Source organism: Venturia canescens, chromosome 2, assembly GCF_019457755.1.
Source record: "Venturia canescens isolate UGA chromosome 2, ASM1945775v1, whole genome shotgun sequence".
In the NCBI taxonomy this organism is placed as follows: Eukaryota; Metazoa; Arthropoda; class Insecta; order Hymenoptera; family Ichneumonidae; genus Venturia; species Venturia canescens.
This window is the reverse complement of record NC_057422.1, coordinates 23,110,339-23,182,427: the sequence shown is the minus strand read 5'-3', so window position 1 is coordinate 23,182,427 and position 72,089 is coordinate 23,110,339. Positions and strand designations below refer to the sequence as shown.

At 35.7% G+C, this 72,089-nt stretch overlaps 3 protein-coding genes, 1 long non-coding RNA gene and 1 pseudogene across 9 annotated transcripts; 2 read left to right on the top strand and 3 right to left on the bottom strand.

Moving 5' to 3' along the window:
• Positions 1–798: 798 nt before the first annotated feature.
• On the bottom strand, positions 799–1,845 carry LOC122406412 (uncharacterized). Its single transcript, XR_006259959.1, has 3 exons — positions 1,676–1,845; positions 1,263–1,564; positions 799–1,176 (listed from the first exon to the last, which is right to left on the bottom strand). It is a non-coding gene; the product is annotated as an uncharacterized lncRNA (long non-coding RNA).
• A 21,311-nt stretch (positions 1,846–23,156) lies between these two features.
• Positions 23,157–25,073, bottom strand: LOC122405736 (uncharacterized). Its single transcript, XM_043410665.1, has one exon. It carries the CDS (start codon positions 25,071–25,073, stop codon positions 23,157–23,159), a length of 1,917 nt encoding a protein of 638 aa, XP_043266600.1.
• A 168-nt stretch (positions 25,074–25,241) lies between these two features.
• LOC122406380 (uncharacterized) lies at positions 25,242–27,288 on the bottom strand. The gene is made up of 3 exons (XM_043411792.1): positions 26,739–27,288; positions 26,548–26,652; positions 25,242–25,949 (listed from the first exon to the last, which is right to left on the bottom strand). Exons 1-3 carry the CDS (start codon positions 27,130–27,132, stop codon positions 25,738–25,740), a joined length of 711 nt encoding a protein of 236 aa, XP_043267727.1. The 5' UTR covers positions 27,133–27,288; the 3' UTR covers positions 25,242–25,737.
• A 4,086-nt stretch (positions 27,289–31,374) lies between these two features.
• On the top strand, positions 31,375–31,965 carry LOC122406381 (uncharacterized; annotated as a pseudogene).
• A 3,252-nt stretch (positions 31,966–35,217) lies between these two features.
• On the top strand, positions 35,218–66,966 carry LOC122406379 (uncharacterized). Of its 6 annotated transcripts, none has more exons than XR_006259955.1 (7): positions 35,218–35,743; positions 62,551–62,803; positions 62,884–63,099; positions 63,189–63,432; positions 66,032–66,267; positions 66,375–66,466; positions 66,562–66,966. XR_006259955.1 is itself a non-coding variant. In XM_043411789.1 (7 exons), the coding sequence occupies exons 6-7, from the start codon at positions 63,851–63,853 to the stop codon at positions 65,247–65,249; spliced, it is 1,272 nt and encodes a 423-aa protein (XP_043267724.1). In that variant the 5' UTR covers positions 35,218–35,449; positions 35,545–35,743; positions 62,551–62,803; positions 62,884–63,099; positions 63,189–63,432; positions 63,562–63,850; the 3' UTR covers positions 65,250–65,453. The 6 variants fall into 6 exon arrangements, 5 of the variants coding, with proteins under 5 accessions (XP_043267724.1, XP_043267723.1, XP_043267726.1 ...); XM_043411789.1 differs by lacking the exons at positions 66,032–66,267; positions 66,375–66,466; positions 66,562–66,966 and adding exons at positions 63,562–64,285; positions 64,413–65,453 and having other exon boundaries at positions 35,218–35,449; positions 35,545–35,743; XM_043411788.1 differs by lacking the exons at positions 66,032–66,267; positions 66,375–66,466; positions 66,562–66,966 and adding exons at positions 63,562–64,285; positions 64,413–65,453 and having other exon boundaries at positions 35,218–35,449; positions 35,538–35,743.
• The last annotated feature ends 5,123 nt before the right edge of the window (positions 66,967–72,089 follow it).

Genomic DNA, 72,089 nt, shown 5'->3' with positions numbered 1-72,089 from the left:
GTATTGGTTATTCTGCCATTGGTAAACGAAAAGTATTCCACTGGATGTAAGTGATGGATCGTTTATTCTGTAATGAGTAAATGAAAGAGAATTCCACTGGATGTAAGTGATGAAACATAATGTGATATTAAATGAACTGCAGTTGTGACCTGATCAGCCCTAACTATGTAAAAGATTTAAAATAATAATAATAATAAAATATGAAGATTGTCAGGATTGACCGAGTCGATAATTATTGATTGTATATTATTACAGATGAGTCACATGGGGACATGTGACAAATCAGAATGGCCGTGTCGAAGTAAAACAAAATTGGTTGATGGTGTTACAAAGACGTCAGGCATAGGTGCTTGGGTGAAATTGAAGTGAGGCACATGTCAAGAGATGGATCGTTGCTAAGGGTTGTTTGAAAAGAAAAGAGGAGGGAGTAAGAAAAAGGGATCCGACGTGTGCACTCGTGACAAGATCACCGAGTTTTTGTAATCGATCATAATTGAGAAAGCGAAAGTTGTTTAACGCGACAAATATGACGGAAAATCAAAACGAGACAAGTGATAATTTAAATAATTCGACATATATATATATATGTTTGTGTTTATTTATATATATACATATATATATATATATTAATCGAATGTAGATATTTTTGATAGGTTAGCGAAAAAATAAAAATCAAATAAGTGTTTCTTTTCGTATGCCACTTTATCGAATGAAAAAACTTTTCTATTAATGACAAATATAACTGGTTTTTTTTTAATTCAATCACAATCAAATCCAATAATCACAATACCCAAACAAATTAAACTAATAAATAAATTATTCGATTATTCGATAAATTAAATGATCAATGTGCAACACTGAAAATATCTTTATTGTTCTCTCTTTTCTTTTTCTAATTCTTCCTCGTCCTTTTCGTTTTTCTTTATATTTCTCGCGCTTTCCGCTTCTGTTACTGTCCTCCAACCCTCCTTTCTTTTTTCTTCATCTCTCTCTGTTCACCTTTCTGTATTCCCTTCTTCTTTTAGTTTTCTCGCGCATAATTTTCATGAATTTCCTTAGCCTCATATCATTTTGTCTGTTCTTTCTAATTTCTTCATTTTTTTACTTCGATTTTTTTTCTTCTGTTTTTCGAATATAGTGTTCGCTCCTGTACGGATCTTATGCTTTTTTTACCCTCTGTAAAAATGGAAATTTATCATTGAAATTTATAAAGAATACTCATAGATTGTTTGATCGAATAAATTAAATGAATTTTTTCGTACCTTTTTTGGTACGAGTGCAGCGTCCATTAGGATTTCCGGGTCCAGTGCATTTTTTTTCAGAAGCGTTATGTCGGAACCTTTTGCGACTTTTAAGAACGGACAGACGTCATCGTATTGTAGAAGTCCTCGCACTGTGACCGCACATCCGACGAATATGTTTGTCGGCCAGCTAGCGGCTGAACTCATGACGCGAATCGCGAGCTTCAATTCGATGCCGTCCGATATAGCTCCGATGGAGTAGATTGCATCGCCTGTTTTGTTCTTCGTTTCGATGAACATCATTTTCACCCAGCCGGAAATTTCTGTAAAAAACATTACACATTTGTTTTGTTATTAAACTGATATTTTCTCATAATAAACTATTAGAAAAATATTAAACGGAAACAATATGCAAATTTTATCGTTATGTTTACCGATATATCATCCTTCCATGTCCGCGACATCGTCCCAGCTGACCACGACAGGCGTTTGAGAAGTTACCTCGATACTGTCGGTGAAAAATCATTTTTCTTCAATAACAGTATGCTTACGAATCACCAGCTCCACCGGGGTATTTCCGATGTTGAACTGCGGCTTTTTGATGCTGCTGGCGGTCGCCCCTTTGAGATGTATGATCTGAAACAGATGTTGTACCACTAAATAATACAACAATTTTTCCGTCAAATTTTATATTGAAATATTTGTATTATTATCATTTAAAATATACTAATCCGTTTAAAGAATATTTATTTACCTTATCTGATGTTATTACATTCTTCACCCTTTCAACTTCGTTCTGCCAAGCCAAACATTGAATCCGCTTCCCGGCATTATTATTCAGGACGAATTTCATGACGATGTACTTGCGATCTTGACCCACAGTTTTTGCGCTCTCAAAAACATCGACCCAGCCACAGATTTCTCTGGAACGGATATAATCGAATAAATGTGCATACAAAAAAGGAAGAATCTAATTTTTACGTCTGTGACATTGAAAAAATTCAACAAAAATTTAATGACTAATAAAAAAGAGAGAAACTTACATCGTGTTGTCAGACGGTGTAAACGCGTCGATTATCGCGCTTTTTGTAAATTTAATTTTCGGAAGCGTGGCATCATCTTTTTCGGAACTTAATTCGATCGATTTTCGATCACTTTTGGTATTTTTTTTCGTTGTCATGATTCGATGGCCCGAATTGAAAAATGACTTCTCGCGGTCTGAACTGACGTCGTTGATAAGACGATGACCTTATGTTTTCAGTACTATATTAGCTCGGAAAAAAAATTGATGAATACGACATATGACATATGACATATTCATCAATTTTTTTTACCGAAAACAGTTATATTTGTCATTAATAGAAAAGTTTTTTCATCCGATAAATAGAATAGGAAAAGAACATGGAATAGGAAAAGAAACATTTATTTGATTTTTATTATTTATCTATCCATAAATCATAATAACCTGAAATTCATATCCAATAATATATAAAAAATATATATTTTTGGCTCAAAGACTCGCATAATTCATGCTTAAAGAGAACCGTAGTTTCTACACATCTAGGAAAATCAGGAGGTGGCTTAAACATTTCCCCGCTGTTTTCAACCTGGAGTACAAAACACACTCACATTTTTATATAATTAGCGATGTAATAATGATAAATAAAATATCTTGAATTCGTTGCAATGAATCTGACAATGTCGGTTGCCTCTAGTCGGTATACCGACTGTATTTTTTATTAGACTCAAACTGGCAATACCGGTATATTTTTTATTGGATGTAAACTGGCAATACACATCTGTCAAACTGACAGCGGGACTCCGAATATGAAAGTCTCAGCGACCAATCACAGCCCGAATAAAACGACAACAATCCCCCCCCGGTTGGAGACCGACTTCAGGCGTTACTCACCGACTTTTTAGAAGGGGACCCAAGGAAAGCTTATAACCACTCGCGTATACACCACTGCCAAATTGATAGTAAACATGAAACTGACAGCAAGACTCCAAATTTGAAAGCCCCAGCGACTAATCACAGTACGAATAGAGCGACAACAATGCCCCTCGTTGGTGACCAACTTCGGACGTTACTCACCAACTTTTTAGAAGGGGACAAGAAAAATCATTCAAGGCAACTACCGATTGGATTTGATTCGAATAAATTGCATTGTGCAATCAAAACGTGAAATATTTTGACCAATCAATCATATATGTGAGATAATCGGAAAAAACTTTGACTTAACTGATCATCCTATGTCATTCAATATTAATATGCGATTAATCTAATGGTATTTTTTATTTTTTTCAACTATCCATTCACTTGAATAAATACTGACAAGACGGATTGGGGGAAAGGTGGAAACATTTTCAAATAAATGATCGAATAACAAAATTACGTATTAGTATATTGCTTTTATTCATTTCAATCTTAAATTTATGACAAATATACTTTGGATAAAGCCAAGCGAGAACAGGCGTAAAATTGAAAAAAAAATCGTCTTTCAGAAATGTTTATAAAAAAAACCAAAATCGAAGAATTTATCGTTTACAAAAAAATGAATCAGTTTATAAAAATGTAGCGCTATCAAAATGAAAAAATTAAATAATGAAACGAACTTACCTGTAAGTGAAGTTCTATTATAATTGTATGGAGCGCCTCTTCCGAGAGATCAAAACGTAGTACTCCTGCCTTACACCGATGTCACCACAATCTTTAAAGACAAAAAAAAACTCACCGCACTAGCGCGATCTTCGTTTTCGTCATTACTTCAAAGTTGTGTCGTAACCTCTGTAGGGACTCTTCATGCAAGATGGGACAAAAGAAACGGTATAATTAGGGTGGGAGCTGATCTCTCGGAAGAGGTGCTCCATACAATTATAATAGAACTTCACTTACAGGTAAGTTCGTTTAATTATTTAATTGTATCTCGCGCCTCTTCCTCGAGATCAAAACGTAGACGTTTAACGTTGGTTACGACTCATGCATCAGAAGCTAGGGGGTTCTACCAGCTTTTGAATCATTAAAAAACGAGAGTGATCCATTCCAATAATTTATATTTATTGTTATAACATTCCAAACATCTAATTCGCGTTTAAAACCATTAAAGCAAACTCCCTCCGATCAGACAGAATCTCTCTCTTATAAAACCGAGCAAATACTAAAGATCGTTCTGTCCAACCTGCGGTTTTACGAATGCAATCGAGACTAACACCGCCTCTCTCCGCGGACGAGGTAGTCGCGTGTCTGGTGCTATAAGCTTTAAAGTAATCTATATCAACCCTACTCTCTTCTAGAGTCTTTTTAATCCAATGACTGAGAGTCTCCGGCGAAACTGCTTTGTGTGGTTTCCTCGTTGAGATAAAAAGACGATTCTCCGTGACCCTCAAACTTTCGGTTCTCTCAATATACTTCAAAATAGTACTCGCTGGACAAATTAACGAATCTTCCGTATAAAAAGGCCCAAGAGGGGTTGCGCTCTATTTCCTGCAGAAGTTTTGATTCTCTCCACGATCTTAATTTCTAATTGACCCATTCTCGATACAATATTTCGGATATCAATAAAGGCTAATGTTTGCATACGGTAAGCAGTTGTTAATGCCAGGAGTGTAGCTAGTTTGCGCCATAATTCATCCAGCCGAAGCTTATCATTCGGACCCCATCTTTTTATCTCATTCAGGACTACGCCTGGATCCCATGAATACGCCTTTAAAAAATCTCTTGACTCTTGGATCTATACCTAACTCCGGTCCGTACAACAACGCAATAGCTGAAAGAAAGCTATTTAACGATCCCTATGAGGCCCCCCTCTCAAACTCCTTCGTGAGGAATGTCAGAATCTGCTCCACGGAACTCCTCAATGGATCCGAATCTTCTTGTTTACTGAATGTCCACCATTTCTTGAACGCTGTCTCGTATTGCCTCAAGGACGATTCACACAAGGACGCCATCAAGATGTCTAGGCGTTTTTCAGGTACCACTCTGATCCTCAACGCTTGCTTGACAATAGCCCTGCCACCAGGGTAAGACTCTGCCACAGCGGATGCGGTTCCCTGTTCAAAGACGATAACAAATTACAACTCGGTTTGAAAATAATGGGTTCCGTCTTGAGCATTGATTAAAAAATCGGGAACCATGGCTGAGCGGGCCAGTGTGGTACCACCATTATTCCCTCACAACCTTCTCTCCTGATTTTTTGAAGTGCGCGCAGAATAATGGAAAATGGGGGAAACGCGTAGAAGAAAAAATTTCATTGCACCGTAAAGGCATCAATCACCCAGGCTCCTGGATCTCGTTTCCACGAAATGTACCTTGGGACTTTAAAATTTGTCCTTGATGCGAAAATATCCACCTCTGGTCGTCCAAACTCGAGGATGATTTTATCGAAAGCGCGTCTGACAAAGAATATTCCGTCTCGGGTTCTAGTTGTCGAGATTCGATGTCAGCCTCTTCGTTATCTTCCGACCGAATATACGACGCGAAGACCCACAGACTCCGACGCTCGCACCAGTTCCAAATTTCCCTCGCGACGATATTTAATTTCGGAAACTGAACCCCGCCTTTTTTATTTATATAGGCTATAGCTGTCGTATTATCGACTCTTAAGAGGATGTCACAGTCCCGTAAATGACTCGCAAAGCATTTTAAGGCAAAAACCACGGCCTTTAACTCGAGAAGATTAATATGATTTGACCGTTCCTCGACATTTCAGAACCCATGAGCTTGCTTACCGGAACAGGCTACGCCCCAACCCGAGAGCGAGGCGTCCGAGAAAATCTCAATCTTGGGGCTAAAAATGGAAATTTGATTCCGCGCGTTATTAATATTGTGAGCCCACCAATCGAACTCGTTTCACAACCTTGACGGAATTTCCATTCTCCTCTCAAAATTATTCTCGTTTCGCTTGAGCGCCAATATCCTCGTTCTCTCGAATTCTCGCATGTGTACTCTTCCGTACTTCAAAGTCGGACAACACGACTCTAATGTCCCGATAAAAGAGGCGAAATCTCGAATCTTGCAACGCTTCAATTCCTTGAACTTTGTAATAAGGACGCCAGTTTTCTCTATTTTCTCTTCCGGAAGCTCAACAGTCATGAGAACTGAATCGTAGATAAGGCCTAAAAATCTACATCTCGTCGACGGTATCAAAATACTCTTCTCTAAGTTTATTGAAAAACCCAAGCTTTCTAATAAGACGCGCGTCTGTTGAACATTCTCAAGATATGCCTGAAAGTTACTCCCAAACATTAAAAAGTCATCGAGATAAATTACGGACATTAGGCCTCTAGCTCTCAGAAAAGCGACGATGGGCTTCATAACTTTCGTGAATACATACGGTGCGGTATTCAGTCCAAAAGGTAAACACTCGAATTAATAAATCTTCCCTTGAAACAAGAACCTCAAAAAACGCTTATCCCCCTCGTCAATAGATATCAAATAATATGCATCCTGAATATCGAGAGAGGCCATAAAATAACTAGGGTTCAAGATTCGTTGTACTGCCCTTGCGTCCTCGAGCTTAAAATGCTCCCTGTCTATAAACTCGTTAAGCTTCTTCAAGTTAAGCACGAGCCGATAACCCCCACTAGACTTTGGTACCAGAAAAATGCTTGAAATAAACTGATCCTCACATGCGGATACCTCCTTAACCCTCTCGGACCGTATGTTGCTTCTACGCAACACGCGCTTCCAGGCCCAATGAAACTGCATCGGTCAGTAAGGTCGGGGTTCTAACTGCCTATTTCAATCAAGCAAGGTTAGATTGCACCTTAGATACTCCTAAACCAAGAGATAAACTGCTTCAACTCATCGAAATATCAATATGAAGTCGGCGTTTCATGTTGAGTTGGCGTTGTGTGAAAAGGTGCTTTAGTTATCGCAAAAGAAAAGCGGGTATACATTTTTTTTTCGTACTCCAAACGTTATTTCCTTTCAAAGGGAAGTTAATATGATGTATTTAAGGTATTCGGTGCTAGATTCATTCGTAAATTTTCCTGATTTTGCTCCCCAAGGGCCTGGTGCTGCGCGCAGCGAACATTAAAAAATTCATATTTCCCAACAAAAAAACCGAAATGTCACAGTGGATTCGGAAACTAGAAAGTATTTTGAGATAAAATTATGAAGGGAATCATTTTCCGTCAACGCGAAATAGGTCTCGGTCTGAGAGGGTTAATCGCAGATTTCTCTACGAGTTTCTCAATCTGAGCCGCAATACATTTTAACTCTCGGGGGGACCATTTACGTTCTCTGGGAGGCATACATTGTATTACCCGTCTCGTAAAAGGAATACGATATCCCTCAATCCAACTGAGAATTGTCCTATCTTTGGTGAACTCAAACCAAGAATATTTAAACAATTTTAAAGCCGGGCAGAACAACTTACAGAGTTTATTAATCTCTCCTGCGAACCGACCGCGACGTTCTCTGCTGGAACTGACGTCTTGGCTCGGATGGACGAGGGTAACTCGATGTCCGAGAAGATTTCTGCCCGCTCGACGCCCCTCTGCCCCGCGTTCTGTATATCGGGCGACGTTGCGGGCCCTTCTCGTTTTTTGGACCGGATGTTTGCGTTTTCGTCACTTTTGGCTTCAAGGATGAGCTCGATGCTTCCAGAGCTTTAGCGGCCTTTATTTTTTCAGCCAAGTCCTCCCTAAACAGCCACGATATCTTTTTTGAATGAAGAATTGATATCTAGATCCGTCAACGAGTTATGAGCCGAAGCATCTACATTTTTCAAAATTAGAGTGCGTCGGATGAGCGATTCTTCGTGCTGCAGATCCGCAAGGATCCTCGTAACGGCCCCCGCAATCTCGACCATTGGCAGCTTTTCATCGCCGTTTAATGAAAACACCAAGGACGTTAACTTCGCCATGCCAGCCAAACAAGCCGTGATGCGACTCTGCTTCTCGGCGATTCGCTCATCCCTCTTCACCGGCGCTTCTGGAGACACGCCTTCAACTCAGGGTTGAGTTTGGGCGGATCCATAAATATGGCATTCTCTGGTGGAGGAAATTTCCCCAAAAGAATTTTCCTCTCTTCTGTCGGCAAACCTCTCTGAATAACATCTTGAATTCGGATTGAGAAATCCGAATGAATAGCCGGCGCCAGTGCCCGATTGGGAATGATACGGTTTCCAATGAGATTTAACACCTCGGCGTCCAAGACGACCTCCGCACTCGTCGCTTCCGTTGTTTCCACCGCGGCCAACGGTGGATGCTGCAGCGAGAAAGGCGCCGACAAATCAACTAACGTTGAAGGACCCGCGGCTCGCTGTTCGATATCATTTATCGTCCTGTCATCTACTGATCCATCCCTTCTGCGAATCTCTTCATCCAGATTTTCTCTGTTCGACGACGACTTACTCGGCGAGACCGCAAAACTGCGACGCGACGTACTCGTTCGATTATGACGTCGCCGCTTGCGACTACCAGAACGCCGTCTACGACGTTTGCCTGTCGAGGGTAGATACTCTCTAAGAATTATACTTGCAAGGAGTATCACGAATCTTACAAGATTCGATTAATGTCTCGTTGCTAGGCACAGATCCTTTGTTTTCGAGTATGTCACGGCTATACGTCTTGCAAAGACGGTATTCTTATACAGAACTTTTGAGAGTTCGATCTTGCAGAGATCAAAGTCTCGGCCGAGCGAACGCCAAAACAAATTTTTTTTTAAGCGTCACGACTGCGATCCCGCGATGTACGATCTAACCTAGAAAGGAAAACGCGCCATACTTACTGCGATGTTTTCTCTTCTTGCTCGACTTCTCTCGCAGCCTTCTCTCCAATCTCTCTAATATTTCCTTCATTCGTTTCATTTCGCCTTCGTCCTCCGATCTGCTGTCCATTATCTATCTTTTCCTTTTTATTTACTCTCGATTAATGTGTGACGTGTTCGGCACAAGAAAGAAGAATGACGAAAACGAAGATCGCGCTAGCGCGGTGAGTTTTTTTTGTCTTTAAAGATTGTAGTGACATCGGTGTAAGGCAGGAGTACTACGTTTTGATCTCGAGGAAGAGGCGCGAGATACAATTGTAGATTTTTTCTACGATTTGAGTACTGTCCTGCTTGGACGTGATACTTCATGCTTATTTTCTAGAATTATTTAATACTATAACAATATATCATTGTTTTTAACAATTTTCTCCCTCATTTTTGTATCACGAGTTTAATCACAGACGGAGAATAACTGCAAAAAATCATTAACGAAGAACGAAATAGTTGTTGGCTATTGAATACAAATCCTTTGGTTTCTTATTTGTAAGATCATTGAGATCAACCATAGTCCATTCCAACATTTCAACAACTTTGAATGTGTTGTAATGTCTATCTAATTCTAAAGTTTGTAACATTGTTAACAAAAAAAAAATATTTTCTTTTTGTAAAAGTATGAAGTGAATTTTTCCGAACTCATTTGATCCGTTAGCAGCTATCCGAAGAAAAGCTGTATCTCAGTAAAAAATAGTCATATGACGATAAATAAAAAAGCATTTTGAAACTTTGTTCTTTGACTTTGAAGATATGTAGTCGTTTTTTACTCAAAAATTACGGATACTGAGAAATTTCATGAAATACCTTGAGAGGAAAAATTTGCAAGTTTTTCGTCATTTTCACGAGTGTGCAGTCTTGAAAAAATGTTTGCAACCCGAATCAATACAGGCATCGGGTAGCTTGTTCATTTACCTTCAATTTTGTTTTTTTGAATACTACGTACGATTTTTTGTCTCCGAGATATTGATGGTTGAATAAAAAAAGACATTTTAGTATTGAATCATCGATATCTCCGAAAAACCATCGCACAGTAATTTCAAGGACGGTTTTAGAAACTTGAATGAACGCACTATAAAATGCTGATGAAGAGACCGCCGTAGCGGCTCGACGCCAAGTATTAAAAGGAAAAACTGCAGCGCAAAAGAAAAGCCAGCGCGAGCTCTGCCGCTACTCGCTTATATACGCGAATATGCCGGTTTTATGACGTCACAGAATTTTCAAACGGCTCTCACAAATAAACCATTTCATGAAAGACCTGAAAATTGATGACGATTTCTTTTCGATTTTTCCCTTTCCATTGGTCTTTGTTGCAGTAAATCCGTCCAATCGATCCTGAAATATGTAACGATAGTGATTTAAAATCCATCGTTTCGGAAACTTTAATATCTTAGAGACAGACGGGCGAAAGTTCAGCATGTTTACAATTAGACTTACGTCCTTTGCACGATTTTTTACGTTTTGTCACACGCTACGTCACGCACTACGCTGAACGCGGCTACCCCCCTCTCCTTGTGCGTCGCCGAGCGAGAGAAACAAAGAATGTGCGCACAGCTGGGGCAATATCAGCTCCTGGTTTACGTATAACATATGTATATATTTACATAATATGTATTTTATTTATTAATATTAATTAATAACAAAATATTATTGTAATAACTGTTTTATTATAATTACGCCGTGCAATAATAGGCAGCTTAAGTCACACGTATCGTAATGTACTATTTACAACTTTTCCTATTTATAATTTCGATACATTTCCTTGCAATTATTATTTCAAACTTTTGAATCTGTTTCACAGAATTATTGACGTACTTGAACGCAAAATTTCAAGATCTGAAAAAAAAGTCTTTACTAAACTGGATGGCCAAAAAAAATCTATTCTGTATGATTTTAATAAAAAAATAGAGGAGATAAAAAATATGCTTGCGCACGTTCAAATTGCGCAACCACAACTTCTTGATGATGCTGCAAATAAGATCCGGACTGAACTCAATAGCATCCTGCCATTAAAAACTCTTGAAGAGTTTTTGCAATTCGACGATAATATAGCGCACAATGAGGAAAGGCGCAATGGTCTGGTAAGTTTGCATTGTCTGACAATGATAATTACGTATTAATTTTTCGGACTGTTTATCGATATATTGCATTTTTACAGAAACGAATGGTCACATCGGTGATTGGCGGTTGCAGCGATTTGAAATCGGCGTTAAGCCGCACAATGTTATCAATAATAACAAAAAATGTTCAAATCTTGTACAGCGCATGTGGTCGGAAAACCAAAACTCAGCCGGGAAAACGATCCTTTGCAACAACGGCGACATTCACATGTATTCGTGGTATGTATGTGTTTATATTGTTTATGCGCTGATACTAATTTTTAATAATTATTAATAAAAAAAGCTTGTTAAATTATTCTGTAGAATATTTTTCGAATTTTTATGCTGTTTTCTCTAAAAACATTACAACGAACGCTAAACATAGTGTGTACATACTATAGAAACAACAAAGGAATAATATAGTATCTTCTCTTGTTACAGTTGTACTTCAAGACAAATTCAACAATTCACCAAGAATAAATTATTAACCACCTGATAAATTAAATATTGACCAAGAGATTATTAACCACCTGAGTCGCTGGTTGGCTGGAGCTGGGGATCGCGAGGGGGGTCGCACCATTCGAGTCACGGTGTCAATAACGTCAATGATCAAGTTGACGACAATGCCAACGAACTGGACGACATTATTGCGCAATAAAAACATTACGCAATATATCATTAAATTAAAAACCCACTTTTTCCCAATGTTTATGTCATTATTTTTACAATGTGATATGTTGTGATATTTGTTTTAAAAACTAATATAAATAATTAAATAAGTATATAAATAAAAGAATTTAAATATTTATTAAAAACTGTGTATTTAATAATAACAATATCGTCCAGATTTCTTTTAGGGTGGATCGGGCCAGTATCGGCACAAGCACTGCACCACGGTTGACTGATGAATGGCCGAATGTTATTTCATCAACGGTGTAGAAGTTAGGCCAATACTAGCTGAATCGTTGATTAAAAGTCGGGCCGTTGTAAAGGCCAACGCTGGGCCAGGTATTATTCCCAAGCTCTAGCCAACCGTAGGACCGTAGCTATCACTCCAACCATGGTTCTACGGTTGGCTAAGTCATACCGCCAACGGTCGGACAACCGTCACGTACGGTTGGTGCAGTACTGGGCCGTGCTTGGGCCAATAGTGCAGATGTTCACGGGCTATAGCTGTTACGAAGTAAATCTGATGATTACCTGAATTAGTTTGAATGGAAATGCCTTGTTTTTTTATTGAACTCAGTTCGTTTAGCAGTGGTTTGAAAGCGTCTTCGACCAAATTACCAATTACATCTTTTATTTCTGTTGTTTTATGTAATGATGCGACCAAAATATTTTCAATCGTGGACGAATATTCAGGAGGTAAACATGTTATTTTGTAATATACCGTTCCGATCTTTTGAATTGTAGCATGAGAACCTAATGGGTTATTGATTTCTAAATCGTCGAAATAAATTGTCAATGGCAGTACAATCTTCCCTGGAAACTTATTTTCAATACTCTTCCAAAGATTTGCTTTTAAAAAATTGTCACGTCCGGAGGGGCGTGAAGGAAAGGTTCGGGTGTTTGAGCGTCGAGCGGCAAACGCTATGTCCCATAGACTTTTCCATTCAGCATGTATACGCAGAGCGTTATTATATAGATATACTCGTTTGAGTATCGTGGGCGCACGCTGAGAGACCTCGAGAAGTCTTGCTTTTGTCTAGTTGCGATTGAGGAAAGGTATTAAAAGTCGTGGACAAAGAGATCTAGGATTCCTTATACACTCTTTAATGAAAATAGATTTTTAGTAAAATACAGTAGTAGAACATGATGGAGAGATCTAGGATTCTCTATATGTTCGTGATACAACGTAAGGTGTTAGTAAAGTACAATTGCAGAATATGATAGAGGGATCTAGGATTCTCTATGTATTCTGGATATTGCGTAAGTTACAATAAGTGATACGATTCGGTATGATACGTGGTACGTTACCGGAGAGGTGTCTTCAACTCGTCGATGCGCGGTCGTTATTAGATTTCGCGATCGGTCGTAAATATTCGAAGTCACAAGTCGAGGCGATTGGAGAAATATTTAAAGTCTCGAATCGGAGCAAAATACCTTAACACCTTCGTTGCTGGAGTCGACTCGCTCTCTTCTACGGAAGACCTGGAGTTCGTCCAGAGGTTAAGTATAAGACGGCTAACCGAATGACAACCGAACTACTGCGAACAGTATAAACGCGACTCTAGGTACGGAACGGAATGCAAGTTGTACCGCAAATCTTGGCCTTTTTATAGGGCTAGATTTGGGTCAAATAGGTGGGGTTTGTTATCGTTACCTTGGGCACAAGTGTTCAGAGTTCTATTTTTCGGTCCTTATAAGGAAAAAACATCTGTGTAATCAATCGATGAATCCCCGAAATTTAGGGCAGTAGTGCTCGGATGGGAGTTTCGTAAAACCCAGAACACTTGCGTCAGGCACGTGTCTTTGGTAATGATACGTCTATGCGTTATATTCGGTGTTTTGATTAGGTGATATGCGTGCTTAGTTCGAGTTTGTTTTAGTTAAGTTGCAAAAGAAAAATAAAATAATAAAAATTTAACGTCGGTTGTGACAAAATGATCAATTTTTCCATTCTTTTCATCGCTAATTTCTTTCATATATTTCTTGATACTGTCGAAAACATTGGGCAATTGTAAATATAATTTCAATACTTTTCCCATAGGTATGAATTGACCAGTAGCATTTACAACATCAAGTACATTATGGTTTTCTAATCGTTTTTTAGTTAAAATCGGTTGTATAGTGTAAGCTATGGGTTTGATCAAAAATCCGAATTCTGTAAAATATTTCTGTCTTTTGTAGTACATGTCTAACCCATCGAAAGTATCAGCTATAATGTCGAATGCTTCATGAAGATCAGGATCATTAATGCCTTTATTTTTTACTATGCGTTCAAGTAAATCTGCACCGCATTCTCCAAATAGTTCGGTGGTATGTTCAACAATGTTTTGTATGAGTGATCTTGGTGTGTTAGGGTCTGAATAAAGTTTCGTGATAGAAGTAGCCGCTGAACCCTCTACAGCTTGTTTCAAGTCTTTAATGTTAAAAGAATCTAATTTTCTTTCATTACTGACAATATCGAGACTTTGATCAGTTATATAACTGTCATCACTCCCAGTTTCCATTTCGCTACCATTATTTTCCACGAAACTATCGTTCGCCATAGATAAAACAAATGATGATTCGGAGTGCGATTTAACGTGCTTTTTAAGACTATAAAAGTTATTAAATGATGGATAGCAGTTACTCTGTTTGCACGCAACAGCTTGATTGCAAAAAAAGTGATGTTTTAACTTTACGTGAGCATGCCAGAGACTCATTTCGGCACAATGGTATTCATAATACGGACATAAAGAACTCCATATTTCCAAAATTTTAACGTTGAATAGAAAAATGTAATGGCCTACAATACGTGAGCACTTACAAATGAAGCTTCTGAAGTATTTTCGAGATATAAGGCTTCATCTTGTCGTCTTCTGTTCCAATTTCATAAACACCACGTTGGATCAGCAGCCAAAGTTGTTCGGCATCAGGTAGAAACTCGATGTGCCAGGCGAAGAAAGTTTTGAAACACACATCCAGTGCTTTTATGGGTGAATCAAAACGATAGCGAACTTGGTCAACGATGACGTAGAATTCGTTGACAGTGTCTTCAGTAGCTCCTACTCCAACGATATATGGCTGTACAGGTAATCCGAAGGACAACAACCTTTCCATTTTGACGCGATGTTGCTCTTCAATATCTCCGAACACCTGTATGATCAATTAAAAACATTTCATAATATGATGTAAGGTAATTTCTTCAGTTGCAATTGCATACGCGTACTAATCCACGAAAAAAAATTACTTTGACATAAACAGCCATGCCATCTTGACACTCTTGTGATGATGGTTTCCAAACTCCACGATCTTTTATAGCTATTGATGCACGTGGTGCAACTATGAAAGATAGCAGACGTATTTGAATGAATTCCTTTGCATCTGAGAATAAAAAAAAAATTATAACTATATTCATTACATTCAATTATTATCAACTGCAACTGAAAATGCGCTGAGAATTTTTGTCATCTTTAATCCAAGACTGGTATTGAGTACAATTTTGTTGACTTTTTTGATCACTGTCATTTGCGCACAGACCTCTTGTACAAAGTTTCGCATAAAATCTTTCCTTTTATCTCGAAATTCGTGAAATTTTCAAAGAGTATTTGCATTAAATTCCGATAGAATTATTATCTATCCACTGAATTCAAGTCACCAGCTAATGCCAATTCTCCCGGTCTGGCGTCCTGTGCAATAGAGGGGCTTTCCAGACGAATTGGGTCCTTACCACGAACTCAGGTCGAATTTATGAAGGAGCAATGCTCGAGATATTGGAGCATTACCTTAGTACTGCATGCTAGTCAAATGAGTGCTAAATTTTCAAAACGCGTTTAGACCAAGTTTAACGTACCGATTAAATGTATTGTTAATGGATTTGTATTACAGCATATCTTAAAGATGTAAAAATATTAAAAACTCTAGTTTTGCAAAACCATCAATTGATAAATGCAAATTTCCACGCTGACACATTTTCACTGCTATTTTTCAAAGAATTATCTGCGTTTTTTGATAGATTTTATTGCAACAAGTCGCATTTTTTTCGTCAACTGGTCCTCTATGTATCCACCCTGTAGTTGTTTTTTTAACTCGATTGTTTCAGTATTCCAGCTAATTGTTCATTAAGTGAAACAACTCTTTCATTCATAATTTCTGAAGGAATGAGTTTAAAGGAAAATCTACGTGGTGAATTCATAGAGGATCAGTTGAGGAACAAAATGAGACTTGGTGCAATAAAATCGGTTAAAAAATACAGATAATTGTTTGAAAAATACCAGGGAAGATGTGTCAGCGTGGAAATTTGCATTTATCAGTTGATGGTTTTGCAAAACCCGCGTTTTAAATATTTTTTCACGTTAATAAGATATGCTTGAATACATATCTACTAACAATAAGTTTAATCGGTACGTTGAAATTGGTCTAAAAGCGTTTTGAAAATTTAGCACTCATTTGACTAGCATGCCGTACAGGAGTTACCTTAATTGTCAATAGTGATGTTCGAAAAGATGCCCCTTCCTTCGTGCGCCCCCATCACTTTTCATTCAAATTGGGCCGGACAAGTACATTTAACACTTATTTAAACATAATTCCATCCATAAAAAAAAAACTTGGAAACCGATGCCTCATTCTTCTTATTTGATTCGAACAGCTAAATCAATTGAAAAAAATTCCATCTTATTTACGTGCAGCACTAAAATTTATGATATCAATCGGTGGGCAAGTATTTTATTAGTAACTCCAAATTTTGACATTATTAAATTGTTCTAAGAAGCTTTTAAATCCAAAAAAAAAATCACATGAAAGCTAGTCATTTGTTACTCTATGGTGGCTGAAACTTATAAGAAACTAGGTGAGTCACAGCGCTCCGCCCGCGTCATCTGCTTGCATAGCATAACGCTTTTATTTATTTTTACCAGGATTCATTTACATTTAATAATTCAACTCATTAATAACTATTGAAAGAATGTCAAAATCGAAAAATTTTCGAGAAATCGAGTCGAGCAAAACGATATCGACAAAACGTCAAAATGGTTTGAATTCCAAGTTGTCATTTTGACAGGACGAGTGAACGTTGTTTTTTCCGAATGAATTTAGCCCCACAATGCTCGTGTTTCAAGAACCAATCGGAATCGCGGAAAAGCGATGACAATGAACAGCTAATTCACGCGTCACAAGCTTACTTTATAAAAAGGGAATCGATTTTTCTCAGAATTTCAGGATCCTTTGGTATTTTTCACAAAATTTAACGTCGATTGGATCGATACAAATTATGTTTAAATATGTGTTAAAAGTACTTGTCCGGCTCATCACTTTCCGTTTAAATTGTTTATCCAAATAAAAATCAGGGCTTGTCTATTACTGATGGATCACAAGTATTCATGCAGAGGGAATTCAGAGAATTATCTTCAAGTAATTTTTACTTAATTGCACTAATTTAATAAAAAACGGAAACAAATTGTTCCGCAATATACAAGGGATACTATTGTGCATCGATAAATGAAAAAAATTATACATAATATATATGTTCAATAGGGTGTGCGGAAAAAAAACGATATTTTTTTTTTTACTTTGCATCCAGCCGAAAAAGGTAATTCAAGGTAAAAAAAAAGAATCTCAGAAGGAGAGCTCACCAAAAAATTTTTTCGAATGGCGCTTTGCGTTTGAAGATTTTCCATAAGAATAACCCAGGAAATGATTGAGACCTCCGATCATTGTATCATAACTCTTCAGGAAAAAATCGCACAAAAACGACAATGATATGTTTTTATAGAAAATCGATTCCCCTACAAAAAAAGTCCTTATGAACATTCAGCTTGGAGCAACCATTCTCGTGCTATCACCCTTCGAAGTTGGATCGATAGAAAAAAAATTTTCATAAAACTGTCGAAATCAAATTTTTCGTTCCACAAACAAACTTCTAGGAACTTTTTCGTAGAAAATTACTTGCTCTTATAGAAAATCGTTATTATTATTCGAACAATGCTCTTTTCGACAATGCTGTGCCAGTGAGTGTGAAGGCTAAAATGTTGCAATCTCGAGCAAAATCTAAAATTCCTTCCTAAATGAAAATGGTTATTGAAAAGTAGAAGGAATCGATATTATTAATAACGTGACGTGTGTTGAATGATAATAATAATAATGAGAAAAAAACGTTCATTCATTATAACCTCTAAAACGTTCTTTCCAAACAGAAATTTTATGTTGTATAGTTATATTAAAGAAAAAATATGCGTGGTTGTATGTCAAAGAATTCAAATAAATTTTGGAAAGCTTTGATCAAGTAAAACTGTCTAATTCAATGTACTGTTGTCATATTTTCTTTCATTTAGTTTGGCTGTGTCCACCTGGCCATTTTTCCCACCTCCTTAGCGTACAGTGTATCCATACCAATATCTATTTATTCTCTAGACGATATGTGAAACATGGGTGACACGACATAATATCACATGACAAAATATCACATGACAAAATATCACGGACAAAATATCACACGACAAAATATCCCCGTAATTAAATATCACAAGACAAAATATCACACGACAAAATATCCCCGTGATAAAATATCACTGCGATAAAATATCACACTAAAAAATATTACAATGAACATTCATCGAAGCCAGGCACGAATTTTTCAAATCGATTGATATGTTCGACACTGTGTATACATGTGAGTGCTGTGTATAAGACTATGGATAACGGTAATGTAGGTACGCGAGAGTGGGGATAATCCCTGATACACAGGGGCTAACGTATGTAAATAATTATGATGAGAATTCAGTATAATTTGTGTGCGTTTTTTCGTATATACTGGTTGTTTTGAGGACCAATGGTGGTTTTGAGGACGGTCCTCAAAACAACCATTCATTAACAACATGGATGGCAAACGTTGCGCTCCTTGGCTGAGCTACTCCGGGGATTTTTTCCTTAAAATTCCGTCTCCCCGGCCCTTCGCGCTGGGGAGACCCACCTATTTACTTTTCAAGAATTTTTTCTTTTATTTTTTTCAATTGAACAAAGAAAAAAGAAAATTCTTGAAAAGTAAATGGGCGGAATTTTAAGGAAAAAATCCCCGGAGTAGCCCAGCCAAGGAGTGCAATGTTTGCCATCCATGTACTTTAAATTAACCATTTATTAGTTACATGGATGGTAAACGTTGCGCTTCTTGGCTGGGCTACTCCGGGGATTTTTTCCTTAAAATTCCGCCCATTTACTTTTTAAGAATTTTCTTTTTTCTTTGTTCAATTTAAAAAAATAAAAGAAAAAATTCTTGAAAAGTAAATGGGCGGAATTTTAAGGAAAAAATCCCCGGAGTAGCCCAGCCAAGGAGCGCAACGTTTGCCTCGTGTGTTTTTTTTGTCGCGGTGATATTGTGTCGTGTGATATTTTGTTGCGGTGATATTGTGTCGTGTGATATTTTGTCGTGGTGATATTTTGTCGTGTGATATTTTGTCGCTGTGATATTTTGTCCGTGATATTTTGTCGTGTGATCTAATGTCACGGAACCGAAACATGTGTATTTATATTTCCTCATATTAATTTCAAGAAGATAATTTAAAAAATTTATAACAAAAAGTCTTCATGATTGCTTGTTTATACACCCGAGTTTTAAAAAATTTTTGGGCCATGTACATGCATAGATATTCACTTGAGTTGTTACATGACGAATTTGGAAATTTATTTCAGTAAGGCATTGGGTGCTTAGCCCTAGAACTACAAACCCATTTTTTTCACTTTCATCCTACTAACCGGGGTAGATATATACCCCACATATTTCTTGTTCGGAAAATCGTTCTGGAAGCTGTAATGAGGTTTGAAAGCACATGAATCTCTTTGTTTTTTTATGCTGAAGAAGATAGCATAAAGTAAAAGTTCGATACAAGAAGCTGATTTGACGAAAAATCGATTTTTCTCCGAAAATGTATAAAAAACGGCGAAAACGCAATTTTTTAAACAAAAATTCATTACTTTTTTTCTAACCAACCTATTTCAGAATTTCAAACGCGATTTTGAAGGGCATATAAGAAGCTTCTAAAAAAAAAATATTACGAATGCCTATGAAAAAAGTTTATTTATTTGGGACTCTGAACACGTTAAAAATGAAGGAGTGGAAATATGGGAATAAATCAATGAAAAAGCCATGAAATATTGGTTTTTAAGTATATTTATTGATTGTTGAAAATGAAAAATATGAAAGCGTTATGTTTTATATTGATTTAATATTATTCGAAGCCACCACAGTCAATGCAATATAAAATCCGATGGTCTTCGCAGATCGGTCGTTGGCATTTGTTGCAATAAATTTGTGTTTTGCGATCCTCCTTTGGCCACGATTTGAATTGCCAACAGCACGAGTTGTTGATAAGCGTTTTCTTTTTGGGGGAATTAATTCCTTTGTATCGGAATGCTCCGATTCCTCTTGTGCTTCGAATTCTTCATTCTCGGGCTCTTCTTCCGACTCCGATCCGCTCATTTCCTCTTCCTCATCGTCCTCGTCGTCAGAAACGATATCAATTGGAGTTTCTCTAATATCCTCAGATTTTGCAGCAGATTCTTCCGCAAAGATTCGACACTCTGCAAATTATATTTTTTCGCCATTTTTACTGCAGACTAAAAAAAAGATGAATTTTTTGCGCTACTCACAGTTAACATGAAATTCCCAATACCTAATTCTCAAATGACGTTGAGATACATAAATTAAATTTATATTTTCACAAAAAAACAAATCAACTTGCCTCCACAAAATGTTGACGGGAACTACTAACCGGGGTGGATATCTACCCCACTCGTGCTTCACGTCTTCACTTCGACACAGTAGACATAAAACTGAGCGTACTCCCGATTGCACTCTACCCTTGGACCTTCAAACTAAATTATGGTGCAGGTTTACAGTCGATAATAGTCTTAAGGAGGTTCACTACCTAAAAGAATTAACAGCGAGTTTTCGATGAAACTTGGTCTACCCATTATTTGTGTTGTAAAAGTCGCGTATACCAATTTTCGTGATGATTTAAAGACTGTGGGCTGAGTTATATAATAAATGAATTTCGGTAAATATCAGGCATCTAACATGGCGTCTTATGGCGCTCGTCACTACAAAGGGGTTTCAATGCCGAAATTTAAATAGAAATAACAGCGAGTTTTTAATAAAATTTGGTGTGGTAAGGGATGAATAATTAATAGGGTGCTTTTTTTCAGCAACATTTTTTTTTTTCACTCCCATCTCGCCTTTTTGTAGGGAATACCTTAAAAAAAAATCCCTGAAAATTTGAGCCCTTAATATTAATTTTAAGTACTCGACCAAGGCGTACAAAGATTTCCCCTTTAAAATACACGTAAAGTTCGATTTTTCTTCTTAAAAGTTCTACAGCTCAGAGGCATTTAATGGTACAACCTTGGTCGATGAGCGGATTTATTCAGAATTAAATGCTCCACAAAAGTGTCCATTGTGGCGTAAGTGTAACTCGAACTGGCGAGGTCGTAGAGGTCACTCAACCCAATTTTTTCATGAAATTCTCGTTTTTTTGCCTCTATCTCGTAAATGACGAGAGATACAGAAAAAATAGGAATGACAAACTTGAAGGAAATTCAATTTCCTACAAAAAAGTATTCAAGCACCAAATCGCTAACATCGATATTTCTTGAGATATTGGGCTTTTAAGTTGAGGTAGTATGGAATTTTCATGAATTATTCAGCTAAATTGTATAAGTTGTTAATTTATTATTCTTTATTGTCACTTAAATCATCAACTATTTATTTGTTAAGTTGCAAATGATTAAAAAGTTGAATAACTCAACGTTTTGAAACTGAAATTCGAAAAAAAAAACATTTTCAAAGTGCTTAGATTTTTTTTTTTACTTTTCACGAATTTTTCAATTGATTTTCCCCTGATTCTTCGAATTTATTTACCAGTCATTGAATACCGATAAAGTTCTAGTTGAAAATATGTTATATATAAGCAAGACAAGATATATAGATATAAAATAATATTGAAATATTTTGCGTATATACAACATATTTTCAACTAGAACTTTATAGGTATTCAATTACTGGTAAATAAATTCGAAGAATCAGGGGAAAATCAATTGAAAAATTCGTGAAAAGTGAAAAAAAAATTTTTAAGCACTTTGAAAATGTTTTTTTTTTCCGAATTTCAGTTTCAAAACGTTCAGTTATTCAACTTTTCAATCATTTGCAACTTAACAAATAAATATTTAATGATTTAAGTGACAATTAAGAATAATAAATTAACAACTTATACAATCCAGCTCAATAATTCATGAAAATTCCATACTACCTCAACTTAAAAGCCCAATATCTTAAGAAATATCGATGGTAGCGATTTGGTGCTTGAATACTTTTTTGTAGGAAATTGAATTTCCACCAAGTTTGTCATTCCTATTTTTTCTGTATCTCTCGTCATTTACGAGATAGAGGCAAAAAAACGAGAATTTCATGAAAAAATTGGGTTAAGTGACCCGTACGACCTCGCCAGTTCGAGTTACACTTACGCCACAATGGACACTTTTGTGGAGCATTTAATTCTGAATAAATCCGCTCATCGACCAAGGTTGTACCATTAAATGCCTCTGAGCTGTAGAACTTTTAAGAAGAAAAATCGAACTTTACGTGTATTTTAAAGGGGAAATCTTTGTACGCCTTGGTCGAGTACTTAAAATTAATATTAAGGGCTCAAATTTTCAGGGATTTTTTTTTAAGGTATTCCCTACAAAAAGGCGAGATGGGAGTGAAAAAAAAAAAATGTTGCTGAAAAAAAGCACCCTAATAATTAATAAAACCGCATTAAAAAACTTCTGAGAAATTGGGTACCTACAGTGCGAGAAATTGTTAAAATACTGCAAAAATTTACCGAATTTCTCGTTTGGGCAGCTCTTGCAACTGACATGTGGCAACGCCGCAATCTCGGGTATTGGCGCGCCTTTTAAAACAGCAGTTTAAACACTCAAACGAAAACGAATAAAAAAATAACTCTTTTATAAATGTTTTATTATTTTTATAACTAAACGTATAAGTAGGAATGTAGGAGCAAAATAAAAAGGTAGAAACAAAATATAAATGTAAGAACAATATCTCTTTTATTGCATATATATTTTTCTCTTATTATATATATATTTTTATATATCTTTTCTGTCATGACTTACATTGTACTAAGTATGACTTTCATTAGTTATTCTTTAAATTTCAAACCTTCATATATAAACTATTACTTTTTTTTAAAATAACAAAATATCGATGTACGAACAATGTTACCTTTTTTCTATCACATTATGTTTCGCAATTCGTATTACTTTTTAAAAATCAGCAAATAACAAAAGAACATGATCACACAGATCAATATCACGTTTATATATCACATGTTTGGGATGACTAACATCGTACTAGTACGACTAAGTAAGACTTAGAAAATCGTAAATTTTTTGAACGATTTTGCGCGATTTCGTGACCCACAAAATCCCGTTCTCATCTTCGCCCAAGAGATTGATCAGTCCGAAAATTTTATTTTCGTCGTAGGCGCATTTAATCATCTCGAGTGTAATTCCAGCTGCAACCATTTTTTTCCGTGTGCCCAACGATGTACAGTCTTTTATCTTATCAAGTCTCATCATCTCCTTTGGCAATCGTCTGAGAAAATCTTTTTTTTCAATAACTTTTTTCCACGTTACGGCAGACTTGATCAATATCTCATCAGAAACATTCAATTTTTTGATAACCGCTTCAAGCATGGCAACGTCAGCAGCGGCATTGTGGGCATCATTCGACTGGATGTTATAATATTTTGCCAATTCTGATAATTTATTTCCTCTTGCACTCGATCCAGGCATTCTTCTTGTTATTGCTAGTGTATCGCAAAACCCATGCACGACTGTTTCGAATTCATCTGTCATGTTCGTTTTTTCGATAGCAATTAACAATCTGGAGGAATCAAATTCACAATTATGTGCGGTTAAAACACATTTTCTTTCGAACTTTTGTAGAAAAGCATAAAATTCTTGCATGCCTGACGATAAAGGTACTGTTGGAATTATCTGCCCACGATAATCGAGATGCTCGTTAACAATCCGCAATCCGTTAATGGCACTCGCCCGTTGATCAATTTTCTGTGTTGGTTGTATGTAGACGGAAAAAGACGAATTACCGCATATTGCAGCTATCTGAAGAATGTCTGCGGTTTTAGCAAGACCTCCCGTTTCCAAGTCAAAAAAGATTATAACCTCAGAAGATTCTTTATCAATCGTGGAGGAATCTGATCGAGCATTGTGAGGTTTGAAAAGATCGATGTTCCTTTTATACGTTACTCCTTCTAAAGATTCGGTTTGGTGCCGTAACATAGTTTTCTGTTTTTTGAGAAACAGTCGACGTCTTTTAAATTGCGGAGTTATAGCGGACTGATACCTTCTTTTTGCCTTGGAGGTTTCATTATTTGCATAATGTTCAGTGTATTTCCCAGGAGACAACGATAGCTTCTCGGTAAGCTTCACGACATATTCCTCCCCGACATTTTTTTTTAGGACTGCACATGCCAGCCTCATATCACCCGATTGTGACATGCCATACACGCGTGACTTAGGCGCCTTACTGACATGCATCGCATTAAAGCTTTCATTCGCATTGCTGGAAACACCAGCAGCGAAACTACTTGCTTTGCTTGCGAGTATGTCAAATAAATTTCGCAAGGATTCAAACAAACTCTCATCGTGGAAGCCGTCATTAATATTCGCGTGTCGATAAATCTCCGGATGTTCTTTAAAAGTACACCAATTCCCACAGTTGGTATGTCGATTGAAGCAATGGTACGGGATATTCCGTATTGCTCGGGCCATCTCCTGAATATTTCCTTGATTTTGAGATATGCAATATGAAAAACAGCGCTGTAGATATGTTATGGTGTCCACGGTCAGTTCCTTGTATTTTCCTTTCAGCCTGTACAATTCATTCACAACACCCTTGCTGGTGTGATTTTTATCACATTGTTTCACGACTTCGTGATTGCTCGATTTTCGAATTGCTGCAATAGCAGTACTGTCATTGTCAGCTACAATCAATCCAACTTGTATTTTATTCTTTTTGAAAATCGGATTTCGCACGGTCATTTCAACCGCAGCCTTGGGCTCCATCCCTTTGGCTGTTCCAGCACAATTTTTTCTGCAATCATGGTCCTGTTGGGAATGCCCCGCATCGCACTTCTTACATTTTCGGTTCTCCGCTATGTAAGCGATTATTTTTTTGCTGAATAGGCCAATGAGAACTGCGTTGCCACTCAGGCTGTCGTAGCTGCGACCGGTACCTCGAGTTGTCCATCCCATGTCGAATGATACGCAAATGCGAGTCGGTATATCGGGAGCATATTGCAGATTTCCTTCATCGAGCGGAGACGAGCCAGGGAAAACGAAACCAATCTTCAGATGAGACGGTCTAGAAATAAATCATGAATTTTGCGGACCTGATGAGGAAAATTAACTAGTGGAATTATGTCAAATTAATGGAGGCATTTATTTTTCCCACAATTATAACATACATATACATACTTATCAATACATGTAATGTGCTTTCTTCTTTTACAAAATATCTTAAATGACTGTCAAAAATGCTGCCAGTGAAAATGTAACAAAAAATACAAGTTGAATTTGTATAAATTCAGAATTCGATTGTGTCAAAATATTTGTACATAAATTTTTATACAAAACACTTTCATATTTATAAATTCGATAGAACCGACAATCGTTATAGAATAATTGTACATTGGTGAATAACCAAATCGATGCACGATTCTCCATCATTTCAATTCATTTTTAAGGAACTGGTCTACTTTCGAGGGCTAAAATAAAAGTAAATTTTTCAGATTTCTTTTCTCAGCTCCTCTATCAGATATTACTGTAAAACTGTTATTACAAAGAAGAGAAATCTTAAAAATTTGCTTCTTTCTTTGGTCATCTAAAGTAGACGAGTAACTTAAATGATGCCGTATACTTACAACAATTCTTTAACCCTCTCATAATTCTCGAACGTCAAGCTCTTTTCTTGAAGTGCAGCTTCTTCGCAACTTTCCTTCGCCATATTTTCTGCGACTGCTCCTACTTCCACCTCGTGATTTTTAAAAACCTTCCAATGAAGTGGGGGAATGTTTAACGAAGCCAACAATTTGTTCAAATGGGCGTTACCCATTCCTCCGTTCAGAACACCTGTAACAAATTAAATATAATTTTGCGAATAATTATTTTGTAGTATGCAGTAACCTATCGATATAAGAGTGCTTTAGAGTGGAATTAAAAATTTATATATGAAACAAATCAAATTTTCCCTCTGGAGAACAATTTATATTCATAAAACTTTCTTTGCTCAGAGGCAAAATTTATATTTGATTTATTCGGATTGTATAAGAATTGATTTTCTTCCGAAAGAAAATTTTAAACTTGGCAGAAATTAAATTCCTCTTGGTATATTTACAATTCGAAGAAAACAATTTCAAGATATTTAAAATCTACAAAGGGAATTTTGTGCAAAATAGTTCTCCGAAGGGGAACTTTGAAATGCATAAAACTCTCTTCGCACGAGTTCAAAATTCATATTTTGCCACTGAGCATTTGAAAGTTCCCCTTCGAAGAGCTATTTTTCACAAAACTCTCTTTGCGGATTCCAAATATCTTGAAATTGTTTTCTTCGCTCAGTGGCAAAATAAAAATTTTTGGCTGCAAATGATAACGACGCAGTCTAGCAACTTCGTTCTAACGATTATAATACTATTAATTAATATAATATTATTATTAATATCAAATTTACCTATCACGGCTTTCGTATTGGTGTCGTAATGTTTCCTCCAGTTAGGTCTAGCGCACTCTTCGACACTTGCATTGCAATGACCCACAACGATGTCCAATCTTTTGTCTGTGATAAAAAAGAAATATTTAGTAAACAAGATCAGCCATTAACAAGATCGAATTTTGTCACAAAGGTTTCAATGTCATACGTACTTGTGCTTGATTCACAATCTTCAGCTTGTATCGAATTGGTCGTTGAATGCTTTTTATCCGTCGACACTTGGTTGAGCATGCCGCATGTGCGACATTTTACATGGAAAATCGACGCTAAACCAAAACGTTGCTCTTGTACACTATCCAAGATAGATAATATACTCTTGCATTTAGAGCAAAAAAGCTGTTCTCCTAGAGTGTTGAGATGAATAATCCGACGACCTTCGATTTTCGCACATTCGCTATGCTTGAGGTTATGAACAACTTCCTTGGCGGAACCATAAACTTGCCGCAAATTTTTGCCGACTTTCTGCAGTCGCAACCTATTATAATACACTTTTTCACTAACTCGCTTCCCTTTCCAAAAAAAGTTTTTATTTTTGCCGTTATTCATTATATTTCACTCCATTTAACTTCACGATAGTAAACGACGCGAGACTCTATGTTTGTGTGTGATCACGTATGTGTTGCGCAGGTGCCAAGCGTTCACACGCACTGCGCTAGTCAAACGCGCGATCTATCTTTGACTCACCGAGTAGGTAGTGAACCTCCTTAACTAGTTTATTAGCGGAGTTCAAAGTTTGCCTGGGGTAGATATCTACCTCGGTTAGTAGTTCTTTCATGATATGAAAATTTGTATCTTAAAAATGCAATGAACACCTCTAAAGTTCGACAAAGTGATGAAGCGACATGTATATTGAGTATTTCCAGACCATGTTTGCGATTGGCATTATGGGTTGAAAAATTCATGTTTGTGAGTCTACGCCTGATCATTTTTGAATGTGATCAAACATTTTGTCTGCGTATATCCATGGAGACATACACAATTACTGCATTTTGCTTGCTTCAACATGCAGCGTATCTGTCACTTTTTTCTTGAATGTGACATAATAAGTTTCAAAAATGTGGTTCGGGTAATTTTGGAGTGTTTTGCCCCATAGCACCAAAGTTTGTATTACTGGTATGCGGCGAGTACCTATGAACTTTGATATTTCTGTGAAATGGCAGGTGTGCTATTCTTTTCACTTTTTGGTTCCAACTATAATATATAAACGAAGATACAGGAAACAATTATGAGTTCTGTTCACTTTCAAGTGCGCTGTCTTTTTTTCTTTTAATTTAGGCACAATAAATTTTATGAATCGGTAGTACTTTTTTCTGTCGATATCAAAATGTAGATGAATAAATCGCAGCGGACACTTGCAAACTTTAAAAATTCTTGGCCGGTTAAGTACTTTTAGCACATATTTATAGATGATTTGTACCGATCTAAAATTGACGTCGAATATTGTGAATAATACGATATGTGGATGTTGTAAATTTGAAGAAAAAACGTATTACGAGGAGAGGAAACAAGAAAAAAAAGAATTACTGCCGTTTGATTGAGATTAAGCGTAAACATACATAGGGGTAGTTCACCCCCTTAACTTGATTTGCGAGGAAAACGCAAAAACCCGTATCTACTATTTTTTTACCCCCTTCAAAATGCAATTGAATTCATCGAGATAGGTGCAATAGTTTTTTTGTTATAACGATTTTGTGAATTTCAACCCCTATAACTTTTTTCTTATGCAACCCCCCGATGTGATACCAGTTGCATTTTTCATCGTTTATCATTAAAGTAATTATCCATTTGGGTGCATTCGATTATCTCAAGTGGAAATGGGTGAAACCTGAAAAGTACCCCTCGGAGGTCTCAACTTCAAGGGATGATTTCACCCCCTAGAAACATTTTTCCGCCGATAAAAAAAAATACGTGTCTGTTAGATTTTGATGTAGAATAACATATTCAAGTTTCATTAAAATCGGAGGGGGACAGCGGAAAGACTTTCTAGATGAAAATTTTTTTCAATTAATTTTTTTTTTATTTTCATTTTGATCTTTCGTTTTTTTTCATACGTTTTATTAGAATTTTTTGATACTTCAAATAATAATTACAGATTTGAATTTTTTAAATGTAATGTTGTTTTATGATTTGTGAAATTTTTTTCGAATTTTTGTGTGGAAATTATTTACAGTTGGTTGAATAATTTTTTTTATGCAATTTTGTTTCACATTTTTCGTGATATGATCAGGAAACGAGGGATCATCAATGTACTTGTCCCAACCTTTTTTTCCCTAGGGGAACTTTTCAGATTCTTCAACTCTATGGTAGAATTTTTTAACTCTTATCTTGGGTAGATTCAGTGTAAAGCTACTCTACAGGAACTCATACGTTTCTTCATAGTCTCCGCGATTCTGGGGGATTGGTTTATCTGAGATCAAAAAACCAAGGAGCGTTTTGATTTGTAAAGCAATGGTTATCATCTAAATTAAAATAATACAGAAATATTAAAAATTGAACGATTTTTGCACTTTGAAACACCTGATTTAAAAAAAAAAAATTTTTCTTCGCTTTTATCTCTTCAGATTTTAGTATTCGATGAAAAAAATATCGTGTCAAAAAATCAGCCCTCTAACTAATTTCTTAGAGGTCGCTAATCTCATTTAAATTTCCCATTTGATTAACATGGGGAAATTTTGCTTTTCGGCAAAGGTAAAAACACTCGTAAACAACTAAATATTTTTGCGATTTATGTATAGTACCTTGAAGTTGATTCTTTACGATTTCCGAAACCCTACGATAGAACATAACTATCAATTATATAACAGTCATTATAGCCACCTGAAAGATGAATTTTTTTTTACTGCTACGGAATTACGCATTTTTTGGTTTTTTTTCTACTCCGTTAAGTTATTTTACATAGTTCATTTAAAGACTTGCATAAGAAAGTATTTTTAAAGACATTGTAAGAAATTATAAGCTAAAATACCGCTATTTTGAATTTTTAGTAATTATACAGTTTGGTTATTTTTTCGAAAATCGATGCGAGAATTTTTTTTTTGGCATGAACAGCTTCGATTAATCACCATTAATGAAATTTCATCGGAGGAGGCTGACATTTTCCATAAAAACTATAAATTATGGGGTTTTGAACTTGTTGCAAAATGTGATGATATAGGTTATATTTAAATATTTTGGAGTTCACACTAACGACAGGTGGACGCACACAAGCCCACGTACGCACGCACACCTGGTTCGCACACACTTCGAAAGTGTTCTGAACCCACTGGACGATCTCGCACACACATTGCGCGTTCGGACCATCTTTCATTCGTGTTCGCACACACCCATTCGATGTGTGTGGGTGTGCGTGCGCGTGTGTGTGTTCTTGCATCGATTTTCGAAAAAGTAACCGAACTGCATATTTACTAAAAATTCAAAATAGCGGTATTTTGGTTTATGATCTCTTACAATGTTTTTGCAAATACTTACTTACGCATGTCTTTAAGGGGGAATCCTGAATTAGAAGGTCCAAAAAATTGATTTTTTTTTTTATTGTTTAAATGTGTTCCTTATTTATTTCAGAACATGCACACAAAGTTATATAGGCTAATTCGAAATATTTAATTCGAATATTTTAATTCGAAACATTCAGAACGCTGAAATATCATGTCCAGTTATCCCAAAGGTGAAAAATCGTGTGGTGATCGTTCTTCGAAGCCACGAAAACGCAGATTCCACGGGAATCGATTCACAAGTGAATCAGATAATTCAGAGTGCAGCGAAAGTAGCAGTGCGAGGAAATTAGCCACCGCAAGCATCGAAAATATAACAGTTCATCCAGATCATTGTTACCGAATAATTGAATTTCTCCCAGTGTTTTTTACAATATCTGACATGGTATTATGCAGATCTTGTAAACAAAAAATAACGTTCTCAGAGAGCGGGCATCGAGGCTTGGGTTTCAAAATTGTCCTCACATGTATGTGCGGTCGACGTGAAATCAATTCGGGACCGTTGATAAACACCGGTTACGAAATAAATAGACGAATTGTGTTTGTGTTGAGGCTTCTTGGTATTGGACGAGAAGGCATCAATGTGTTTTGTGGACTAATGAATATTTGTCAAGGTTTGGCAAAATCAACTTACGACAACATAGTGGAGCATTTATTCTCCGCGTCGAAAGCAACGTTCGAAAGTGTTTGCGAAAAAGCTATAAAAGAAGAGCAAGAAAAAAATGTGGAAAATGAGCAAAATCCAGATTGTTTGAAAGTTTCGGGTGATGGATCGTGGAAAAAACGTGGCTTTACTTCATTGTTTGGTGTAACGACTCTGATCGCATATTACTCTGGCAAATTAATCGATCTTATCGTTAAAAGTGCGTATTGCCATTCGTGTGCCCTGAAGAAAAAAACGTTAGACGAAGACGAATTTGAGGAATGGTATGAAGATCATAAAGAATCATGCTCCTCAAATCACGATGGTTCAGCAGGGAAGATGGAAGTAGATTCAATCGTCGAAATGTTTACGCGATCTATTGATAAATTTGGAGTGAAGTACACGAATTATATCGGCGACGGCGACTCGAAAACTTTTGCTGGTATTCTTAAAATAAATCCATACGGTGACGCTTGTCCCGTTACTAAAAATGAGTGCGTGGGTCATGTACAAAAGCGTATGGATACTCGACTCCGAAATAAAAGGAAAGAAGAAAAACTCGGAGGTAAAAAGCGGTTGACGGAGAGCCTGATTAAAAAGCTGACAATTTATTATGGTTTGGCAATCAGGAGAAATATCAATTCTGTCGGAGATATGAGAAAAGCTGTCATGGCAACGCTTGATCACTATTGGTCGAGCGATAAATATCCTCGCCACAAGAATTGTCCGTCAGGCGCCGACAGCTGGTGTGAATGGCGCAAAGCTGAAGCCACGAATTCTCTTGCGTCTTTCAAACATCCTGCTCGATTGATTGACGAAAATGTGGAGAAACATATTCGTCCAATCTACGAGGAACTTTCAAATGATAAACTTTTGACGCGACGCTTAGGCGGGCATACGCAAAATTCGAACGAATCTTTCAATTCTACCGTCTGGCGCATAAACCCAAAACATCTCAATTCTGGCAAAAAAATCGTTGAAATTGCTGCATATATGGCTGCAGGAATGTTCAACGAAGGATATTCTGCAGTTTTAAATATTATGCAGCAGCTCGATTTAAAAATTGGCTAAATTTGCAAGATGTCTGCGGATAACATCGACGCACGACGAATTGAGAGGGAAAATCGGCGGACGTCCTTTTCCAGCAAGGAAGCTCGCACGGCCCGTAGACTCAAGCAACTCCATCAAAACGAGTTTTTTGAGAAAGAAGAAGGTTTACTTTATGGCGCAGGGATAGCTGATTAGCGTATTATAACCGTCAGTAGCCAAAAAATAACATTTTTCTTGACCGAAAACTTTAAAGTCCGTTTTCTCGAGTTTTCGTTTTTATGATTTTTCTCAATTGGCGGTCGTGATTGCAAAAAAACTAGACGACCAATCAAAACAAACCAAAGCTTGTTAGCTTTAATATTGTTTTCTTTTCTATTTGAACTAAAAACATTGTCGAAAAAAAAATTCTTAATAATTTTTTTAGCAAATTGAAATGATTTTTTTTTTCACAAAAAGCACATTTTCTGTTTCAAACCCGAGAAAACATTCGAATTTCATGATTTTTTTAGTTTTTCTTAGTTCATATAGAAGAAAAATATATTAACATTAAAATGGTTTTTGGTTTTTTTGTTTTAGATGAAAACTACGAGCTCCATCTGTCCCGCCGATTGGAAACAACAGTTGCACGAATATGCATAAAAATCGGTTGCCTGTTAATATTTTGCTTTAAAAAAAATTGTTTTTTCATGTTCAGACATGTAATAAAATAATCTGAAAATTTCGCTAGACTTGCTTTTTTTTTACCCTACAAAAATTCCCCAAAACATCGATTTTTCGAACCGTTTAATTCAGGATCCCCCCTTAAATGAACCATGTAAAATAATTCAACTGAGTAGAAAAAAACCAAAAAAAATGCGTAATTGGTTACCAGTAAAAAAAAAACATTATCTTTCAGGTGGCTATAATGCCTATTATATAATTTATAATTATGTTCTAAAGTAGGGTTTTGGAAATCGTAAAGAACAAGCATCAAGGTACGTAACACGAAAAAATATTGAATCGTTTACGAGTGTTTTCACCTTTGCCGAAAAGCAAAATTTCCCCATGTTAATTAAATGGGAAATTTAAGTGAGATTAGCGACCTCTAAGAACTTAGTTAGCGGGCTGATTTTTTGACACGATATTTTTTTCATCGAATACTAAAATCTGAAGGGATAAGAATGAGGAAAAAACAATTTTTTTTTTAAGCATCCCAATACACACACATACACACACACGGACACATTTTATTTCGAACCTAAGTTTTACTTTCGTGGAATTGAAGTGAAAACTCTCTGTGATTATGATCTTAGTCTATTTTATGAAAAAAAAATTCCAGCAATGCAAAACAAAAAAAATCCGGATTTCCTCAGTTTCGATTTGCCCATAGAAATTTTGTAATCAAGCACTTTCGAATAGTCTGTCATGCGTTTATAGACAGTACGATTATACTTCTTTTCTATATTTTGTAGTCCCTTGCTCTTCTCATCATTCCTGTTTTGGGTTATTTTATTATATTCTCCAATAACAAACATCGATAAGTTTAATTATACAATCAGAGAGAGCTGCTGAAATAGAGCGGAGGCATGGATTTTTTTTTCTAATATGTTTCAGAATCCGGACTACATCTTAAGATATATATAGAAAAAACCTCTAACCTTTCTAAATATTTTATACCATCAATCCAAACGTTGTTGACAATTTTCGGTTTATTTTCCATTATATAACACTCTTGGATTCCTCGGCCTTTTTTCTACTTCACTTTTTTCTCACCACTTTCACTAAGAAATTGTCCTGCTTTTATCTATTTTCTACAGAACCGGAAAAAATTGGAACAGTGTGGGTGAACTGTCACATTCGCGATCTTTATAGCCTCATCTAGTTAGCATTTAAACAACACGCCATACGTCATATCATAACGGAAATTTATAGGTATGTACTTGTACTATAGACCGGGATATCGGTGAACTGTCAAATTCGCGATCTTTATAATCTCATCATCTATTAGTATAAATAATAAAACACACCATACGTCATACGTCACGAAAATATATAGGTATATACTCGTATTATGGAACCAGATTTATCACTAAATAAACAACAAATAAACATAAAAAATGTGTGCGAAAACCCGACCCATTTTTTTATGCAATTAATAAATAAAGAATTAATATCTCTTCAACGCCTTAAGCTACAGAGTTCAAAGAGATCGTAATTGAATGAAAAAAAAATAAAAAATACGTCAACTTATAATATTCTCTGAAATACTATAGTTAATTAATTATTAATAAACAAATTTTGAAAATTTTCAAAAACAATTGGAAACGCTATCGCTCTGGTAAAAGTCTCTGGCAGCAATTCGTCATTACATATATGAGGGATTCTATGTCAAACCAGCCACTTTTTTTTCGACCATCTCAGATCTACCCCATAACTGATTATATCAAAGTACTACTAAAAAGCACTCTATGTGAATTTCTTCAGATTTCTAAATTCATAATTTTAGAAAATACCGTTTTTTTATCAAATGGATATATCTTGGAAACTTGAAGTAACTGAAAAAAAATGTTTGCGCATAAAAGTTGTAGTTTCGTGTTAGCTTTCGAGCGGATGACTCAAAATAATTTTTACGTTCTGGTAACGATGATTTTTTACGAAAAAAAGGGAGAATTATTTTTTTATTCAGAAACAAACATTTTTTTGGCTGAAAAAATTACAGAGTTTTCCAATATGTCTGACGATATCGCAAAAAAATCGCCAGAGTGGCACGGATCGAGGTTCTAGGGTAAAAAAAATGAAATTACACAAATTAATTTTTTCATACCCGGTACCTCGATCCGTACCACTCTGGCGATTTTTTTACGAGATTGTCAAACATACTGAAAGACTCTGTAATTTTTTCAGTCAAAAAAGACTGGCTATTTTTGAATAAAAAAAATTCATTTTTGTGATTTTATTTTTTTTGCCCTAGAACCTCGATCCGTGCCACTCTGGCGATTTTTTTGCGATATCGTCAGACATATTGGAAAACTCTGTAATTTTTTCAGCCAAAAAAATGTTTGTTTCTGAATAAAAAAATAATTCTCCCTTTTTTTCGTAAAAAATCATCGTTACCAGAACGTAAAAATTATTTCGAGTCGTCCGTTCGAAAGCTTACACGAAACTACAACTTCTATGTAAATACATTTTTTTCAGTTACTTCAAGTTTCCGAGATATATTCATTTGAAAAAAAAAAACAATATTTTCTAAAATTATGAATTTAAAAATCTGAAAAAATTCACATAGAGTGCCGTTTAGTAGTACTTTGATATAATCAGTTATGAAATAGAACTGAGATGGTCGAAAAAAAAGTGGCCGGTTTGACAGAGAATCCCTCATATGTACTTATCTCTGAGTCGCTGCCGCGACTCTAGATTACATATTAAGCTGGGTCTTATGAAACAGTATGTCGAAGCTATGAATAAAGATCGCAACTGTTTTCAGTATTTGAGCGAAACGTTTCCCGCGATGAGTGAAGCTAAATTAAAAGAAGGGATTTTCGATGAATCTCAAATTCGGAATTTATTTTCAGACGGTAGTTGTCTTGATGAAATGAGTGATATTGAAAATGCTACTTGACTAAGTTTTAAAAATGTATCTCAGGCCTTCTTAGGAAATACGAAAAATGAGAAGTACCAAAACTTAGTTGACGAGTTGTTGGTAAGTTATAAAAATTTACGTTGCTTGATGAATCTTAAAATGCACTTCCTACACTCTCACCGCGACTATTTCCCTCAAAACCTCGGAGACTATAGTGAAGAACAAGGTGAAGAACGATTCCATCAAGATATAAGCGAAATGGAGAGTTAGTATCAAGGGAGGTGGAACGTCAACATAATGGCAGATTTGTGTTGGACGCGGAAGAGAGATATAAAGAAAGAAAATATGAAGAGAAAGAAAAATGCACCGCACCGAATATTTGAGGAAAAAAGAGTTCGTCATACGAGAAGAACGGTATGATGTCTATAAAGTTCTTTTCTCATATTTTTTGCATCACTCTTGCATCTCTCCCAGCATCCACAAAAAATAATTAAAATATATACGAATTGAGCACATCAAATTACATAAAAAATCATGCATGATAAAGGTAAAAAAAAATTTGTATTATTCAAAAATGCGTTTTTTTTTACTTACTCAATATTTCGAAGGTGTATAAGCTAAAATAACTCTGCATTTAGATTCACCGCATCAAATTACATAAAAATCATACACGATATAGGTCAAAAAAATTTTTTAATACTCAAAAATATGATTATTTTACAATTTTAGCAGTTTTTCGCAATTCACTTAAAATTGGTGGGTGTAGGCGCTGAACTGGCCCCAAATTCTGATTCAGCGCGTCAAAATACATAGAATTATCTAGTCTCGCAGCAGCACCTGCTTTCTCAAATTCAGAACCTACTATTGACTGAATAGGCTAGCATAACATATAATCGTGCGATGTCAAGCGCACAGTCGTATTTGTCAGATTCGTGTGCTGTTCTTTTTTTTCATGTGGATTAAATCAAGGAACCATCACAGAGTGATTGGCCGGAAAATAGTCCATTTTTGCGTTTTTTTCAAATGGATAGGATGGAGGGATCGGGATGATTTTTTTTACGAATAAGACTATTATGAACAATACAAAAATATATTTTTTTATTTGTTTCCATTTATCTTTTGCCGTTGTTATTATTCATTTAAAAAACGCGTGTTAAAAAAAGGGGGCCATTGGTGCCTACGATTGCGGGTGTAGTTTGCGTCGAAATTTAAAAAAAAACGAATTGATTATTAATCTGTAGGGAAGCCGCTATGTTCCCATGAAGGTATTTTTAATTTAAAAAAAATGCCGGTAGTTTGAATTAAAAGTACAATTTTTAGCCCCTTTTTCCGACAGTTTTTTGTGTGAAAAAATATGAAGATTACAAAAAAAACTTCAATCAGAACATAAAGAATGAAATAAAGAATATGCAATAAAAATTTGAAGCTGATTGATTGATAACTCTCCCTCTGAAAGTTGACACCCTTATTAAAAGAGGCATTTCCAGAAAAACGCGTTTTAAGACCGTCCGTCCGGCGCCTGACGGCCCAATCTCTTATTCTAAGAAAGGTTGTAGGAATCGTAATAGAATTTTAATTTATAATTTGAGCGAACATACACAACTGTATGTATTTTGAAATGAAACCCAGAAAAACGATTTTTCCAAAATTTCATACTACGATGATTATTGTCGACGATACTTAAATTATTGTCTGAATATGCTGAATGAGTTAACTTTGCAAAAGTTTTATAGTAAATTCGGTAATGGGCACGATATTTGTTCAAACGCTTCGACCTAATTTTGCCGTTGAGTTATATATGAACACTCTTATTTTATGATTAATTGAAACTGGGTGGAAAATGATGATCAAATATTGATAAAGAAATAAAAAAATGTAGCCCAAGCTTGTGATACACGATACGAATATTATAAGTGGTTTAAACGAAGTTCAAGTAGCTCAAGTTAATAACATAGGTTTTACAAATAGCCAAATAGCATCGCGCTTTCATTGTCTCATGAATAAATTAAGGGTATGAAAAACTTAGTTATATACTCGTTGATTAATTACGGTACATAAAGTTGGTGCACAAAGGTATATACATCACCCACTCACTTACTGGTTGAATGATAGAGAAGAAGTTGAGATGAAAAACGAGGAGCAGGTTTCAATTCTTGGGCGAGTCACAAACAGGGACGCATGAGAAGCACGATCAAGACTTGTTGGAAACAACTTGTTACATGTATGGAGGGGTAATCATTACACACATCGATTAATGGAAGTAGTATTCAAAATATTGCACACAAATGGCTATCAAAACTATGTATAAAATCAGTGTGAGCTTGAAAAATATGTGTTCATTTTTTACTGCCGTTTCAAAGACTTGTGTTAGAAAAAGATGTTGAGTTTAATGACTTTGCAACATGTTTCCTGGAAGTTTTTTTTAGTTAATGCATTTTGAAGTATACACCAGGAGTTGAAAGTTACCAGGATGTCAACGTTCTTTCCAGTGCGTGTGTGCACTTCGATGAAAAGTTAAAACAATTACTCCATGAGGTTGTCCATTTCCCTCCTTGCGTTGGTCATAAATCATTAATTCGACAGAGTTGGGGGCTCGTCGAGCAAGACGATTGAACTCGTTCCACACGGTTGACTATTTGTGTCATTGGCCGAGGCTCACTTTACCAGACACTCCGGTATGCACTCAATACATCGCTAAAGTGTTTTACATATATTAAGTATATGTGACTAGGTGAAATATGTACACGTGTAAGGACTCAGAATTTTTATCCTTCAACTCATAATTTATAATGGCACAGAATGAAACACGCGTCGTTGACTAAACGAGCGTGTTTATTCATTAGAAATTCGATGTATAGGTATACAACTGACATGCATGCTGCACTGTCTTTTGAAACTATAATCGCTTTGACTCGTGTGTCAATCGTAGAGTTCACATTGCTGTTTAGTGATCTATTCATCTCATTTTATAATTATCACCCGATCAATAATCCTATTAAATTTCGATGCCAATCGCTACAAACGGAAACTTTTCAAGAGCATTACCATAAACTATTCATAAATTTAGCATTTTGATCTTAGATAGCTTGTAAGAAAGGAATAAAAACAAATAAACACGAAACTTACTTGTAAGATTTTATCAAGATTTTATGATAGAAGTTATAACTTAATGAGCAGCATTTTAACATCATAACGATATATGTGAATCACCTGTTGATTGGAATTTCACGATCGCTGGAGCGGACAGTACTAGATAAGGCACGCAACTCTTTGGAACCACACTACTCACAACATCTGACAGGAAGAGAAGTTATACATAGTACTCCATAGTATGCAGCGTTGAGCTACGATTAATTTGCAAAGAGGCTTATATCTATTAAGGCTCTTTGCGGGTTAATCGTTAGCTGAACCCAAATAAACGCGGATTAACTAACCCTAAACGGTTAGTATATTCAAAATCAACGTTTTATCGGTAAGAACGATGATAAAGATTTCATTTCTGATGCTATCGACAATCAAGTACTCCGTTACTTTTGTTCCGCTAAATAATACTTAACCTATATCTTTTTTTCGTGACAAAAGATAACATCGATAGCGAAATTGCAGAACTTTTTCCAATTTTCAATCGATTTTTATTTTTTACCGGTAAAAATATGCAGTTGAAACATCGTCGGAAAATTGTAAATTTTTTCTTATTACTGTATGGAAACGAAATCCCTTCTGATTCCTCAACTTTCCGTGCATTCTCGTTACGCCCAAAAAGACATAAGCTATGGAGAACTAGTCCAAAAAAATTGAAGTCTGTTGCAAACAAGTACTATTTGAAAAACAGAACCATAAATTAGGTTATGTGAAATGAAGATTTATAAGATAATTGGCATTAAAAACTGGCAAACAAATATATTGAAAACCACACGATACCCTATTCGAACAAAATAAAGTTACGCATTGGAACATACGTAGACGTAGTAGATAGAGAAACAGTGGAAAGTTAGCGATTTTCATTTCAAGATGTGTTACGATGTTACAATACACATTAAATTCAAACAGCGTGCCAAAAGTTCGTGTTTATTACCTATATCAATGCGTGTTTATGTAAATAGAATATTATGAAATACATCGAATACGAAGAATGAGAATAAAGCTTGAACACCTTCGTGCCTGTTGAAAGCATAGTTTGACATGCAATAAAAAGTAGATTTTTTTTTGTGAAATTTTTTTACTGCCGTTACATTGACCACAACTAGAGGAAAATAGCATTCTTCCAAGACATTAAAAACTCGTTGGTAGTAATTTGAGGGTTGCAAAACTTCATCGAATCTCGGGTCAATTGAAGAAAGAGGAACAAATTCTAAAAAGACAAAAACCACGAGTAGAAGCAGAAGTCACGTATATGGACTTCCGTTTCCGCCTCTTATTTGTAATTTTGATTTGTTTATTAATATAATCCCCATTTTGCTTCTATTTTTTTTTGCAGCAGAAAAAATCATCTGCCGAGCGATCTGTTGATGCAGCCCGGTTCGACCCAGCAGCTAGTATGCACCGTTCCATTTAAAATGTGTAGAACCGATTTAAAAAATTCAACGGCCTTATTACTAAAAAATGTATGCCGGCCTTAAAAGCCTGTGCACACATGCCCGGCTGGACAGCATCGCATTTTTTTAATTGGTTCTATGTATTTTAAATGAAACGGCGCACATTAGTTGCTAGGTTAGGCCGGGCCACATCGACGGATCAATCGGCGAGCGGATCTTTGCCGTCGCAGAAATACGGCCCATCATAGTATGAGATTAATCCAGGCAGATTTTTGTGCTTTACACGTGTTTCTCTCTTTCCCCTACCTCACAGAATCCTTCAAAACAAAGACAGAGCGATGATTCTCAAAAATTCGAAAGTGAAAAACACTCACTGAAATAGAGAATTTCGTTCTCAGTGCGATGCGATACGGCCCGGCCTATCTCTAATGTGCGTTGTCGCATTTTTCAATCGCTTTGCGATACGGCTCGCTCCGTCACTAGTGTGTGTCGGCCTTAAAATAGAGAATTTCGTAGGTACTCAGTGCGATGTAATGCGGTCCGGCTCATCTTTAGTGAGATCAGTCATATTTTTCACGTGTTTTGCGATGTGACCCACTCCGTCAGTAGTGTGCGCCGACCTTAATAAGATTATTGAAAAAAATCTGAAAAACATTTCACATTCTTTTCATCGATCGACACTTAGTTCATTTTTACGAGCAATCCTTTTCACTACGTTGCTACTGGTACGAGGAGACATGAAATTAGTGAGAATGAAGCCATAAATATTGTAGCGCGTAGAAAAAGCGAGAAAACTGGTTCGCATCTTACGAGTCATACACATGCCATTCGTAAAAATATCCGGGACGAGCCTTCGACGACTCCGAGAATTGCTGGTTCAGTTCGACGTGAATAACATTGATTCACGCAAACTTTATACAATCTATATGTTACATAAAAGCAAGCTACCAGATTCACTCATGAATAGAATTTATTGCTAACTGAGATGGCTCATGAATAGTCTGTTTTCCGATACCTCGATTATCGATTCACTGGGATCAACGTACAACTTTTTGCATAAATAATAATGAATACATTTTTTTAATATAAGAAATATATGGGGCATTTCACGTCAAATCAGTTACTTATTAACCCGACCCGCTTCGATTTCATTAAATTTTTTTCCCTGTGTTTTTATATTATGCGAGAAACTTTCTCAATTTTTTTCAATTTTTTTTGTCCGCCGGTTTTCGCTTATAATTTTTTTTCTTAAAAAACTCACTATAGCGATATTCGAATGCTCATAACTCTTTTTAAAATGTACCTAATGCAATGTTTTGTTTTTTTTATTTTTTCGTTTTTTAAAGCACTTTCGAAAAAAAAGACACAAGTACAACAACAATTGTCATGTATTTTTTTTTCAATGTAAAGCAAAACATATCTTTTTTCAAACTGATAACCTATATTAATTTTTTCGAAAAATTTTCAAAAGAATTTCGATAATTTTTTTCATTTTTGTTGCCTGTCCGCCATCGTGAAATGATTCGTATTATGTTTTTTTGAATTAAATTTTTTTTTTTTTAACTCATGAAACAAACACTTTTCAAGAATGATATGGCAAAACTCAATGATTTATCAATCAATAAACGAACTCGATTTCAGATAACATTTGTAATGAAGTGCAGTGATTTCAACGGCGGTTCGATTGATTCTCGAACATGTTTCATTTCATCGGAGCGGTCTGGGTTTTTCGTTGCTTAATAACACAACCTTCTTGCCGTCAGAATCTGTTCAACGCTCTATTCATTGGTTTTGGCAAAATAAGTTTATTACGCAGTCGCGATATATATGTGGAATTCCACGCTATTTCGCTCAGCTATGACCTCGACCATTTTCATTTTCCTGAAATTTTTCTCAAAATAGTATGTAACCAATGGAATATCCGAACCAATTTTTAGATTTTCATATCCTGTCTTTCGAGAGTTACAAGTTTTCAAAGAACCTATATTTTGCGCACACAATAATTATAAGTTTTCAACATTTATTTCGTAGCTGAAATAAAAACTACTATTTCTCGAAATGATAGCGATTTTTTATCTTATTAAAAAAAAAATCTCTAAAGTAATCGGATGAATTTTACAACTTTTGATGGAAGATTTTTTATTGGATTTTTCTATAGAAATAATATATCTGACCACAAATATCTGATATTCACTTAAAACAAATGAAATTTCATACAAAAGCATACACTCGTGTGCTTAAGAAAAAAAAGTTCAGCGTAGAAATATACTGTAACGTAACGCTCTTGCCGACCTGGTCTGAAAGTCGCAACGTGTTGGTTCGAGTCACTTTAAATTAAGGAGAATGTACGAAAAGACCGTGAGAACGCGAAGTTTGTGTCTTGAAAAATATAACAATTCAAATTCATTTCTTTAATCTTTACAAATTCGCATTTGTCGTGATCGCGTAACCGATTATTACAAATTTCTGGTTTTTCGTTTACTTGTCCGCGTTATTTAAATGAATTAGGCGAGAGAAGAACTCGAATGACTCGCAAAAACGGAGCCTTTTCTGTTGGAAATTCGGTGACCAAATTTTCTATGCGATTTATTTTTATTTGTACAATTAAGAATTTTTTGTTTAATAGCTGTGCTTATACCTTGTTTTTATTTTCCCGCACGCTTATAATTTTCGACGCTTTTGTTTGAAATTTTGGTTTTGACGTTTTATACGTAACATATCTCGAGATCGTATTTCCTGTGTTCTACGAACTAATACATTTAAAAATGAACAATACGACGATAAAGATGCGAACGATGTCCTGGTGACGAAAGCCTTTGAAATCTAACTTTTATCCTGCTTGGTAATCCAAGAGTGTTCTTCGCTTGTTACAATTTTCGATTGATCGCGTTCGAGCTACACAAACTAAAGTCTTACCGCAGCCTCTTGGATTAATGCCTTAAAATTCGCGTTTGCTTTCGCTTTTTGTAATCTATTGAATTAGAATTTTTACAATTTTTCTTGTTATTTGTGTCGTACAGTAGCCCACTTGGACATCGAAATCGAAATTTTTATAACTTAATCCCTTAAATTAATTTATCCTTTTTACCCCACAATTCGGATAATATTTTAATAATCTTGAATTTAAAAGAGACAAAATCAATTTGATAGATACCTCTATTCTCTACAAATCAAAAAAATGAATAAACTAACGTAGTTCGATAGCTAAGTGCCGCATATAAAACAGGGTGCAGCCCCCTTTCTGTGTAAACATTATTCGTTGTGAAATATGTCCCAATAATCCTTTAAATTATCATTAATTATTAGTAAAAAAATATATACTTACGATATTTTATTAAAATTTCATAATTCCTCGTGATTTTGGAGTTTTTATATTTTTTCTTTTGCGTACGCCCCTGCTAGAATACATCTTCATGCCGTATGCACATGTGCGAACATACAAATTAATGCTCAGAAGCGCGTTGATCGTGACAACATTGTACACAGGCAACTGTTTGAGACGAGCGCAGCGTCCTGAAGTATAGTGATAATCATTGCCTGTCTCACCGCGACAGCGTTGCCCTGTCGCGAACCTTGAAATTTTCCCACTCAAATTCTCATACGATTTTTATTACAATCATTTTTTTTTCAAAAACTAGACGGTAGATCATGTTTTTTTTTTAATTTTATCTTCAGAAGATACTCTAACATTGTGTTTTTTTTTTAATCAAAATCGTAAGAACCGTTCTCGAGTTATTTCGGTTCACATTTTTTGTTTGACGATTATCATGTGTTCAGATAGGGAAACCACAAAACTTTAACTTGCAATATCTGAAAAACTAAACGGTAGAACTATTTTTTTTTGTCGATTCGTTAGATTTTTCTACGCGACATATATTTTTTTCAAAATTTTCGTCAGAAATCGGGTTTTGGTATTTAACAATCTTAATAGTTTGTACTATACCACGGGCTTCAAACGTCGTCGAATGGCACGAATGTTCCTGCATGAGACAGGTTAGGATGAGAATACCCACACCACGGAATCGATACACCACCTAATCTCACCAATGTCCTGAGCATTCATTTGGTTAGGCCATTTATCGTGTACGGACCATGGGATCGATACACCGCCGAGTCTCACCAATGTCTCGCACAACGAAAATTCGGAAATTTTTAGGTTAGGACTTGGACCCTGGATTACGGGATCGATACATCGTCGAGTCTGACCAATATTCTAGGCAACCAGGGAAAATTTAAAAAAAAACGGAATTTTTGGTTATGTGAGAGTGGAGTTTATTGTTTGAGCTAGGCTAGGTAAGTCTCTAGGAAATCCGAACTAGTTCTTCAGATAGGGAGCCTGCCGAATGAGTCACGCACCGGCTTTTATACCCCTTCTCCCAACTTGTGAGTCTATGAGCGTTGAAAAACAGTCTCCAACCCCGTTCTGCGCATCGTTTGTTTCTAACAATTTCTCTGGTTGACTCGATGCCATGATTCAATGATTCTGAGTGATCGCTCACATTTTAGTAATCCCGACTATGCGCAGAAAGCCGTTTTTAATGTTTTCGGCTTAATTTAATGTTGAAATGATTACTACTTGATAAACATGCGCAGTGATAAATCCTTTTTATATCACTTCTTTTTCAAGATATTTGTTTAAAAACGACTTCGCGATCGATTTATTTAAATTCCGCTTATTTTCATCTTCAATTTAACTATAATTGCTTTAATTGGTAAAAAGAAAGTTAGAAAATAAATAAAATGACAATGAATCTTAGTTTGATTTATTGAAATGTGGCGTCGTTCAGAGCGGTGCCCGCATCTCGCTTGGACCTCAGTGGAACAACCCAAGATGGCCGCCAAGGTTAAACAACGACGCACTCGATCGTCATTGTTGTTGTTCTTCTTCTTTCTATTTGGCTAGAGTCACGTATAGTACCGTGAAGCTAGCCTGACCAGTGGTAATAAACCGCTTTGGCCAAGGGTCGTTTTTTTTTTGAAGTTGGTGTGAGCTCCTCTACATATATGTGTTTTGTTTTGAATGTGGGTTTATTTTTAAGTGGATGTTGCATTGTTGCGTGAGGAAAAGAAAACAGAATAGGTGATTCCAGGAAAATCACACAGCACACCGAGACTGTGGATCATATCCTTCGTTCTATCTGCCAAGCGAACGCTATGTCAATGTTTCAGTTTATATTTTTTCTTATCTCCCTTTTCTCTTTATTATATCCCCGTGAGCTGAACTAGCTCCCGAGAGATACAGAAAATGTGAGAATTTAATGTGTCCTATATAATTCGTTGTAATTTTATTTAGTTTTTATCATTTTTGTTTTTATCGTTAGATTGCTCATTGTTCAATTATTGAGACTGGCCGGTTACCAATGGTTCCATATTTCGATCTTTTTTCAACTTTTATGGTTATATATTTTAATTTGGTATTTTATTGAGTCAATGAGCTTTTATATATGTCGTTTGTTTTTTTTTTATTTATTGGTATAATTACGTTCAGCACTGTCACTTTCACTTTCATGTCTTTTGATTCAAATTGTAAAGATAAAGATACACGGAACCTTTCGTTAGTTTCCGCGGGATGACGGAAACACGTCTACCTTCTTCCAAGTACGACGGCCGAGTCGGTCGTCATTGTTCCGCGAAGTTTCGATAATTTTACTTGTTCCGACGAGCTCGGGCCAGAGAGCTATGAGAGCGTGGAGCGTTTTATTACAATATCAATCGTGTATATGAGCAGCAAGTAGAAACGCTTATCGAAACATTGCATACATTCTATCAATTCATAGAATCGTATCGATTCCATCCATTTTCCCACTCATTCGATAGATGTCTTTTTCCATCGATCCATCCGTTTCTCGACTCATCAATTTATCCATTCCATTAGCCCAGATGAAGATTCCTCCAAACTTATTTTCTTAATCGCCAAGTTTTTGAATCGTTTTTGCACTGAATTTGTGCGCGTATTTGTTGGACGTTTCTTGGCTATTTTTACTCATCACCGCTCGCGCTCTATTAAGACTTTTTCTTATACTTCCACGAGAACGATAGTTAATCGAAAATATTTAATGTAATGAGCAGCTATATGTATTTCTATGGACAGTGAATGGGTTCCCCCTGTATGATTAACCTGTAACTATTCTTCATCACATATTGGAGAAAAATGGAACGAAAAAACAGAGCACCTTCTGCGATGCACTGACAGGCCCAAATTACACAGTATCGAATGTCGCAGTGGAGTAACTCGTCATGTTCCATTTTTCTTAATTGTTATTCGATTGTAAAGGAACAATAAATATTGCCAAACGGTACTGTAATTTTTGAAAAACTGTTTCGTCCATGGAAATAGGAAAACGTCAATCATATCCATTCAATTGTGGCTTTGCTGATAGTTAGATGCAATAAAAAATTTATCAAAACACGAAAAAATCCTCGAAACTGAATGTGAGAAAATCTATCATGTGCACGCTTATCGTTCAACCGATAACTGACGGAACTGCTGACAGGTTAAAAAATAGTGATCTTTATTTATCCAATAATTCGAAATTCGTTGACCAATAACTCTTCGCGTACAACAGAGAAATCAAAGTTCCCGCGATGCAGAAGTAAACATTACATGTATTCCTGTCTCGAGTAATGTAAACTGCCTTTTTTGTCATTACACACGTCCTTGAGTATATTGCGTGATTTACGACCATTATTCTGATGGAACATTACATATTTTCACCTTCACCTCGAATTTCACTTTCATACTTCTATAATTATTTTTCTTTGTCGTTAAATTTCATAATGCATAGATTGGTATCAATCGGTTGAGTCGTATTACGTACCACTAAGCATAATCGTTTAATAATGTTGTCATAGCGGAAGCCAGTATCAAACGGTTAACGCTGCTGTTGATTTCTCTTCGGGAAATATTTTTCATTACCTCTCTCCCCATACTAGTCGATTCCATTTCCAGCGTCATCGAACAGCCAGAATATTTCATGTTATATAGTTTTTCGTGATATACACAGAATCCGATATTTCATATTACGTTTTATATGGTTTTAAAATTCAATCAACCCGCACGTCAGCCACGGGCTAATAAAAGAGCACATTCTTTTCCAAACTCCCGTTTATCAGCTATAATCCAATTAGGAGCGTTTACTCCACATGAAAACGAATATTGATCAAATGCGTCATTTGTTGTATATCTGTAGACACGTGACTTAGATGCTTGAATCGGTTTTAACTGGTCGTTGCAGCCAATTAGCGGTTAAATTAACGACCACAAGTTGTCATATCGAATGAGAAATAAATGATGAATAAAATGGTGCATAGAGACTCAAACGTTGTAGCTTCACAAATGAAGCAAACATTAGGATACGAGATTTATTTAGACGACAATGTATGTGGCTAATTAAGATATGTGTATAATACATTGTGACGTGAACATTTTCCACATCCAATAGATTTGAAATTTGGGCTCCTGCTCAATGTTCCTGCCACGATGTAATCATAGGATCCTCATTTTTGGCGAGAGAATGAGATAATATTAAGAATTGCAATTAATTTTATCCCATTACGTTGGGACATGAAAATCACATTACGTTGACATAGTGACACACACACGCACGCACTCACGCACGCACACAACTACGATGAAGAAATATACTAGAGCAATACAAGTCGATGATTTTTCGAGGGAATCATCAACACTGTTCTCTGTTCTATGGAAACCTCTGGGAAGTCCCGTCTGGAGGGGCATCAACCCTTCTAAGAATTATAATATCTTTCCACTCTAAATAAAAGAACAAAACCGAAATATGCTCTCCTACCGTCAATTTCTGTCGTGAAAACCATCGCTAACGAGAGTACAGCGATTTCGTCCGATTTTCGATGAGCATTGAGCAAGACACACGTGTGGCTTGCGGTAATTGAGACTCTCCTCTCCTTTTCGCCTTCGAGTAGGTCAGTCGATATTCTCATACAATATTGGAATTTCACTTGAAATTTAAAATAGTATTCGATTTTGTATTCATGCAATAAATTCGGTCGTGATGGCATCTTCGCCTTTCGCCTTAAATAACATCTGATATTTTTTGATCGTATTTATCGCGTGCACGTAGTGGGGAGCGAAGCAGCTCACGAAAAAAATCAGCACAAGTTATGATAATCTCGTGGCCGAATCCGGTTATTTCCAGTTTTGATTATTGACTTTTTCGTTTCCGCGTTTAAATGTAAAATATTCGCGGGTGAGTGTAATATTGAATGTGAATGCCGTATCCGATTGTGTGAAATCGGAAGATTATTCGTACGTCGTGAAAAGCTCGGCGGAGTCACCGACTATCGGGTATACTCGGTAATTTTATCCATAATAATAATTATATCCATTTGATAGCTGCAGAACAGATGTTTAGCTCCGCTGATAGTTCAGTCACGTTAGGAAAAGTTTTATTCAAGAGTTGCAAGGGTTAGCCAAATTTTTTGTAGGTTTTTTGGACTCATAACCCTAGGTTTTCGTAGAAATCCATCCTGCATTTTAGCAATAAAACATTCTTGCAAAAAAAATTGGATTTTCTCGAGTTAACACTTTTGAAACGCGTGTCCTATCGAAAAAAGTTTCAAATAAAACTTGTTCATCTTAACGTCCTTTATGAAAATGGTTCTATAAAAAAGTGCTAGCATTATTATTTAAGCGGTTAAATGGAGACGAAAATTCACAATTTTTTATTTGCATTCAATTATTTGTCATGATATCGATTTGAAGTCCATATATGATGTAGAGGAGTGGAATCCCAAGAGAATGATACAAGATTTATCGATCTGCGAGTTATAGTCTAGCGATAATTCGCGATATCCTAAAAAACTTTGACCTTCAATAGAATTTCCCAATGAAGGCCCACAGTGTAGAAAAAAATCGAGAACCTCCATGTCATCGTGCACAAAGTATATGGGAAAAATATTGTTTTTGTTAATAATAAATATTGTTTTTTGACGATTTTCATTTTTAGCTTATAAACAAATAGAAATTGTGACCAAGTAACAAAGATAGCTGGAACATTTTTTCTCCCTTCAATGCGTTTCTTAAAAACGAATAATTAGAAAAAAATCGCAATATCTTGATTACAGACCAAGACATGAAACGTTTTTTCAATTTTCTGTTGTTGTAATTGAGATTTTTGCAAAAATCAAATGCGATAGCATTCCTTATGCTTCCAGTTACAATTCGTATTGTTTCAGTATAGAATTGGTTATAGATTAAACCATCACATTTGCAGCCCTTTATTCACAAACGCCGACCTGACAATTTCCTAACCACCAATGAAAGGTGGGATGCTAGAGGATGCATCTCGTTTCTGAAAAAAGATGATAACATGGAAGAATTAGGTTTAAATGTAATAATCGATTCGACAAGAAGCGAAGTAAAAAGAGGGTACCAAGGCTGTGATGGCCAGAAAGGCACTACCATAACCCCAATCGCTTTGTTATTAATAATTTTTCTTAATGCCCGCAAAATGTGTGCGAAAGGAGGAAAAGTATAAAATAATAAATTCTTCCGCGAAACAAGCTTAAGGGTCCGGGTATCTCGCGCAAAAATGTTTACACTTTGAATTAACTTGTAGTGCAAAGAGATCCACTGAAAATATTCCAAATCATTTTTCAATTGAATTAAAATAGTACATTATGATACGCGAATGATACATTGCGTTCGCGGTTGCATATACTATTTTTTCGTTCAAAGGTTGCTAATGTGAATTTTATTTTTAAATGATATGAAGTAAACACAGATAACTTTTGGATTATTTATTTCAATACGTATTGTAATAAAATAAAAAATTTACTATATTTAATATTATTTTATTAAATTTAATGTTTTGAAATACAACTGTTTTGTAATATATGTAACATAAGAATGAAGTTAAAAGTTGAACATGAAAGCGTTATTTGAAAAGACAGGTATAATTTTAAATTTCTTTTTTGTCTCGAACAATATTGATTGTTACATTGCAATTACTAAATTGAAAAAAAGAATGTTTGTTGGAATTTGATTTCACGTTTATCGTGTGGACAGAGTTTTCATCTTTAAAGAAAGACATATCATCGTCAAAAAAATTTTGTGGCACAATTAAATCATTGGAAAGTACATCTCCTTCTATTGTTTGAGAATTTACAGAACTGTTTGTAATATTCAATGAAGACGAGTCACTTTCTTCAATAGAGATGGGCGTACTGCGTTTTTTTTTACGAGGAAGCATGATATCAACAGAGGCTCGTTTTGCAGTCGCAACAGAAGTAATCGTAGCCTTGGAAGTTGAGGGTTCGAAGTCAAGATTACTTGTGATTGAGTCAGCTATTTTCTTTTTATTCCGTTCTGAATCTGCAACATACCCCTCTGCAACTTTATCAGACTTCCATCCACCATGACGTTTGAGATCTAGAATGTCGCCTCCACCATCTACGAGAAGTGTTGCAGACGTTCTACAGAATGCGTGCCCTGTATACTTTTCGATATCCGGCAATTGTAAAAAGTCTGCGATTAGTTTTGGTATTTTCGATATCTTATGCTTGCCTATTGGCTATTTGGTGCATTTGCCCATTTGAAAATTCAGAAAAAATCGATCTACAGTAGTGTTGGCCGGTCGTAGATTTATGTACTTTTTGCAGTATTCGTATAGTCGACCGTGAATTGTAAAAGAGCGTTCCACTGCTGTTGACATACCAGGAATCTTTATTAAAACCATAGTATTATGATCTTCAACGGCATTGTATTTCAATGACAAGAAGTATAAGGGGCGGATGGTGCGTAGCGCGGGAGGGGTCCTGGCGAATGGTCGATAAAAAAAATCAATATTAAATTCGAGCAACAACATTTTATAAAGCGAAAAAAAAACAAAAACAATTGTATATGAAAATATAAATATAAATCAATTTGAAATAAAAAGAAAAATAGTTTAAAAGGAAAACTTAATAACAAGACTGATTTACTAAATAAATTTATAAAATTTCAACAGAAAAATAAAAACTAATTTTTCTACGTAGTTACCTTTACGTCCAAATACTGATTGTCTGGAGCTTCCTTGCAAAATTTTGAGACATCTTCCGCCGTAAAAATGTTTGACTTCTTTGGTACATAGTTTGCGTGTAACGTTTTTAAAATCCCAATCAGCTTTTTATAATTTCCGATATCAATCCCATCGAATTTATTTACTGTGGACTTCAATTTCGAATATTTTGACCACAACGTTGCTGAACTAAGTTTTTCTGATAACTCGTTGAAATACACTATAAAAATTGCTTCATCAAACGACGACATGCATTTAGTTTTACGCCAAGCTTTGAAGCTGTTGTATTCTTTAGTATACTCTCGTTTTGATTTTACAGGCAAAGAGTCCATTAAAATTTCTTTAGCTTTTTTAAGAATTTCTACAGGAATCTCATCTGTATTATCTGACTCAGAGTCACTGTAGTCATGTGCCATTTTTTAATAATGACACGCGTGAAAAGTGCTTACAACGAACTGAAGCGAAAATTTAATAAGGAAGGAAATGCCATTAGCAGTAAAGCGCGTGTTTTGTCTTTGCTTCTCTGTCTGTCTCTCTTATACATAGCAGCCTTTCATAGCGCAATGCCCACGCTTAAGCGTAAGAAAGAGATAGCCTCGTGTGAGAGAAGCAAGCATGCTCTCTTCTGTTTTGTTTCCATCTCTTTCTTTTTTCGCGGCTCAGACTTTACATTTACCATTTCGCGGTCTCTATACGGGCCGCAAAAAATCATTTTGCGGCCTGAGGACAAAAAAATGATTGATGATGTTTCCATTTAAAATTTATATTTTCATTTCGAGAGGCCTCTTCATTTTCAGAAGAAGGAATGTATGAAGCTCTTAACTCTAATAGAAGCTGTAATATAAGAAATGGCAGTATTATTATCTAAATAATAATATCTACTTCGCAGTCGGATAAATCATTCGCAAAACATTTCAGAACGAAAAAGGCTGCCAAGAATTCAAGGAAATTTATGTGATGTTTTCTTTCCTCCTCGTTCCAAAACTCAAAGGCTCTTTAATTAATGCAAAAACAACCCTAGCCTGTTAGTGAGGAATCCGAAAAAATTTCGCGTGAAAATTTAAGACGTCTGATCGGGTTGGAGCCAATCTGGGCATTTATTTTCCACCAACTAAAATCATCAGTTAAAGATGCATTGAGCCATACTTTTCTATCGTGATTACCATCATTAAATTTGAAAGCTAAAAATTTTTGCCTCTCAAGGTATTTCCAGTGAATGAAACCATATTCCACATCCGGACAGGCTGAGTTTAAAATCCCTAAGAATTCTGCGAATCGTCTGATTTTATAAAGTTTTTCAATTCGAAAATTGTCTATAAGTTTGGTTATGCGAATCTTCTTTTCATCAGTCAGATTCAATGAAAACTTGCCTGTTTCAATAACGAATCCTAAAAAAGTGTATTTCTGCTTTGCAAAAAGAGCACTTTTGTCATATATTATGATGAAACCCAAATGGTCTAACAATCCAATTGTCTTTCTCCAATTAGCTTCATATAAATTTTCCTTTAAATCTGAGTCTCAGAAATTCTCTATGCTATTCATGAATTTGGATGACGAAATATGCGTCGTTGAGATCTATTGTTCCTAGAAACTCTCCTCTAGGAATCAAATTTAATGCTAAACAAATATTTTCCAATTTAAAATGTGGGAAATCAATAAATTCTCTAACATTTTTAAGATTGAATATAAAACGTGAAGAGCCATCAGGTTTTGCAACAAGAAGAAAAGAAGAAATAAATTGGTCTTCACATTCCTGACATTCCTCCAGAGGAATGTTCAGGAGCTGTTCGATTTCCATCTGAATTTTGATAGATTCTTTAATAGAAGAAAACTTTTTTGTTTGCAACATGAAGTTGATGCTTTTCGGTATTGAATAAAATAAAATAATGATAATAAATGTTTTGAGAAAAATACTTGAAAGATATAAAAAACCCAATTTATTTGAAACCGATTTAAATATAATAAAAAGGAACAAATTGAAAATTATAGGTGTGATTAATAATGTATGATATTCGATATAGATTAGGAGGAAATTAGTTTTGTCTCTTTCAGTGATTATGAAGAAAACATAATTCTTTCCGCCTGTGGACTTTTGAAGTCCCTTTTATCGAGGATCAGACCTAGGGCTTCCGATCGGCTGGCCAGACCGATCGTTGCCGTATTTGTATATAATTTCTGTTGAAATTGTGGTTTTATTGTAATAATAGTTGAATTAATGTGTTTAGAGTTGATTATAAATTGGAGACAAGTATATTTATGTTTTATGTCACCTGGGCAGTATTCTCAGTGAAACTATGTAATACTCATGTAGTCCAAAAAACCAATAATGCACGATGATTTATAAGAAGTTGTTCGATCGATTCGCTGGAAACTTGCTTCAAATGAGCAATTCATTAGTAAAGGTTATAAAAATCCATTTTAAACATAATGAATAAAAAAAATGAATCTGCTAAATCTTGGTAATGTATAAAAAACGTTTGATTCAAAGGAATAAAACGTTGTCAAATGAATGCAAAAGTGACGAGTACATCGCATGACGAATGAAAAAAATTCAAAACATAATGGTATGTAAAAGAAATTACAAAACGAACTGTACATAATTTCAACAAAACAATTAAGAACAACTGTCACAAATCATGAAATAACATTATATTCAAAAAAAATACAAATCTGTAATTATATTGTAAAGGAAAAAAAAATTCAAATAGAACGTGAGAGATTTATTCCTATAAACTGGGAGTTAATTTGGAAGCTTGAAATTTTTTATCGTGCGAAGGGTACTTTTTTTATCAATACATAATACTATCTCTTGTATATTACAGAATGTTTGCATTGTTTGCATTTTTTTTATAATGAATGCAATTAAGTTAAAATCTCTTGGAGGAACTTTTCTCAATTCCCTCTGTGTGCATACTTGTGATCCATCAGATCTAAATGAGTCCTGATTTTTATTTGAATGAGCAATTTGAATGAAAAGTGATGGGTCGGAAAAGTACTTTTAACTCATATTTAAACATAACTTGTACCGATAAAATCGACGTCGAATATTGTGAATAATACCAAGGGTTCCTGAAAATTTGAGAAGATTGAAAATCATAAAAAACTGCATGAATGCTGTTGAAAAATTGAAGACAAGTACATTTTAATGTATCTACGCTAGCTCGTCATTTCGTGTATTAAAAGCGTTGCCGTAAATTTCTGGGCATATATCCATTGTTAACAATTGATATAGGTTTTCCTGAATATATAAAGGGCGGGACTGATCTTTCGGAAGAAGCGCTACATACAATTATGATAGAACTTCACTTAGGTAAGTTCGTTTAATCATTAAATTGTATATTTCGCGCCTCTTCCTCAAGATCAACTGTAGATGTTTAAAGTCATTTACGGCAACATATATTAATTTATAAATCTATTTTTTTTACACCAAAAAAAAAATATGTGAAACAATATTTGTAATTATTGCAATATAGCTCGGGCAAATGTCTCCTTATCATTAGCAATGGGTAAATTATAAAAACGAGCAAAAGTTTGTGAGTTGCTGGACCATCCTGCCGTTGCTCTAATACTGTCAATACTGACATCCTTAATTTTAGCGGTTGATGTCGACGCATGTCGAGTACTGTGAGCTGAAAAAATTCGAGTATTAAGGCCGCTTTTAGCCAACATATTCTTTGTCCATCGACATAATGTTTGAGAAGAAACAGTTTTATGAGACTTCTTAAAAGTGATGAATAATGACTCTGTTGACCCACGTAAATCTCTTGTTTTTAACAAATAGGAGTCTAATGTAGCTGCCGCACAGATTGTCCTATCCTCATCAAAAAAGGCAGAACTAGTAGAGGTTGTTTTCTGTTGGCTGCGGAAGTTTTGATTTTATCTTGGATTTTTATTTGCACAGACGATCCATGTCTTTCGATATTTTGTATTTTAAATTAAGGAGAAAGTTTGCATTCGATGTCCGGTTACCAGCGAAAGTAAAGTAACCAATTTTAATGAGGGCATCTCGAGAGACATCTCCTCGTTTGAATCAAGAGTACGTATGTAATCTAAGACGATTTTTGGGTCCCATGTCTGCTCGTACTTTGGTTTTGATGGACGTAATTCAGACACACCTTTAAATGTCAGAAGATAAACGTTTCAATCAATTTTTCATCCGTGGGCGATCACAATGCCTTCTAAAATAAAAAATTCTTCTCTGATTTAAAACTCTAAAGTAAGAGAACTACGCAAAGTCAGACTACGTCAGTACTACCAATGATGTTTTCTTTAATCTCTTACAAAGTGAACTTATCATTAATCGTAAGCGAGGCTTACGCTTAAAGATAAGTTCACGTAAGCGAGACTTACGCCTACTTTTGAGTTGTAAATCAGAGAAGAATTTTTTATTTTAGAAGTCATTGTGATCACCCACGGATGAAAAATTAATTGAAACGTTTATCTTCTGACTCCGCAGCCATTAGCAAGAGACGAAATCGAAAATTTGTAAAGGTTCTGAAATCAGAGAAAAATTCTTGATTCTCGAAATTTTTAAAAGTTCTTAAATTAGAGGAAAATTCTGAAAATTAGCAACAATGGCTGATTTCAGTCCCAACGAAATCGTTAATATGCTCCTTATTTTAGGGAGGTGTCGGGGCAATTACTTCCGAGCTGAAAATTTGTATCGACGTGAATATCCTGATCGTCGTCACCCATCACGGCAGACAATCCGAACCCTTGAGCAGCGAGCGAGGGCAGGTCGGATGATCCGCCACCGTCGACATTTCCCAAACGTCAATAATTTTGGTGGATTGCATGAAGCCCGAAACATGGCTATTTTAGCCATGATAGCAATTGATCCTCATTTGAGTGCCAAAGTGATCTCGGAACGACTGGGGTTTCCCAAATCGACAGTGCACCGTGTATTGAGAGGTGCGAAACTTCACCCGTACCGACTACAATTCCACCAAGACACTCCTAATTCAGATCCGTTGCGAAGGGTGGCGTTTTGTCGGTGGGCGTTGAGACAAATCGAGCGATCCAGGGACTTTTTTCGATACGTTATGTTCAGTGATGAATCCACTTTCAACAACCGTGGTCAAGTGAACCGATGGAACTTTCGGTATTGGTCTGATCAGAATCCACATTGGTTGAGACAGATCGATCACCAGCATCGATGGAGTTTGAACGTATGGTGTGGTATTGTGAACGGGCAATTAATAGGTCCCCATTTTTTCGAGGGAAATGTGAACTCTGTCCGTTACCTTGATTTTCTACAAAATGAACTGCCTCTTTTGCTAGAAGATCTGGATTTGGAAACACGTCAACAGATGTGGTTTCAGCAAGACGGTGCACCCGCTCACTGGGCTCATGTTGTTCGAAATCATCTGGATACAACATTTGGTCAACGGTGGATTGGTCGAGACGGTCCTGTAAATTGGCCTCCAAGGTCACCAGATCTTACGTCTCCTGATTTCTTTTTGTGGGGGTACTTAAAAGACGCTGTCTACCGTCAAGCTCCAACAATACGAGAGAAAATGAAGGAGCGGATAAGAGCTGCCTGCCGTGCGATCCCGTGAGATGTTCTCCTACGCACAGTTGATGGCTTTGAGAGAAGAGTTCAGGCATGTTTAATTAAACATGAATGGAGGGATCTTTGAACATCTCTAGGGAGGGATCAGAGTACACTCACAAGGAGGGTTTGGAGTCCGAAAATACTACGGTAGTGACGAACCGTAGAGACCTAATCCTTGTGAGCTCGTACCTATGGGCATAAAGGCATTGCATGCCCCTCTTTTTAAAAAAAGTTGAAAAATAAAATGAAAATAAAAAACACACACACATGCACCTCCACGTATGCACGCATATGCAGACGCACACGCAAACGCACTTGCACTTGGTACGTTAAAGATCTCTTCGCGGTGCATCCTGGATACTTCTAAAATAGTTGAAAATGATATTCTCACTTAAAAAATATCAACTTAATCAAAAAATTTTTCCAACAAAAGTTGTTGGTTTTGCGCTGAAAAATTTTTTGGTGATGAAAAAAAGTTATGTTTCCATTCGAAAAAAATATGTCGGCCATTCTAACGTCGCCATTTTGAATTTTGGATCCACAAACCAATTTTTATCAAACGTCCCCCTTCAACCCCTAAAAGTTTTGTTCCACACAATATTTGATCCGAGCAATATTTTCCGAGAAAAGTCAGGTGTAAGATTAAAATGGGACACTCTGTATTTAAAAAAAAAACACGAGTACTCTGATAAAAATTTGCAAATTGCTTCCTCAAGATGGTCAAGATGTACGATGCTCAAAGCTTACTCTATGAGGTGCTATATTTTTCATTTTGGCTTCCTCATAGAGGAAGCTTCGAGCATCGTGCATCTTGACCATTTTGAGGAAGCAATTTGCAAATTTTAATTTGCAGCATTTTTTTGTATACAAGGAAATAGTGTATTTTCTCTACCTTTTTTTACGAACTTTAATTTATCTTTTTGTTTAAATTCATAAAAAAAAAAACTAAACGACGAGCCATCAGAAAAAACAGTTTGCAACTTTCAATTTTCATCGTTTTTCTATTTACATTGAAATTAAAGAAAATTCCGACAACTTTGTTGAAAAGTATAGAGGAAGTACAGACTTATACACAATATCTTATAAAATTTCCAAATATGGAAGCGATTGGACGATTTTTTAAAAAACTCATATTTTCGTAAAATTCAAAATGTCATAAAATTTGAACCGCTCAACCGATATTCCCCAAATTCAATGCCAACCTTCCTATTATGATAGTCTATTTATAAAAAAAAAAATTATTAATAAATCTGTAAATTTTCGAAAGTTAGAGTGTTGACACTCTTTTTATGAAAATTTCAAAACGTTGTCAGATTCGTAATTTTTTACAAATTCTGACAAAATTATCAAAGAGTGAAGAGCTTGTATAGATTAACATCTGTGCAAAACGGTAGCCCTGTATCTCAAACCGTTTCCGAGTTATAAGCGTTTGAATTTTGCAGTGCCATAACAGACACACACAGGCACACACGCACGCACGCACACGCGCGCGCGCACACACACACACACGACACACACACACACACACACGCACACACACCCGGACATTTTTTCTAGATATGATTTTTCGATGTTTTGGAACATTTTGAGCACATTGACATTGAAAACTGGAAACAAAAAATTTTCACCATCACAAAGCTTCCTCGATGAGGAAGCAAAAAGTATCTTTGCAGACAGACCGAGCTGGCGTGTCAACAATAATGGCTTTTAAATTCACCTTGAAAGTCTTATCACCGAATAAAAAGCCTTTCTTGGTGCAAGTGATTCATTTCATTTATGGAATCATTAAAATAATCCTCCATACAATTTGGATTGTCTACTCCAGAATAGATAGCAACTTCAAAAGGCTTATATATTGTAACATAACGTCTTCCTGAACGACCCAAATCAACTCTAACCCGAACATATCCTCGAAAAACATCCCGGCGCGATGTTTTGATCGAACACGAACAACGACCGGTGAACCGCGTCACTGCTGGCCGGCGGCGGCCATACTGGAGGGCAATACAAAGACCCGATACAAATGGCGGAGCACGATACTAGCGGCACCGCGTATTAAAAACTCGAACTATCATATTTTTTTTGTTTTGCTAATAAAAACTAAACGCGATTTCTTAAAATTATGTAAATAGGCTCAAAAGACGCGGAAAATTATAACAAATCGAAAAAAAATAATGAAAAGATTATTTCTTTTAGAAAATTTGTGTCAATTCAAATAAAAAAAGACGTGGGTTTATGACGCATGCGCGGGCAGAGCGTTCATGGGCTGTAGGACACGTACGTGACTTTTAGCTATTATAATTGTTCAAATGATATTAAACTAAACAACAATGCAGAATGAAAAAAGTAATTAATTAATAATGAATCAAATTAAAGTTTTTACTATTGGACATCGCATAAAGCTGAAAAACATAAAAAGCGGTTAGTCCGCGCATCGTATGTTAGCCCGCTCGACCAACACTAGAGCGCGAATCATGGCAACGAGCCAATCGCGAGTCCCGTTACGAAAAGATGCCCAGAACCGATCCGAAAACCGAAAATTCGGCGTTTGATAATTTTATGGTGGGGAAACGGGTATAAGAAGCGCTGCACGACTCATTCGGCAGGCAGTCCTTCCTCAAAATTCTGACTCGGAACAAAAAGGCTGACCTCAAACATTCTTCCTGATTTTAGCAAGCAACCTCACCTATCCTAATTTTCCGGCTTTCTGTTGCACGGAGTTCTCGGAGCGATTCGATGACGTTTCGATCCCATAACACGTGGACGGCAAGTTATCTTTAACCTTCCAAATGCTCAGACTCTCGGAGAGATTCAGCGACGTTTCGATCTCATAGCCTGGGGTTTGTTCCTTAATCTAACCTATTTTTTTTTTTTATTCTTCTTTTGCTTGCTAGAATCAGGGATGATTTTTCATGTAGATAATTTGTATTTTTGTAATTTTTTTCTGTAAATGATTTTTCTTTAAATTTAAACTTGTTGCAACTGAGTCCGAGTTAGACCTAATTTTTCTTATTTTTGTAAATTTTGTAAATTCCGTAACATCATCGATAATTCAAGAGGTCGCGGTATGAATTTGAGATTATATCGCTTCAGATTAATAATAATAATAAAGTTTTTTTTGTATAAAATCGAAAACACTTTTGGATTATAGAAACCTTTTTATTTTTATTTTAGAAAATAAGCGGAAAACGCGTAAATTATTCAATTTACGCGTTTTATAAATTGTTCAATTCGAGACAGCGAGCGAAACAAAATTTCTCACAATCTGTGAGTGTGATCGCGAATATTTCACGACAATAAATCAAAAATGAATTTATCCTGTAAAATCGATCAAAATTGAATAAATCGGAATTGTTAAATACTTCAAAATCGAAATTCCGCGTTCTCACGTTTCTTTCATACCTTCTCCTTTTCTTTAAGGTAGCTCGATCCGACGCGTGGCAGTGTTCAGGCCCGGGGTCGGTAAGAGCGTTTCGTTACAATATATCTGGATCATAATGAATTTTGCATAGAATTGGCCAAAAACATGTCTTTCCAGACCTTGATAATAGACGATTCGGCTTATCATAAACATAAACAGCTGTAGCGTAGTGGATAGCACTCCAGACTCAGACTTCGTGGGTCTCGGGATCGAACCTTACTTTGTGGATCAATTTTAATTCATTTCATTAGTGTAACTAATCGTTCTCAACGCTCTTTACCGTCCGCGACAATGTTCTCGATTATTACAAAAGTATTAAAAAAATGAAAATAAAAAATAAATATGATTTTTATTAATGCATTTGGGATCGGGATTAGGGTTGGAATCCCGACCACGACATGATGAGGAAAACCTGATCGGGACCTGTGGTGGGTGAAGCGTTACGGTCCTGATCAGGTCCTGATGAATTTAACACGATCTGGACCTTGTTTGAACCCGATTCAATTATGATCTGGTCCTAGCGTGGTCCTGGCGTAAAATTCTAGTCGGGGTAGCCCGGATAGTTCCGTCAAAAAATTTACTCGCGATGTCAGATCAAAAATACTTTTGAATAAATTTTACGAAAGCAAATGATATTTGTACTATATCTGCTGGTACCGAGTACGTATATAGTAGGGTGGCGCAAAAAAATCGAATATTTTTTTTTTCACCGTCTCCTATCAAAATATGTTAATTTATCATGTTTCAAGAGCCCCCTCCAAAAATCAAGTCAACAAAAAAATTTTTAAAGGTCGCTCAAGATTTTTAAAAATTTCAAAAATAGTCGAAATTTGAATTTTTTTTTTTGCTCGATACACCGAAATATTGTCCAGAAAAAACCAATGAGTTTCTGAAATTTTTAACTCAAAATATTCATTTTAAAAGGTCGCTCATAATTAATTACATCTTTTATATGCTTTGCTTTCGATGCGTCGAGAGACCTTTAAATATTTATATTGATTATTCATTTTAATTTTCACTTTCAATAAGTAAGATAATGGTTAGAAATACACAATGAAATGGAGGAAAAATCTGACGTAACAAGGAATGATTTTACAATAGGTCGGTATTTTTATTTAAACAATTCAAACAATTACGAGAACTAGTTAGCAGAGAAAATGTAATTATGAATAGAGCATGTCTGTTTAATCAAAACATTTATTGACTCTCATAATGAGTGAATTTGATAAAATACTGAGTGATGTTTTGAACAATTTGTTTTAATAATTATCAAGTAGATTGGTAAAATCTTTTTGTTGGTAAAACAAAAATATTTCGAATTGTTGTTTGCGAACAAGTATTTTATAATTAATGAAAGCAAAAATAGCGCAGGCTCAAATACGGTTTGGTACGCCGATAAAAAAATTTCCGTGTTTCTGATCTATTACCTACATTGTTATATACGATTTTTTCTCCGTTTCGTAGTGCATTTTAATCGATTATCTTACTAATTGGAACTCAAAATTCAAATTGATAATCAATATAAATATTTAAAGGTCGCTCGAAACAATAAAATTTAAGTATATAAAAATTAAAATGAATTTTGAGCGACCTTTTAAAATGAATATTTTGAGTTGAAAATTTCAGAAACTCATTGGTGTTTTCGGTACAAAATTTCGTTGTATTGAGCAAAAAAAATTTTAAATAAAAAAAGTCAAATTTTGACTATTTTTGGAATTTTTAAAAATCTTGAGCGACCTTTAAGAAAAATTTTTTTGAGCTGATTTTTGGAGGGGGCTCTGAAACATGATAAATTAACATATTTTGATAGGAGACGCCCTAGTATATAGGGTCTTTACAAAGTTAATGATTACGATCCGAACGAATTATCAACTCTTTTAATATGCAGACGCTACATAACTTTTGGTTGGGGCTGTTACAGGGGATCGACCTCAATTATAACATGGATAAATGTGACGCGAAAAATGTCGCAATTTTACGATGGCAAAAAAAACGGTTGCACGTGGTATAACCTTACTTTTATCGTTAAACGAAATAACGATATTGTGAATAAATATTGGGCGAAATAAATAGTCAAACTTTTAAAGAATACGGGGCGGTTTATTATATGACAATGTACATGTGTATCGCTTGAGGCTCGTCGGTAGACTCTTCTCTTCTTGTTTATTATTCCAAAAGACGACCGTTACCAAGGAACATCAGATGTTCATTTACATTTATCACAATCACATATATGTTTAAAAGGGGGAAACCGTAACAATATTTATCATCGAACGCAAGTTATCGAACGCAAGTTATAGTAAGCGCGAAACAAAATGCACGTGGTATATAATCTTACGTTTATTATGAAACGATTATACGATAACGATATTTATCAGAAGAAGCACGTGGTATATAACCTCACTTCTCATGAAATGATTGTATGGTAAAAGTGAGGTTATACCGTGTGTACTTCGTTTAGCATCTATTTCAACAATTTCATTTTTATATTTCCGTTAATACATTGCTTTAAATTTGCTGTTCAATCTTGCGGTATCGATCCTTAATCATCTAAAATGTTCCTATGAAAATTTTTCTCCATTCAAAGTTTCAGAAAATATTGAGCATAATTTTAGCTTGAAAATTTTATTCGCATATATGGTGATTATTCTTCATTGGTTTGTATGGTTATTTAGTGTCAACTCAAGTACTACCCTACCAGCTAGTAGAGTTTGTGGATGAGGTTGACGTAAATGGCTTGCGATCAATTGAATGTGTACTAAATTCTTGGATCACATATGACATGGGACTTGGGTCATGCGTTGTGCGGTATATGCTACCTTCTTACAAGAGAGAGGATAAACGCCTGATTCAAGAACTAATTTTTAAAAAAAGCTGAGGCACCGGAAAGTTGGTCTGTGTTTCGATTTGACTTGAAAGGAAACGCAAGTAAGGATTTACCTTGATGTAACATTTTATCAATCACATGCCCCAATTTCATTTTTCTTTATTTAATTTTGTTGCATAAGGAACACATGCAGAGGGGTTGAAGCGGATTAAACTGTCCAATCAAGAATTTGTCTACACAACCATGTCGGAGGACAACGGAGTGAAACAATCTCAAGCTATAACCGATGTACTGAAAAAGAAAAAGTGTGACCAGACCGAGGAAATAAAAAAATTATTGAGCCAGTGAAATTTGTCAGATACAGAAGAGGACAACTCGAATAATGCTGATTTGTAATGTAAATTGATTACTCTTCGCTAATTTTAAAATGAAATGTAGATTTTATCGAATGTAAATGTCTAATGTAAACTTTTTTGCCTTTTTCAGCTGCTTGCGACAGAAGTTCTTCAGACTCTGATGCCATTCCTGCCAAGTTTCGTGCAAGAAATAAGAAAGTTTTTAACAAGCCTTTGGTTGAAGTTAGAACTGGACAAAAAAATTTAACTGCTGCGCAAAAAAGTATTGGTCACTCCATCAACTCGTGACGGTGACAGTCTGCAGCATAATAAAAATGAAAGGTCGCTTATAGAAGGGATCGAAAATATCGAGAACACTATGCTTGATGGGAATGGTAATGTATAAAACAATTTTTTAAACTCGTGCTCGGAAAAGTCTCTTTTTGGTTAAAAATTTTTGAGCATAAAGTGACAGTTTTCGTAACTCTTATGATTGTAAACGAAAAGTTCGTTTTCGTTTACAGATTTTACTTTTCGTTTACAACAGCAGATTTTATAGTTACGCTTTGAGGTTTGTTTCTTCGCAACCGTTTAAAGGGTATCGCGGTAGTTACTTTTTGGCCAATCCGGTGTCGTTATTTCCCTCGCTACCTATTTAGCTAAAAACATCGATCATTTGCTCATTTGTCTCAACTGAATTCCATCAGTAATACGGCGGCAGTCATTTGAGTTATTACATATTTACCGTTCATCGCGTTACCAAGGCAAGGAAGAGTTGAGAAAAAAAATAAACAAGAAGAAAGAAAAGCAGATATGTCGGAAGATGAAATTTCTGATTCGCAATATGCAAATCCTGGAACTCCGCCCGATTTGCAAAAAACCTACAATGAATCGAAAAGAAATTTGCTTCCCACCAAATCGGGGGACCTGTACACAAAGGCCTATGATAATTTTGTTAAATGGCAAAAAGACCGAAAAACTAATTCGACATCAGTTCGTGTGCTATTGACATACTTTAGTGAAATGTCGGAGACGCGTGCACCATCGACATTGTGGAGTGAATACAGCAAATTAAAAAGTACCATCAAAATCCATCAAGGAGTCGATATTGGCACCTACAGTGAACTAATTGCATTCCTGAAGAAAAAATCCAAAGGATATGAGACGAAAAAAGCTCCTGCCCTTACTGGACTTCATGTAGAGGACTTTTTGGTTAATGCAGATGACTCACGGTACTTGTTTGAAAAGGTATGTCTCTGTTATAAACTTAAGTTGTCTGAAAACACTATAGTCATATAATTTTTTTTCTTCATTTAAAGAAACAATAAAAGAGTATATTTTCCATTTATTCAACACCCACGTATTTTTCGATTAGGTAGCATTGACCCTTGGAATTTTGGGCGCTTGCAGAAGAGAAGAGTTGACAAATATGCGAACAGTTGATTTAGAAATTTTCTACTCAGATAAAGACCGAGAGAAAAAAATTCCCATGATGCTCATTCAGATTCCATTCTCGAAAAATGGAAAAGCCAGGTCCTTTGTGGTAAAAGATGGATTCTATCAGATCGTACAACGCTACATCAAACTTCGTCCAAGCAATGTTCCCCACCAACGGTTCTTCATAAATTACCAAAATGGTAAATGCACGAAGCAAGCTATTGGTATCAATAAAATGGGAAAAGTACCCTTCATTATTGCTCAGTTCTTGGGACTACCAAATCCTGAACGTTATACGAGTCATACCATTCGTCACACTGGAGCATCCCTATTTATTGAGGGCGGGGGTAATATGGAAGATTTAAAAAGGCTTGGTGGATGGAAGAGCGATACTGCAGCCTCAGGATACATCACTCACTCGAAATCTAGTAAAGAAAAAATCTGCGAAAAAATCACAAGTGCAATAATTTTGCCTAGCACAAGTTTTGAATCGAAACCAAGTGGATCTTCACCCAGAACACTTCTTACGAAGGCTTCGAATGGTTCTAACTCTGAACTGACTTCGTCTAGATCATCCCCAGTAGCACCACCCATGGAGGCCATTGCTGGCTCGAGCTCAAGAAATATATCACTGGGGAAACAAATAGTATCAAGTGTATCTGATAAAGAGAACGTTGTACCGATTGAACTTCAGACAGCTCGTCCGGGGATCACGTTGAGCATCAATGATTGCACGAATTGCACCTTCCATATCGAGGAAAAAAAAAATGCCTAAAATCAAATCAATTTTATTGCATCCTCAATTATGTGGGAATATTTCAAAAACTAAGCAAGATAGAGTAATTGTTGAGGCAAAATCACCCTATCTCGTTTCGCTTCCAAGTTATTCTCAAAAAAATTGGTAATGTAATAAAATCGATTTATCTGAAAATATCAGATTTTTCATGAATAAAGAGTTTATTTTACTTTTATTTTAGGAAACGCCATCATTAACCATATTCATTTTTGTTTTGTTTTCTTAAGTGACTAGAGAAATCTTTTTTTCTTTCTTCAAACTAATGAAGAAATGTTGTTGTTTTTTGCACCTTTTGAAATACCAAAGAAAAAACAATTTTTGTAAGACGAAAACAAATAAATAATAGTTTTTCAAATATGTGTTTCCAATATTTTAATTTTCCATGTATTTCACTTAATTTTTTCCCCGAAGAAGACTTTTCCTCACACTAGTTTCAAAAAATAGTGTACGTTACACGTGTAAAAAAGAGAGAATATTAACTCGTGTGTTAATATTTTTAGCGACAGTCGTAGGTCCCGCTCCGCCTCGTGCTAGACGAGACGAGCCAAATCGAGGAAGCACGAGCCGAGCCGAAGGCGAGGCGAGTTATCCCTCGGTTTGGCTCGTCTCGTCTAGCACGAGGCGGAGCGGGACCTACGACTGTCGCTAAAAACATTACCCCACTCGTATTAATATTCCCTCTTTTTCACACTTGTAACGTAATATACTATTTCAGATCTAATAAAAATAATCGATTTTCATACAATCTTCTTAATATACAGGTAATAAGTTGCTTTGCCACACTCTCACGAAATTAATGGCGACCGTGGCAATTCAAGGTGAAGAAATTAAATAACTTCGATGTATGATTGAACGTTCGATTAAAAAAGTATTTGAATCTCATATAACGTCGGACAGCTTTTTACAAAAGTATCAGATCCAGAAAATGAATTCAGCTGATGATTTTCTAGCATTCGATCAACGTTTAAACGAGGACAAAGAGTTCAGCCAAGATTTCGTAAGTTTTTGATTTATATTTATATAAATGACATTCTTGATTATGCTTGTTCAACTATTTATCGAACTATTTTCAATCATATTAAAAAAGATATTATGGTTTCACAGAATGTCGCAATGGAATGCATTGTAGAGTTGAACATGAAGAGAACGGTGAATGGAATCATCAAAAGGGACCGCATTTTATGGAAAACTTTTCGGTATGAATGTTTAGATAATTAAATTATGAATTAGATAAAACTTCGAAAGATTTAATTCGTACATATATATACATTACATATGTTTTTTTTTCCAGAATTCATTCGATTCATACATTCGAAAGAAGAAAACGTTACAGAAAAAAACGTTCTATCAAAGCCTTTCGGTTTGCCTCACCATGCAAAAGATTGGGATGGAGGGCGTAAATTGCGTACGCTGTAAGCAAAAAAAAGAAGGAAATACGCATTCTTAAAAAAAACCAAAGTCTGATTTCATTTAAGGTTTAATTTAACGAGTTGAAGAACTAAGATGTTTGAGTTCCGATTTAAGTGATTTCAAGTATCTTTAACGTTTTACCAAAGACAGTGAAATTTTGGTTGTTTAATTTTTATACAGCATCAAGCTATTTTCATTTCTATTTCAGCTTTAGAATAATTTTGAATTCGAGCGTTATTAAACAAAAGAAGCTTTAATAGATATAATTAATTATAACTCAACTATTCTACTTAAATTACCCATTGATAGTTAATATCTGTGGAATAAGTTGCAAATAAAGCTACATTCCAAAGAATTTTTTTATTATTGTTTTCATTGATATAAAAAACCTGTTTGAATATATACATATATACCGCTGGAGCTAGTAACGACAGGGCAGTAGTGGGGCGGCCGCTCGGTTCTAATCGGATCTTGTTAATCCCCATGTAGGAAACGCCAAGCTTGACAATAGGGCCAATGCTTGGCCCACGCATGGCTTGTCGAGTATATTTTGCCAAGCTTGGCCCCGTCCTTGGGCGTTTATTGGCTGCCGTATAAAAAAAAAGAATATTTTTGCCAATATGCAACCGACAGTCGGCCCTTGAATGGTAGCCAATGATCGGCCGAACGAACTTTATCAGTCTTGGGCCATTATCGGCTGATGACCGAAAACCTTGAATATTTTTTACTATATATTTCCCGGTAAAAATGCAATACTTGGCACATGAATGGTAACCAATCATTGGCCAAGCGAATTTTACCAGTTTTGGACCATTTTTGGGCCGATGACTGTATACTATTGTATTACTAAATTTGTCAATAGAAGTGCAATACCAGAGGGCCCATTTCGCACCAATGAGTTTTAATGAATTTCTCCCAGTGATGAAAGTTTGGATTATATTTCTTTCTTTGTACAAAAATTTAGATCAAATTTCTTTTCCGGCAACAACTTTGATGAACTTCCTTTTCAAGTGATGAGAGTTCTGGTTAAATTTGCTTGCCGCAACAATATTTATAAACATTTGTCTTGCAGCGGTGAAAGTTATATGTTTTAATTTTTTGTGTAGCAGGAAAATTTTGGAAACATTTTCTCTACAGTAACCAAAATTTGGAAACTTTCTTGCTACTCAAAAATTTAGGCATAACTTTCTCCGCTATGAGATAAAAATTTTTATGATTATATAAAATATTGAAATTTCATCAAAATTTTCATCGCTGAAAGAATATGTTTTCAAAACTTTCCTGCGTTACACCAAAAATGAAACCATAACTTTCATCGCTGCAAGTAAGAAATTTTCATGAATACTGTTGCGGTAAACAAATTTGACCAACACAGTCGTCACTTAGAAATAGTGTTCATCAAAATTGTTGCCGGAAAAGAAATTTGATCTAGATATTTTTACAAAAAATATGATCCAAGCTTTTATCACTGAGAGAAATTCATTAAAACTCATTGATGTAAAGAAATTTATCAAAACTTCCATTGCTATATCAATAAATTTAGTGTAAGATAGATTTTTTATTCTATTGTAAATCGTCAAAATTTAGTATTACAATTTTTTATGTAACAAAACTCAAAGTAGGTCACTCAAACAATTCGAAATCACCATATACATCACTCGAAACATCCTTTGCAACATATCAAGAATTTTATGACACAGTTGGTACAATGACGAATTGGTCTAGTAGGTAGCGTGCGTCCGTTAAGTTAGAGCGTGTTAGGTAGGTAGGTAGATCGAACCCCACATGTGTACACATTTTTCTTCGATATAATTGATTTCAGAATCTCGGAACGGTAAGGGTCTGAGATCACAAACATTAGAAAATCCAATACACAGTGAAAAAAAAATAAATTTTGTCATGTTTTTCGTTTTCTTGCAAAAGTGTTTAATCGAAAGCTCCCAGTTTATTGCCATTGATGCGCCATTATAATGTATCAGCAATTGGCTGACGATCTTGGGCCAAGAACGGCAATCGGTAACGGGCCGAAGTTATCATCCGTGCTTGAGCCATCATCCCGCCAGTCTTGGCTGCCATTACCGCGCCAAGATCGGAGTGGTGGCTGCCGGTACTGGGCCGATCTTGGGCCCTTTGTAAAACCCTACATGGGTCACCCTGTACTTGCCCTTGTTAATTTGCCTCATCAGGCCCTCGTAGACCAAGTGTGACCGGCCTACTAGGGGTCTCTTCGGGCTTCCTTATTAGGCCCCTCAGAGACTTAGGGAAAAATGATCGGGGCCTAGCTAAGGCCCTGATAAAATTTCTACCCGGGACTTGCGTTTTTGAATTGTTGTTTTGATTGATCTTATTGGAGGATGATTGTACAGCGTTTATTCTTGTTTCTCGATGTAAAAGAGCATGATGGGAACTGCTACAGCGTTTGTAATAAGTCGGAGCACAGCGTCCTTAATGTGATCAAAAACAGTTTCAACAAATTTTTACTGCTTTTACTATATTCCAACGTTGTAACAAACGTTGGAACAACGTTTGTAACAAAACCACGAGAGCCTGTTTCGTTTCGTCTATATTTGTGATTGTTTGATATTTGCTGACCATTTCTTTTAATCGTTGAATTTCCTCCTCAACGAGACTCGTCTTGCTCAAATGTCTGAAGTAGAAAAATGGTTTGTTTTATAAATTGATAAATAGTATATTACACACCTAGAGCAGGAAAATAAGGAAAGTCTCAGATCACATGTAATTGTCGGCCGAGGCGAAGCCGAGGCTGACAAACATGTGGTCTGAGGCTTTACTTTTTCTTGCCCGAGGTGTGTATACGATTTTTCTGTCCGACGCAGGCGGAATGCGGCAACTTCGGCCCGCGCAGCGGGCCGAAAGTTTCCGGCCACTTTCGGCCCGGAAGACAGAAAATTTATTTAATTCAGGTAATTCGTCTAAACTGCAGATGCAGAGAAACCAAATTGAACGAAATACAGGGAGAAATTTTGAAATAACGAATAAAGAGGAAAATCGAGTGGGGAAGATTCACCCTTTCAGAGTCTTGTATTGACTTCAATACGTCAGAAAATCTTTATTCGAAACTATTATAATATTTTGAATCAGCAAAAACATGTAAAACAGAAATAAGCCACCTACAGTACGAGAATTCAAGAAAGGGGTAGTTCAACCCCTTAAGACTGCTATTTTGGAAAAATGCGAAAACACGTGAACTTTATGTTCATGTTTTTATGGAAATAGAACCCGTTTCATTCAATCATATTCATTCCTTTTCATTGTGGCGTGAGAATTATAAGAATGTAAGGGTGGTTGACCCACTGTTTTTTTTTTTTCGTGCACATGGTGAACTTTTCATCACTTTAGATAAGAAACATTTTGGTTTTGGTTTTATCGAAATCAATTGAGTGCTTGTTGGTGAAACTGCAAAATCACCCCCTGACATGCCGTACTTTCAAGGGTGATTTTACCTCTTAAAACCGTTTTTCCGCCGATAAAAAAAAATATGTGTCTCTTACTTTCGAATGCTCTTTCACATACAGCAGTTTCAAGAAAATCGGAGGGGGACACCAAAGTGATGTTCCTTGTGAGTATTTGATTCCTCGAGTTGTATCAATGATCAATGTTTTTTAGTGATGAAATGTCATGATTCCAGAAACGGATATTCCGTATGTTGATTGTAAATATTGATATAATTCCTTGTACACTTACACTTTTTTGTTCATGTTTGTGTCTGTGTTTATTCACACCTCACTGGAGGCACCATTCTGTTTTTAACACGGAGTTGATTTTTTTTTAATTAAAAAAAATTAAAATAATAATAACAAATGTTTTGGGAAAAAGTTTTCAAAGGCATAAAAAACCCAATTTAAATATAATAAGAAAGGAACAAATTGAAAATGATATGTATGAATAATAATGTATGATATTTGATATTCGATGTAGATTGGGAGGAAATTAGTTTCGACTCCTTCAGTGATTACGAGGAGAAAATAATTCTTGACTCCTGTGGACTTTTGAAGTCGCTTTTATCGAGGGTCAGACCTCGGGCTTTGGATCGGCGGGCCAGACCGATCGTTGCCGTGTTTGTATCTGTTGAAAGGAATCTGTTGAAAGTAACAAAAGGAATTTTTCTAATGTTATTAACATAAGAATCTTAGGTTGGAATACGGACTATCTTAGAGTTAATAGTAAGAGCTAAAATTTTCACGGAATTATTTTTGATTAATTTGGAAGCATCTGAGCCCCTGGGAGAAAAGAAATTCGAAAACACCCCTTTTAAGGATCACCCTAATACCTATATATATGGAAACGCTATACTTATACACGTGAACTTTAGTAATCAATTACTCGATCACTGTACAGAAGAAAAATCTTAAAGAATTTGTATTGTCAAATTTGGCACTAAAGAATATGTCCACCAAATTTTATTAAATTCTTATCATTTGGAAATTTTTAATGTATTTAACATGGTTTAGCATGGCAACATTGTATCGTCGCTAGCCACCCTCCTTAACCATCTTGAGGAAGCAATTTGCAAATTTTAATTTTCAGCATTTTTTCATATCTGCTGCAAATTTTTTTACATTTTCTAACTTTTCATCGTGATGATCCGACTTTGTAAGCGATACAGTAATGTCGAGTGGACTAATCATTATCTCGAATAATCCTGGTATTGTCGTATGCGATAATAGGTTCTGAAACAGGTTATCAGAAAATGACCTCCACTAATACCAACACTTGAACTTGTTGCAATCGCACGCATCGTTCTCATGCATGTTCATAACGTTTATATTAAAATTTGGTTCTGGTGTTTACCACGGTTAGAAATTCTCCACGGGTTAATTTTATTTTTTTTTATATTTGTGATGACGTTTTTTTATAGTTTCGGAAAACACACATTTAATTTTTAGAGTTTTCATAAATTAAATATATAAGTATTTCAAATAACGATGAATAAACCATCATGTTTACGTAAACTTTCATATACATTTACTTTCCTTCACATGAAAAATCGTTGAAATTACGCTCACAAAAGTTTTAAACCAGCCGTCGACTTCATGTCAGGCAGTAATTGCACCTCACCTGCATCAAGTCGATTTTAGGAACCCAATGGCCGTAAAGCGTGCACCCACAGATACTAGATTCTATTTATCGAGTAGGAATTTCGTTCTCTTTTCTTGAAAAAAGTATACTTTTGAAAACGTTTTCTACACCCATTTCGTAATACATGATCACTGTTATGTAGTTTTATGGAAGAAATTGTTCATGCTCGACAACCGGAGCAATTATTGTTCACAATTTACCTTCGAACCGAACAAATATTGACAGAATTACTTGTTCGGAAAATAAACGGAAACAACTCACAAACTGAGAATATTTTTCATAATTAACTTGAAAAGGAAATGACTTTCT

Excerpts from the sequence above, each read along its gene's own strand:
- LOC122406379 (XM_043411789.1), top strand. The coding sequence starts at position 63,851 with ATGTCGGAAGATGAAATTTCTGATTCGCAATATGCAAATCCTGGAACT. Across the intron at positions 64,286-64,412 it reads CACGGTACTTGTTTGAAAAG|GTAGCATTGACCCTTGGAAT; the intron begins GTATGTCTCTGT and ends TTTTTCGATTAG.
- LOC122405736 (XM_043410665.1), bottom strand. The coding sequence starts at position 25,073 with ATGGGATGGACAACTCGAGGTACCGGTCGCAGCTACGACAGCCTGAGT.
- LOC122406380 (XM_043411792.1), bottom strand. The coding sequence starts at position 27,132 with ATGAATAACGGCAAAAATAAAAACTTTTTTTGGAAAGGGAAGCGAGTT. Across the intron at positions 26,653-26,738 it reads AGATTGTGAATCAAGCACAA|ACAAAAGATTGGACATCGTT; the intron begins GTACGTATGACA and ends TTTTTATCACAG. Across the intron at positions 25,950-26,547 it reads CAATACGAAAGCCGTGATAG|GTGTTCTGAACGGAGGAATG; the intron begins GTAAATTTGATA and ends AATTTGTTACAG.